Source organism: Gossypium hirsutum, chromosome A07 (genome assembly GCF_007990345.1).
Source record: "Gossypium hirsutum isolate 1008001.06 chromosome A07, Gossypium_hirsutum_v2.1, whole genome shotgun sequence".
Lineage (NCBI taxonomy): Eukaryota > Viridiplantae > Streptophyta > Magnoliopsida > Malvales > Malvaceae > Gossypium > Gossypium hirsutum.
Window position 1 is genome coordinate 45,206,968 of NC_053430.1, and position 72,089 is coordinate 45,279,056.

At 35.5% G+C, this 72,089-nt stretch overlaps 2 protein-coding genes and 1 pseudogene across 2 annotated transcripts; 2 read left to right on the plus strand and 1 right to left on the minus strand.

The window, feature by feature from the left end:
• Nucleotides 1-4,507: 4,507 nt before the first annotated feature.
• LOC107955229 (dual specificity protein kinase splB-like) lies at nucleotides 4,508-12,104 on the plus strand (annotated as a pseudogene).
• Nucleotides 12,105-36,148: 24,044 nt separating this feature from the next.
• On the plus strand, nucleotides 36,149-39,224 carry LOC107955230 (3-ketoacyl CoA thiolase 1, peroxisomal). The gene is made up of 14 exons (XM_016890965.2): nucleotides 36,149-36,536; nucleotides 36,627-36,703; nucleotides 36,777-36,861; nucleotides 36,946-37,072; nucleotides 37,272-37,370; nucleotides 37,462-37,532; nucleotides 37,607-37,714; nucleotides 37,797-37,874; nucleotides 37,951-38,083; nucleotides 38,177-38,273; nucleotides 38,386-38,509; nucleotides 38,600-38,708; nucleotides 38,811-38,894; nucleotides 38,994-39,224. Exons 1-14 carry the CDS (start codon nucleotides 36,444-36,446, stop codon nucleotides 39,098-39,100), a joined length of 1,392 nt encoding a protein of 463 aa, XP_016746454.2. The 5' UTR covers nucleotides 36,149-36,443; the 3' UTR covers nucleotides 39,101-39,224.
• A 63-nt stretch (nucleotides 39,225-39,287) lies between these two features.
• Nucleotides 39,288-41,307, minus strand: LOC107955231 (sm-like protein LSM5). Its single transcript, XM_016890966.2, has 4 exons — nucleotides 40,907-41,307; nucleotides 40,696-40,819; nucleotides 39,826-39,898; nucleotides 39,288-39,582 (listed from the first exon to the last, which is right to left on the minus strand). Exons 1-4 carry the CDS (start codon nucleotides 40,938-40,940, stop codon nucleotides 39,550-39,552), a joined length of 264 nt encoding a protein of 87 aa, XP_016746455.1. The 5' UTR covers nucleotides 40,941-41,307; the 3' UTR covers nucleotides 39,288-39,549.
• Nucleotides 41,308-72,089: the final 30,782 nt, after the last annotated feature.

A 72,089-nucleotide genomic window follows, 5' to 3' on the forward strand; every position in this document is an offset into this window, starting at 1 on the left:
TTTGGGTTGTAATTAGACATTATGGACTATTTAATTATTTGGTTTAAAACTTTTATCATTGTGTTAGATAGATCATTGAATCATGGATTATGATTGATTGATAATTGGTTTGAATAGCTATTCGACTAACTTGTAAGTGCAGGTTGAAGAGTCGTTGGTCATTGAGGTGAGCCTTAGATGTTTCATGTGTGATTTGGATACAAACATGTGTTTGGTATGCATGAGATGTAACACAAATTTTGGTCAAGTCATGTAAACTGTTAAATGTCTGCTAACCAATTAATTAGTAATGTTATGTGGGTTGTGCAAAATGCTTTAATAAAATTTTCAAAATAAGGCTTATACATTTAATCCTACAATTTTGTGAAAATGAGTTTTTCTATATATTATGTTTTAAATCTAATTATACGTTTTTAAACTAAACAATTTTATAAGTCCCTACAAATATAACCTTTTTAAAAATACCCTACTGCATGCATGTATATTTAACTAAAGTTTTCGAGGTAATTGTCTATTAAATATTAAATTGTGAATTAGTCTTTTTGTTGATTGTTGATCAAAGTAGCGCAACGGAAGTTTGATATTAGGTTTTTATTAAATATTTCATGCTTAATTGTATGGTGTGATTGGTCAATTGGTGTGTTTTGTGGTGGTTTAAATAGAGAGTCACTTCGATAACTAATGTAACGTTCAAAATTTGGGTCAAACCGTTTCGACTAGGTTTGGGGCACCACAGATTTAAAATAATGAGATAAGATGATATTATAATACTCCTTTACCACATATTTATTTAGTTGATTTTTTATTTATTATGTCAAACTCACCCTTATCTATACATCTCTCCAAATCCTCCATTTTAATTTTTCTTCCATTTTCCTTGCTTAAAATCAAACATGGCTCTTATTTGATCATAATTGGTAAAATACTTTAACTTATCAGCGGAGCTAAGTAGAGGCCTATGGGGGCCATGGCCCCCAAAGTTTAATTATTTTTTTATTTAGTCATTTGTAAATATACTATGGCCCCCAAAAAATATAAGCCAGCCCCCTAAAGTTTAAGATTTTTGCAATTTCCCCCTTTGTATATATATTATAGCCCTCTTAAAAATATAAGTAGGCCCCTCTAATATTTTTATAATTTTAAAAGTAATAGTAAAAAATCATTCTTGATAAAAACAAAGGGAAAATCTTCTTGAAGAAGTTAAATTACTCATTATGACTTTTGACTGATATTTTTGTTAAATAATAATTTAATACTTATTTAATATTTTACCTAAAATAATAATATTTTATAAATAATATTATAATATATATATAAAGAAAAGAAAATATGAAGAAACTTTTATCATCTTTCTTCTTCATATTGGTGCCTAGCAAGAAAAGAAGAAAAAAAGTCATCATTTTCCCCCAAATTTTGAGTATAAGATATGTTTTTCTTCAAATTTTTCATAGATTTTGAATCTTTGAAACTTGTTTTACATATATGTACCAATATTTTTTATTTTATCAAGTGTTTTAAAAGTTTTCATTAAAATATATTGATGGAAGCTTATAAAATTAATTGAAATGTGTATTTTTTTTATGGAAAATGATTAGGAGATGGTTTCTAACTTGTTAGAAATGTAAAAATAAAACAAAATAGCTAGATAATGTTATAGTAAATTTCGGCTAAAGTGAAAGGGAAGAAGAAAATTTTGGTTACTTTATTTAAAATTATGTCAAATGATAGCTTATGAAGCAGTAAGTATTATGATGAAAATGGATTAACATACTGGCTCCGCCACTGCTTTAACTAATTATTACTAAATTTCTTCAATTTTCTAATCATAATTGGTAAAATATTTAAACTAATTACTACTAAATTTCTTGAATTTTCTTACTTGTATTTGATTAATTATTTAAAATAAATATTTTCTTTGTTTTCTTGTAGAATCTAGTGAATTTTGAGATAAGATGAGTGATCTCACCCAAAATCGGTATGCTATAATTGATAAAATCATTAAAAAAACATTTTTAGATTTGATTATTTAGTTTTGAAAAAAATTGTATTTCTCTGAAATTTCACTGCTAACTAAAAATCAGTAACTCAATCTAGATTTTATTTTCTCAAAAATACATGAAAACATGATGCTGACAAAGACAACTATGTGAACAGACGCGTAAATGATTCCTACGTAACGTCCAAAACTAGCCCCTTTAAATATCATAGAATGCAAAAGTTAATCACTTACCACATCCACACATTTTCGTCGGCAATGTCCGCGTTCATTAAACTATCCCTATTAAGCTTTTAATTAAAGCCCTTTGAATTTTTTTCAAAAATTTATTTTAATTTTTCATTTCATTTTAATTTTTTTAACCCTTGTTTAACAAATCACCCAAAATAGATAAAAAAATCAAAAAAAATTAAATAAAAGAATAAAATAATTTTTTTGTAAAATTTGAGGGCTTAATAAGTCATTGTGTCTTTAATTAAAGGATATCAATTCAATTGGAATATTATTAAAATGTTATTTTATATACAAATTAATTAATATTAATATGAGATTATTTTTATCTTTTCATATTTTTAATAAAATAATACTATAATGAAATTTAAATTTGGACATATGCATATCCAACTTATTCATTATAAATTTGGACATATGCATATCCAACTTTTAACTTTATCATTTTAACTAAAGCAATAATTGATTTTTATATCAATAACATTGTCAGTTACCTCTAGTTGGTGGATGGTCATTTCTCATCCTCTTCTTGCGTTATTTTTTTGCCCTCCTCTCATTTTAATAACTCCTTTTGGGGCTCGTCTAAGCTTTAATTGCTTGTCTCTATTTCGGTGTAGGATTTCTCAATGCAGATGTCCTCCGCTTTATGTGAGAGTTTTTGCTGCAGCTACAAATGATGGATGGGTGGCAGCACTAAAAACCCCAAATGCTTCTTTGTATATTGTTTTTCTCCAAAATCAAAATGTTTGTTGCTTCAATCTCTATTTGGTGGGTGATCCGAGTTGGGTGTTGCTAGTGGCTATTTTTTATCTTTTTGAGGTGGTTGTGTGGTGTCTCTTGACTGGCAATTGAGGATGTTTGGCTAGTCTTGTGCTCCATTGTTTTCTCACTGTCTTGTAAGCAAGGTCTTTAGTGGAAATAAAGGCTCGATAAACGAGATTAGACGCATTAATTTTTTCATTAGTGGTTGACACCAAAATAACTAGTGATGATTCCTTCTTTTTTTCCTTTTTTTTATGTGGTTTGACGGTTTATGCTTGAGATCATGGTGTAATTGGCTTTGGCTATATGTCATTGTTGCTATGTCTGTGATGATTGTTGTTATATGAAATGAAACTTCTTTTTATCAAGTATATATATGAAATTTTAATTTTGATTTAATTATAAACATTCAAAGAAATAAATATATTAATTTATTTTTATATTAAATAACAATAATTATTTATATATGTAATATATAAATATAAAATAATACTATATTGATAATTATATTAATAGTTTATAACAATAATATCAAATCAAAATTGTATATATAAAATTTCATAAAATTAAAATTAATGTATAAAAATACATTTTATACTAAAATTTATGTATAATTTAAGTTTGGTAAAATAATTTTGGATAAAAATTTTAAAATTTTATTGGCCAAAACTTTCAAATTCGAACAATTAAATTTAGTGGCAAATTGGCCATCTTGTAACAATTTTCTTTTTAAATGAAAGAACAGCTCAAAGTTGAGAAGGAAAAGCAAACACTCTGAACTCCAAATAACAAAACTAAACGCAAGAAAATCGTTACAACTTAAAAATTGAAAATTAATAATTCATATGATCTGTTTCATGATTTTTATTATTTGAATGATGGTTGTCGATGGATGCTGCTTAGGCTTAGTTTGGATGGATGGTGTGTTTACCTTCGGTGAGGTTAAAAACAGTGGTGACGGTGAAATTAGTTACTGTAACGGTGAGATTGGATACTATAGCGATGATATTAGAAACAATAATGTGGTGTGTGTTTGGATTTAAACGCAGCTGTAGCGGTGAAGTGAGAATATAAAACGACTATTAAGGACATTAGATTAGAAATGACAATATATTTATGTTATATTATTTAATATAAAACATAAATTAAAATTATATTTTTTATAAAATGATAATTAAAATATTAAAATCATATACAATAAAATTTAAATATTTTTAAATTATATTTAAATAAAATAATAAAATATAAATTAAATTGAATTTATACTAAATTTATAAATAAAAATTATATATTTATTAAAAATTGTATTATATTAAATAATGACATATTAAACTTATATTATGTGTATTAAATAAAATAAATAATAAAAAAAGAGTTGGACCCTTATTTTTTAACTTTCAAATCAGTCCACTGGACCTTTTAACTCCAACCAATATTTGAAGTTACAGTGAAATGAGAAATACTTACTATGTGCTTGCCAAACAATTGTGCTGCATTTCAGTTCAAATTTTTTTACTCTTTAAATCTCACCACACTTGAGTTTGCAATGTCAGCTCTTGCATGCCCGAAATTGTAACTTGCTACAGCCATAAGCCACGCTCCCTTCTCCACCATTTCCACTTTCCCTCTTTCTTTCTTCTTTCTTTTTTTTCTCATTTCGTTCTTTTCCCTCTCTATATCGTATCAAAAAAATCATAATCGCCAATAATTGTCAGCTCAGGAGCTCAAACCACTGATTTCACAAAGGAGGTTGGCTACCAGGTATCATCATTTTCTTTTAAGTTTCGCTTATATTTTAAATTCTGTTATCGATAAGCCGTTGTTCGAAAACGTCGCTGGTTATTTATTTATTGTTTTATGTTTGATTTTTTTAGGTTTGTCGTACAGCGACGGTCTTGAAATGTGATTTTGAGCTTTTTTTTCCTTTCCTTTTTTCTTTTTTCGAGTTAGAGATAGGTTTGCTTATATTCTTCCTTTGGATCAACGGTCTGGAATTTGTAGAAGAGGAAGGTATTTGTTATGATTAGATTTGTAACTAAATTTTGGCATTGGATTGAAACTGATATTTTGTGAATAATTTGTACGTAATTTTTGTGAAAAGGATCTGCGAATTTGCGGTTTTCTTTTTGTCACGTATACATATGTGTTGGATTTGATTGAGAAATTGGGTTGCAAGTAGAAGATAGATGTTGGTGATTTGTGAAAGTATTGCTGTCGATTTTGAAGTTTAGCGTTTGAGGTGCAGGGAATCCTAGACTTTAACCGTGAGGTTCTGAATGCTAGCTGATACGATGAATGACTTAATTATGCATTATTAATTGGTGGATTGAAGTGAAAAAGAGTGGTCCAAGGAGCTAACACATTGTTGTTATGTAAGTAAACAAACCTAGGAACTTGTTTGGAACATGATCAGGAAAACGTCTGGCCCATCTGATCAATTAGTACAACAAGAATATACATATGCTGTTCCTATGTGGGGAAGAATGTAAATAATAATAAGACTATATCTGTACAGACAGGTGAGGAATTCTCCATGGGGTTTGTTCAGGAGTGTGTTGGCACAAGAGCCATTGCTAGACCAGATGCAGCACTGACACATGAGAAGAGAGTTTGGTTCGATCAGAACCACCAAATGGGGTATCAGGATCTTGCCCGAATTCAGTTGAAAAGAATGGATTCCAAGTGTGCTTCTGACATTTCTGATTTTGCATCTCTGAATGGTTCTTCTAGAGGGAGTGAACACGGGTCTTGTGTTGAAAAGATAGGTAGATACCAGAAGGAAGATGGTGAAATTGGACAAGTGACAAGGAAGGCTTATGGTGAACTGAATTGTGATAGGAGCCATCCAAATGGTTTTGGACAACCTACTACAGCCATTTATGCATGTGACTCTTCTAGTTCCAACAACTTTAGTGGGCAGGGAGCTACTGATGGATCTCAATCTTGGAAAATGAAACTTCTGTGCAGCTTTAGTGGAAAAATATTGCCTAGGCCAAGTGATGGTAAACTCAGATATGTTGGGGGAGAGACGCACATTATTTCCATTCAGAATTGTCTTTCTTGGGAGCAGCTTCTGAGGAGAACTTCAAATTTTTTCAGCCAACCTCATTCAATCAAGTACCAACTTCCAGGTGAGGATCTTGATGCCCTTATTCTGATGAAGACCTTAAGAATATGATAGAGGAATACCATGGGCTTGAAAAGCTTGAAGGTTCTAAAAAGCTGAGGATATTTTTGATTCCCTATGATGACTCTGGAAATGCATCTTCCCTTGAGGCAACGACCATGCACCAGAGCAATCCTGGTTACCAGTATGTGGCTGCTGTCAATGGGACAGTAGATCCGAGTCCTAGGAAAATCTCTGGTGAGCTCTGTTTACCTAGTGAAGGATGTCAATTGGGACCCAATTTGGATCCTAACCCTAGTTTCCCCAAATGGTGTCCAACTTCAGTAATCTCTTTGGACACTATGGGTGGTTTTAATGCATTGCATCCATCTCAGGTTTTCCATGATATCCAAAATATAGCCAGATCCCCATCTACTCCTATTTCTCCACTACCTTTCCAGCATGAGGAATGCAATGTTTGTGCACAATCAATTTCTAATAACGCCAGCTCTGAATACAACTATTCCTTCAATACAGCACACTTGAATCCTGAGATCCGCAGCACTATTAATCCTAATTATAAAGATGCCCTACAGGTTCCACCTGCTTTGATGAATCATAGTCACCCTTGCATAAGGGTTGCTGCCAACCACACATGCCAAGCTTATGGAGATCAGCTACTAAGCCCTGATCCCAGCAAAGATTCCATATTTTTTGTAGTTTTCAACAAAAGCAATGGTGATTACAATGGAATTTCACATGAAAGGTTTATGCACAAAGAAAGATCATTCCTTTCTGAAAAGCCCATCTCAAATGCTGGCAATCCATTAAGCCTGTTGTCAGGATCTGTTGATTCCCTGGATTCTCACCCAGGCATATCACATGCATTTTCAGATTCAAAGCTGCAGGACTGTGGAGGGAGGTCCGCTTACTGTTCACAAGAAGGAATGAGCCCATCTTCCCCTTTAAATTTTTCAAAGAGCCCATCACCTTCCCTTGTTTTTTCAAATTCCATGCAGGAAAGGTTGATGCAACAGCATGATAAAATTGATCTTATGAAGTGTGGTGCAGATAATTACTTGTTGGACACTGAATCTACATCAAAATCAAAACTGGATATGCAGAACTGCTTTCCAAATCCTGAACCTTCTGGCATGAATGAACCTATTCACAAGGGAACCAGTGACAGTAATGAAAAATGGCAAACAGCTAAAATTGATTTGAGTAAATTCAGTTTTGTGAGGCTGGACAATTATGAAGAATATACTGCAAGCTTGGACACCTGGAACAGGTCTTATATAAGTGATCCATTTTTGCATCAAGGTGGAAAACTTTATGAGGGGAAATCCCCTGATAGCAGTATGGGATATAACAACAAATTGTCTAATGCAGACTGCAACCAAACTTCTGGTTTTGCTGTAGGTACTCAGGAAAAAGATTCACAAGTCTCTCAGAAGATGGTTCCTTCATCCTTATCTATAAATAGTAACATAGAACATCTGCAAACCTTGGGAAAAACCACATCTGATATAGCTGAATCTTGTGGTTTCAATAGGAAAGTAATTGGACAGGGAGATACTACTTCATGTGCCAGGAACACTGAAGCCACATGCTTGTTTCCAAAGAGCATAAATGACACAAGACTTTATAGTAAATTGGGTGATCTTATCTCTGAGTCTTTGAATGGCCCTGTGTTGCATGAACCACCACAATCTCAGTTTGTTGCAAGTCAAAATGATATATCTAAAAAAGATATGCTTATGGGCTTAACCAAGTTGCACTCACCTACAATTCATGTTGACTCTGTTCTGTGCTCAAGCTTGCTCAATGAAGACCTTCATGCTATGTCACAAATTCCAGACAATAATGCAGCTAGGAAAGAGGTTCTCCTCATTGATGATGAACTTAATTATTCCAATCCAAATGCTGAGAAGGTGGTCCTCCTAGATCCCGTGCACAAGAATTCAATTGTAGAAGATCTTACGTTTTCTCTAACTGAACCTTCGAGAAAGAATCAATATCAAATCCAACCGGAGCCCATAGTTATGTCAAAAGATGTTACCACTAGTGTTCCTTCTGGGATGCTAGTTTCATCTGCAGTTGTCCCACATGTGGATGTGATCAGCACTGATATCATATCTCCTACGGGAACAGAGTTGGAGGATGCCATTGCAGATTCTGAGTCTAAGGTAAGATTTGTCAAATTTATCATGTAAATCTAGTTTTTATAATGTGTACCACTGCTAGTAGACTCAGGTAGCTTCATGGCTTTGTTCATAGGATTCTTCAGCTGATGTTCAAGACAAGGATGAGTCCTTCAGTGATGCTGTCATAGCTGAAAAGGAAGCCAACATCTATGGCTTGCAGGTTCTGCATGAAACTTATTTATACCTGTTTTCAGTTTAAAAAGTTGATATTTGACCAGTTCATTCAGTGTTGTTTAGTGAGAAGTGTAATAAAATTTTGAAAAGCAAATGTAATTCTCTAGTTGTTAGGCGGAAAAAACATTTTGTTTTTCTTAATAAGGTTCCATTTAGTTAATCTACATTGAAATCTTTACTAAAATTAATATCCTTCATTTGGTAGAACAAGGCAATTGAAACAAAATTGGGGAATTGACAAAAGAACATTACACATGAAATGAAAATTAAAAAAAAAAAATCAAGGGTATGCTAATGTCTTTCTTCTTGGAAATATGATTTAAAACCATTTCTTTTTAAAACTGGCTATTGTGCCTATTTAGTTCTATTTTAAAAACTGCATATTACTCTTTTTTACTATTCTCCTCTTTTATATTCAGATATGTAGCAGTTTGACAACATTTATTCAAATAATAAAATTATTTGTTATCCACCCACATACTGTGTGGAGGACTAATTCTAATCATGTGTTGCTTATGGCATCTTCTTTATTGCACACATGAAAGAGATCCTACTTAACTTATGCATCCGTTTATAATTTGATCATGTTTGTGTAGTTTGCCCTCTTCCTTTTTATCTTTTCTCCATCTCCTTACCTTGCCATGACTTTTCAGCTCTTGTCTATTTTCTAACTGTCTTTGTAATTAGCCCTAACGACTGTCTTTTGTCCCTCTGAAAACCGAGAATATTGCTATCAATCTACTTTTAATATGGTTACCAGACTGATGGTTAATTGATAGAAAATTTGATTCTATGTCAACTTCTAGTCATATTTCCCTTGTAACCAGTAACTTTTTGGACTAAATTACCACCCCTGTATCAGCCCCCTCCCCATTTTAGTTTCCTCCTTGAAAGATTAGCTTTTGAACGTTAATGGAGGTTTTCTAATTTTGATGTGCAGATTATTAAAAATGCTGATCTTGAAGAACTGAGGGAGCTAGGATCTGGTACATATGGATCTGTTTACCATGGAAAATGGCGGGGAACAGATGTTGCTATAAAGAGAATAAAAAAGAGTTGCTTTTCTGGGAAATCATCAGACCAAGACAAGCTGGTAGGTCCGCGGAGATTTTTCCCTCTTTTTCCACCCCTTTCTTTCCAGTTTCTAATCCTAAATATACTTGCTGGCTAGGTGGTTATAATTGTACACTGCATTCCAGAAACAAGAGTTTCAAAATACTATTATTGTTATGTCATGGAAGTAAATTCATGGGGGTACCCTTTCTCTTCTTCCTTTCCGGCCTTCTTCTTGACTCCCTTTAAAGGGAAATATATCCACTACTGTTATTCTGCCCTTCTCTGTGATTTGAGATTTGGTAGTCTGTTTTTGCTGTTTATGGAGGGTTTTCAGCCCTTGAGTTAAAATTAATTTGCGGCAGCTTTGACATGCATCAAAATCACATATGTTTATCAAGGAAGAGTGTTGATATTTATCACAAACGCATGTTTTTATAAAGAAAAATTAGTCTGTGGGTTGCCATAGTTGATTCAAAATTTGAGTAGAGGTCTTCAAAAGAAGAAAAAAAAAAGGGTTTTCCTTTTCTTTTTTCTTTTAATCCTTTAAGAGTGGGGTTTGGTGCTTGAGTCAATTGAAGTAAATGTGAAAGAAATAGCTCAGAATTATCCAAGACGCTCCACTTTGCTGGTCATTTTGAACTGGGTCATTATTTCCCTGCTTTGCTTCTTTTTGTTTATCATGTAATAGCAAGCAGAAGGGGGGATTACCATTCTGTAGTACTATAGAGATCTTTAAACAGTTTTGCAGTCAAATTCTTCGTAGCAATTTCAGTTATTTGCATGCCTGAAGCTAATATATATTTGGTTGTGCCAGACAAAAGACTTCTGGAGAGAAGCACAGATCCTCTCAAATCTGCATCATCCAAATGTGGTAGCATTTTATGGAGTAGTACCACATGGAACTGGAGGAACTTTGGCAACTGTAACTGAATTTATGGTCAATGGATCGCTTAGAAATGTCCTAATCAAGAAGGATGGGTACCCTAGGTTCATCCTCTCAAATTTATAGCCCTTCCCTCATAAATGATGTGCTTACTGGTTGTTTGGAATTCTTATGCAGATCGCTTGATTGTTGCAAAAAGCTTATAATTGCCAGGGATGCAGCTTTTGGCATGGAATACTTGCACTCCAAAAACATTGTCCATTTTGATCTGAAATGTGATAATTTGCTTGTCAATCTAAGGGACCCACAACGACCCATATGCAAGGTAATAGTTACAAACTCGTCTCTAGTAGATATTGAGTTCAAGGTGGCTAATGTTATTACTAAAGACCATAAATGGCTAGAGAGAAGAATAATTAATTCTGATTAAAGTGAAAGTGATTGTTTTTGGTCCAAGATGAATGCCGATATGCTTGAGGACAGTAGCATACCCTTATCTTGTCATGTTAGGAAGCTTGGTGATGGAAGGTTTTCATTGGCTGTTCACTTGAAGCATGGTTACTGTGTATTGTTTCTGTAGGTTGGAGATTTTGGATTATCAAGAATTAAGCGCAGCACTCTTGTTTCTGGAGGTGTGCGAGGAACCCTTCCATGGATGGCACCAGAGTTATTAAACGGTAACAGCAATCGTGTTTCTGAGAAGGTCAGTATGTGCTGCCACTGTGAAGGAAAGAACAAGCATGTTAAATGCCAAAATTTATGATATTTGATTTGGCAGGTTGATGTGTTCTCATTTGGAATTTCAATGTGGGAAATCTTGACTGAAGAGGAGCCTTATGCTGATATGCATTGTGGTGCCATTATTGGTAAGATTTCAGTTTACCTAATTTGCCATTAGCTACGATTTTAAGCAGAAATTTTACAGGCATGGAAAAAGTAATTGGGATGTTATGATACGGTATTAGATCCACTATGGAGTGCATATTTTAGCTAAAATGGTGTATTGAATTTTTGCCATCTGTATCTGAAAACTAAAGAAAAAGCTTCCTTTTTTCACTAAAATTTGGCTTTACATTCAATTCGTAAAATGTGATTGCAGGGGGGATTGTGAAGAACACTCTTCGACCTCCAATTCCAGAACACTGTGACCCTGATTGGAGGGAGCTGATGGAACAATGCTGGTCAGCTGATCCTGAATCTAGACCATCATTCACGGAGATAACGAACAGGCTGCGATCCATGTCTAGATTGCTTCAGCTCAAGGGACATAATGATCAGGCAAGACAGACAAAAGCCTAATGTTACAGCATGAACATGATTAAACACCAAGCACCGGCTTGGTTTGTATCATCATTAAATGCCAAGCACCGGTCTTGTTTGTATCTTCACCTGTAAACTTGGGTAACTCCGACCCCACCCTTCGAGGTAAGTGGATTAAATCATTGAGGATGAGGATGAGTAGAGTTTAATCAATGATGGGCAGAACTTCTTTCCCCTTCTCTCACTTCTGTTAATATATAGCTCCATTTGATTATTCTTTTTTTCTAACAGAGTAATTCAGGTCATAGTGGTAAGGCAGAGAGATAGCATTTAAAATATTTTGATGATTGTTGAAAATAGAAAGTTTATATGTATGTACACACATTCAGAAAAGGGGGAAATGGCATTTGATTAGAGTTCAATTTGATATATCTAGACCTCATAATTTTAGATGGGAAATAATAACAAATATATATTCTTTATATGTGTTAAATTTACATATATTATAATAATATGTAAAATTAGTGAAATCTAGATCTATCATACAAAATTTACCATATCTCCATCCATTTTATTAATGATAATTCTATTTGAAAGAGCTAAATTAAAAGAGAAGGTAGTTGGGGTTTTCATGTTCACATTTCCATTTGTTCCGACTATCAATTGAGGAAAATGTCATTTTCATATTCTTTTAATAATTTAATTTTAAATTTCATTCGCATATAAGTGTCATTATTTATTTATATAAATGATTAAATCATTGATTTTTTTAAAGCTAACTACTTAAATGATAAATTTTAATAATGTATTTTGATCGGATTAATTTATCGGTTTAGTTAAAATATGAAAATTAAATTAAGAAATCTAACATTTTTTAAAAAGAAAAATAGGGGAATTCATAATTATCTGCCTACGTACTTGTGATGCTTATAGTCTCAAAAAAATCTTTGCCCTGTTGACGGTCAATTCAAAATTCAACGGAAAGACTTCTGGCGGCTTTTGCCTTCTAGCTTTTATTATTATTATTATTATAATAAAATCAAATAAAAGTAAAATCACTAAGTAAACAACACGAATTATGAAAATAAAAGTAAAGTTACTAATAAATCCTATGTGGTGATCATGGCTTTAGATGTAGCTTGAGTTTGAATAGAATAGAATTTAAAATATTTATTTGAGTTAAATTTAAAAAAAATGACTTTAAGATATTGTAACAACTATCACTCACCGTAATCAAATTTGTTATTAATTTTTACTCCCTCATAACTTATTTATTAATATTTTATATACGGGTTAGCTTTTTTACTTGCTTAGTTGCTTCAATTATCTTCTGATTCTTGTCACTATGTATTTTAAAATTAAAAAAATATATTAGATATAAAAATGTGATTTTTAATAAAAATTATTTTAAAAATAAAATGTGAAACCGATACTAATATAAAATTGTAACATGAATATTTTGTGGTATCATCAATAATTTAATTTTAACAGAAATTTATAAAGATTCAATTTGATTAAATAATTCAATAATATAAATAGTACACAATGTGTAATTTAATTTAATAATATAATATAAATAAAATTATTACTATTTAGGTTTAGGGATTTTTTTAAATGATTTTAACTTTTTATTTGGGGATTAAAAGTGAGAAGTAAAACTTTAGGGGGGAAAATAAAAAGTTTTGAAGAATAAAATTTTGGAGGGAAAGTAAACGGGAGAGTAAAATTTGGAGGGGGAATATTCAAAAAAAAAATGAAGGAAAAATAGGTTTGGGGTAGACGGGAGATGGGATGAGAGGGGAGTAAAAGTATTGAGAGAAAGTACAAAAGTTTGGGAGTTTGGGGTAAAATGTAAAATATTATAGTTTGGTATTCGATTTATTTGAATTATTCGAATCCAAAAAATCAACTCGATTCGAACTCGAAATTCGAAAAAAATTGAATTGACTCGAATAACTTTATTCATTTAACTCAAAATTTTAATTTTTTTATTTTTTCGAGTAGAATCGAGTTTTGCTCACCCCTAAGTATACATACTTATAATATCCATAACATGATGCCTCATTAAAAAATATTACCAAAAAAAATCAATGAGAAAAAAATCTTAGTTAAGGAAAAAATGGTACAACGCATATTTACTCCTTCATGACAGCATTACATAATATCTCATATTTTACGTATTTAATCTTAAATACTAGTTTTTCAAATAATCACTTAAACAATTTGCTAAACATTTATATCATCATTCTTCTAAATGCCATTAGTGAGGAAGAATTTTGGGAAAATATATTTTGATCTATTCATGAGTTTCAATAATAATCATAACAAAGTTTGATTATAATCTTTTTATTCATGTACATGTTGGATCATCTTATAATCTTTCTTTAACTATTATTCACTGAGTTGAATTTACCACATATGTTTAAGTCAATTTATTTCATATAAATATTTACTCAAATGTATCGAATAATATCTTGAGAATTTTTGTATGCTAACAACATTCTAAATCCTTCAATGATGTTAATATAAATTTCCACTATATAGTGATTCATATAAAGATTGTAACAACAATACTGCATCTACCACAAAAAAATATATTTTCATAATTATTGCTAAGGCTTTAGAGATAACTTCATTTTCTTATTTCATTTTACAAAACAAATCATTTGTACTACATTGACTTTAAACCTTTAGACGCTTGAACTATTGGTCCAAAAACTTCACAAATTTAATTCTACTTAAATTGCGTCTTTCTGTTTTAGCCAATCTATTTCATGTTTATGTTTTTTGACAAATTTATTCAAGATCCTCCTTTTGCTTCATTATCTCAATAATATTATTGCATGCAAAAATGTTGTCAACAACTTTCTATTTTCACAGTTCCATATTTTCTCTTATTGACATAACTTATCGAGATCTCTTTATTTTCATTATTTCCATCGTCAATTTCAAGTAGTTGAATCTCTTCTGGAGTTTTAATAATTAGATATGTCTTAACCATATGACATATATATTAAATATTTTCTTTTACGAGAATTTTCATCTTCGGTACCAATCGACTTGTCATTCTTCAGGTATGCATTACTTTAATTTATTCTAACAAGTTGTCCTACTAGAACTTCAATTCAAATCAAAACATTAATTGGTATATAACACTTGATTATTCTCATCAGGTTAGTAAATATATTTGGTAGTTAGTAAATATATTTGGTAGTTAACATGGAATAAAATGAATTATCTTTTTTAACTTTTGATTTAAATAACTTTCTACGAGGATCAAGATAATGCTAATTTATTTCAAGTAATTTATTTATCCAACTATTGTTTCTCTCCCTTAATGTTAGGAAAACTATCAAAGCAAATAGTAATCATAAATCATGTCAAAATTGAATTTCTAATTCATTTAAAACATCTGATAATACGAGACTCATAATTAGTATATATTCTCAACTTTATTTGAATACTCATTTTGTACTTTGTCGTGGAGCAAATTAAACATTTACTGCACATTCAAAACTTCTAAAATGGGTTGTATTTGACTCCTAACCAAAAGTCAATTGTAATAGGGAGTGTATATCATAACTTATTGGCATGATGCGTACAAGTGTCTATTCATATAAAATATCATATCCTTATACATATATACAAAATTTTGTCCTCAAAAGATATGGTTTAGCTACTAATTGGTAAGTGGTCAAATTATAATTCCAACACTAAGTAAATATTCAATAGGTTAAATTTACTTAGTGAAATCATTGTACGTTAATTTATAGAGTTATCATTGAAATAGATTTTTGAGAATTGTAAAGTAAATTAGTAAATATGTTATCAATAATATATTATTGTCTTGAACTGTTTGAAAAGGCAAATTGTAAAAAAGGATGTGATAGTTAAATTTGATTATGGAGTGTAGCACCCTGTAACCTGGATCCGGTGATTGGGTTGGGTATGAGGTCTTACAAGAGACATGGTGGAACCACAATTAGGACTTGAGAAGAGTTTCAAAAGGAATTCAAAGCACAGTTTTTCCCAGATTATACCGAGGATGATGCTCGGGCAAAGTTGCACCGGCTTACACAACGAGGCACAGTTAGGGAGTATGTACGGGAGTTAAGTGAAGCCATGCTCTAAATTTCTTATTTGAAAAAGAAGGAGGCATTTTTCTCCTTTTTGGATGGGTTGAAGCCATGGGTGAAGCAAGAGTTGCTACGCCGAGGAGTCTAGGAGCTTACCAAAGTCATGACAGTAGCAGAGTCCTTAATTGAACTTGTTCCGAAGAAAGATAAGCTTGAGTCTTCCAAGGCCAATGGAAAGGGTGATGGTAGGGAATATGAAGAAGGACATGGCGAGTATGACAATGGTAATAGGTAACGGTGGCAATGGGAAACGACGAAACGAGAAGTGGAAAACCAACAACAACATAAATGAGAAGGGTAGCGAGGATAAAATGTTTCTTTTGTGACAGTCTGCAAACATTAAGGAACTGTCTGAAGAGGTATGTGCTTTTAGTCAGCAAAGGGGATGATGAGCCAGAAAAAGCGCCTATAAGTCTTGGCTCGGTCATGCGTGTTGTCGAAGCCAAGAGGGGCAAAGAGAGTAAGACGAAGCTAGTGGTGTGCTTCTTTTGTAGTGGTCCACATAAAATGCGAGACTGCCCAGAGCGATCTAATTTGTCCATGATCAGTAAAGGAGAAAAAGCGGAGCTTGATGAGGGTAAGGCTTCAAATTTTGAGTTAATGATACTCACTCTTGCAAAAAGGAATAGTAGGCAAGTAGGGTTGATGTTTGTGGACATCAACATTGTAAGTCAAAGAAAGAGTGCTCTTGTTGATACAAGAGCATCAGATCTATTCATATTAGAGAAAGTCGTAGGCAAACTTGGTTTCTCGGTTGGAAAATTGAATAAGAAGATCAAGACGATGAATTCTGAAGAGGTCCCAACTATGAGAGTAACACGAGAAATAGAGCTACAACTCGGCGAGTGGAAAGGCAGGGTGTTGGGAAATGTGTCCATATTGTAGTAAACATGTAATTATTTTCTATTTATTTGAATGATGAATAAATAGATAAATTTAATTTCGCATTTCACTATTATGTTTTTTGTATTTTTGTTTTTCATATTTTGCATGCATAGCGAAATTGTGACAAGAAAATATTAGCTCATTGATTATCTAAGTTCAAACTGATGATAAGTAGCATTATAAGAACATTTACATTGCGAGAAAGATAACTTACTTCAGTAGATAATCTAAACGATTCTGTAATCTCGTAAAAGAATCAAAGTGAGCATTTGATTCAAATACTTAAAAGAATTATCATGTCGTCTACAATTCTAATTGAGGAGAAGACTAGTCTTGGCTATCGGAGCAGTTGATTCCACGAGTAGAGACATAGATGTATTCAATGGTAGAATGATACATTGGACTGGACCCAAGATGAATTAATTCTGAATCTGTTTGTGATTTTCACTTGTGACATTCATAACATGATTTACCTAAATCCCTGGTTACTCACTGACCATGCGTATGTAACTCATATACTTTGATATAAGTGGAGGCTTATATTCAAAAGATGATCAAGACGATAACCGGTATGTTGGGCAAATGACTTATGTATGGCATGACTTTACTAACAACAATGGAATTCATAGCTCAATTTAAAAGCTAACGATATCTTCTCATTGGCACTGTGTGGATTGATAAAATATGAAATGTGGTCACGGGTTGCTTATTCTCGAACGAGCAATTTATCACAGTCATTTGTTTACAGTGATCATATTAATCATTAAGAAGAAACAATGGTGACAATGAGATAAAATAGGATTGTTTTGAGTGAATATATTTAACTTAAAAGAGTCGAGGATATCATATAAGGGTAACACACACATGATGAGGTCATTGGCAAGGCAGTTGGATGAATTGCTTTCGTAAAGAGTATACAATAAGGAGTTTTCAATCATGGTACTTCTTGTGAACTGACTCCATGACTAAGTAATTGCAAATTATCAGAACGATGCTTCTGGACATAATTGCAATTACTAGAGCCTAATTGTATATGTCTGATTGATCCCTCCGCTAACTCAACAAAAGCTCAATCGGCTGTATTTGAATCAAAAGAAAATTTTACGACTTTGGAAATAATTTAATTGAGCCGATTTATTCGATGTGGAATTAAATTGGGCAATCGTAAGAATTGTTCAACTATAAAATTTAATTAAAGAATTTTCTTAAAAAATTAATTTGGAAAATCTAAGTGATTTTTAAAAAAATTAAGTTTGATCAAGTAAAATTAAATTAATCGAATTAATTAAAATTAATATGATATTTTTGAAAATTAATTTTCAAGTAGACAATTGGCCCAATAGGTAATTGAACTTGAAATTTGGACCTGAGATCGAAAATTGAGCCTGGGAGCCCAAAATCGATACCAATACCCAAAAACTGGTCAAACTGGACTTGGTATATGAAACTAAGCCGACGGTCCAACCAATGGTTGGATTGGACCGGTTAGGCTGTCGTTGGCCCAGACCGAACGGGCAATAACCATACCAGCTCGGGGTGTCGACAGCTGTGACAGTGGCATTCTAATGGTCGGCAAATGATTGGTAGCAGAGAGTCTTTGATGGTTGAACAGTGGAGGAACCACACTCCTACTGAGACTCTACCAGATAATTTGATTTTAGATTAACTATTTCAAAAATAATATTATTTTAATAGATTTAATATTTAATTTAATTTAATACTTATCTTAATAGTATTATATTAATTTAATATTAAAGTGATTATCTTAATATTAAATTTAATTTAATATTTATCTTGTAGATAAATATTCTATTAATTTAACAAAATTTAATATTAAATTTAATCTAATATTTATCTTGATAAGTATTATATTAATTTAATATTAAAGTGATTAAGTTTAGTCATAGTTTAACTCTCTAAATTCTCCTTATATAAAGAGAGTCTTGGGTCATTATTTCACACACAGTTGAATTTAAGAGAAAGTTGTAGAGAGAAAATTTTTTGAAGAAATTATTTCAAAAAATTTCTAAAGATATTTTTTTTATTTATAACTTGGCCCAAAAGTTTAGAGAAATTTTAAAATTATTGCACCAGTATTTTTTGTGAATTTTTTTTTGATTTGAAGCGAACCAACACTCGACAGACGTGAGCTTGAGGATAACGGAGATGACTACTTAGTCGAGACGCTCATCCTAGACAAATAAAAAAGGTATAATTTTGATTAAGTGTTTATTACTTTAGCTATCATAAGCAAGTTCTTATTTTGGAAAAAAAATTAAAACTCTGTGTAACACCCCTAACCCGTATCCGTCACCGGAGGGGGTAAGGAATATTACCAAATAAGTACGAAAATTCATTTGACAATACTCAGGTAATTTCCGATAGCATACCTTCGAATTCGAATTTCGTTTATACACTATGCAAAGCAATCTTCTCAATTTAAATAGTACCTTAATTCATTCCTAAGTTTAATTCACATCAAAACATTTAAAACATTAATCGATTATCATCCACACATACACATTAATTATGTGGAGCGCATATAATAACTTAACAAGCCATTTTTGCATGGCTATACATATATACATCACCAAAAAGATACGTAATTAACATCAAAAGTCAATCCTATACATGCCATTATCAAGGTTGATTTACAAGAGTACCGAAAGGTTTAGATAGTGTGGACGACTTCGACTTTGGATCTCCCGAATCCGATAGTTCACGAACAAAATCTATAAAACAGGGAATGAAGGCAAAAAGAGTAAGCATTTCGATGCTTAGTAAGTCTTAAGTAATGAAATCATTTATAACTAAAGCATAGCATTCATAAGGCTCATCATCTTTCTGACTAAATGTAGTCATGATTAAATATACCTCTATCGTTCATACATGTGATCTTAAATTTTTCCTTAAACACGAATTCGTATCATGTAGATAATCTCTTTTTACCCAACTAACCTTATAATTATGCCGAATACATCTAATTCGATTACAAGGCTAAATAAATGCAAATACGCAAAAATCACATACTTATGTTACTTCACACTTCAACCCATATACTTACATGCTCATAGTCAATCTTAACTTAATTTCAATGTATATATGGTGTATACCTGATCATCTTAGGGTTGTAAGCCCATCAATAGAAGTTATTACGACAAGATCGCACATTTCCAACCCAATTACCTTCGGGATTTAGCCCGGATGTAACAACCAGCACAAATGCCTTCGGGACTTAACCCGGAAATAGCGACCAGCACGAATGCCTTTGGGGCTTAACCCGGAAATAACAACCAGCACGAATGCCTTCGGGACTTAACCCGGAAAAAACAACCAGCACGAATGCCTTCGGGACTTAACCTGGAAATAGCAACCAGCACGAATGCCTTCGGGACTTAACCCGGATATAATCCTCAATTGTCATGCACAAAATATATTTATATTATAAATCATTAACAATTCATTTACATTATTAGATCACAAACACAACATGATTATCCATCATTCATTTTCGGCTCAACAGCTCATACAAATGACACGATTCCGTTTCGCTACTCTACATAAGTTTCTATAACCATTCGATTACAAGCCGATGCACTACCCATTTATTTCAATATGTAAATCAAGAGAAACCATCAGGTCACAATTTATTTATTGTGCTATATATATAAATATATAACATTGTTTAATCAAATCATAAGCTAAGTTCCATTACTCAAAGACTTACCTCGGATTTATTTGAACAACTGCGGATAGGCTACTCGATTGCTTTCTCTTTTCCCTTTTTCGAAATTGCCCCCTATGCTCTTGAGCTTTAATTCAACAAATTTTAAACTAAACATTAATCGACTATTCAAATATTATTTTCAGAATATAATACATATATATTCGACTTTCACACATACAGATTATAGTAAGCTTATAAGAAAACATTAAGCAACTCCTTAACAAATTTTTATCAATGATTACCCTATAATCACAAATTCACAATAAGCTGTCTTCTTGAGCAACAGTCACTAAATTATTTATAACTGGAGCTACAAAAATCCAAATCAATTTCCGTAAAATTTCCCTGAAAATAGACTCATATATCTTTTATCCACAAAATTTTCAGAATTTTTAGTTTGTCCAATCAATACCATATTTTTCTTAAAGTTTCCCTTGTTTCACTGTTTGACTAATCTGACCACTCTTCACTACGAAATAAATTTCTCATTGTACAGAATTCAAAACATGTCCTTGTTTATTTCATTTGAAACTAGACTCATTAAGGAGTCTAAGCATATAAATTTCATCATCTGACTATTTTTATACGTTTTATAGTGATTTTATAAATACAGAACAGGGGATCTAGAAGTCATTTTGACTCTGTCCCACATTACTTCAATTATCTCATTATCGGAAATTCTTTTGCTATTATAGTTTCTTTTATAAGAAACTAGACTCATCAAGCTTTAATTACATAATTTATTCAGCTTCTAACTCAACTCCCACAATTTATAGTGATTTTTCCAAAATCACTTTACTGCTGCTGTCCTAAAAAGATTATTGCCAATTCACTCTTTCCCACATTCTTTGTAGACATATTATTTAATTATTTATCACCCTAGATATTATTAGCTAAATAGATCAATTGTACATATATACCGCCAAGACCGTACCTAATAATTTTACTTATACATAACATTACTCAAATTCTTCGAAATCATACTAACAAAAATATCATGTACTATGCCGAACCTTTAGGAAATCAAGCACCTAATTTATCCATTTCAAAACACCTAATCGGCATTTGATCAAGACATTAAGCAAAGTCTAGGTTTGGCTATTACACATATGAGTATTAGAAATTATAGTTTTTAATAAGATCAACTTCTTTCATCAACAATTTCTTCATCAAAACTTAAAGATAAAAATCAAATTCCTTCCTTATCTACCATAACCGAATGTTCAATTCAACCATCCAAATTCAAAGTTTTGGCATGGGCTAAGTAAGTAGCATGATGAGTAACCTAAAACAAACTAGAATTTCAAAAATCTAACTTGCTTTACTAACCTTCCTTAGGTTTCAAATGGCTTAATGTTTGCTCCCCTTTTTCTCCCTTTTGGTTCGGCTAAGAAGAACAAAGTTAAGACTTTGTTTTCTTCCCATTCTTTCTATTATTATTTTCATTTTATTCATCTATACTATAAAATATTAAGCCATTAACTAATAATTAATACATATTTTTATCTATCACTTCATCATGGCCGGCCACTACTTGTCAAAAATGGATATTTGACATGCAAACCCATCCTTTGTCTAACATGCATTATTACACCACTTTGAGATTAACCTATCATCTTTCACATTTATTTCACATGAGTCCTATTTAATCTATTTCACATACAAATGATAAAATTAAAACATGAAACTTTCACACGTGCATGTACGCATACAGTAAGCATAGATTATAACGGTTAATTATTTTTATGACTCGGTTTTGTGGTCCCGAAACCACTTCTGACTCGGGCCAAATTAGGGCTGTCACAACTCTCCCCCTCTTAAGGAATTTTCGTCCCCGAAAATCTTACCAGTGAATAGATTTGGGTATCGTTCTTTCATAGATTTCTCGATTTCCCATGTAGCTTCTTCGATCCCGTGTTTGAGCCATAACACCTTTACTAACGGAACCTTTTTGTTTCGCAACTCTTTCACCTCGCGAGCTAGGATACGAATCGGTTCTTCTTCATAACTCAAATCAGATTGAATTTCAAGCTCTGATGGGTTAATTATGTGCGATGGATCGGATCTATAACGTCGAAGCATCGAGACATGAAAAACGTTGTGAATCTTTTCAAGTTCAGGGGGTAAAATCAATCTGTATGCGACTGGCCCAATTCGTTTGGATATCTCATACGGCCCGATGAACCTCGGGCTCAATTTGCCTTTACGGCCAAATCTGAGCACCTTTTTCCAAGGTGAAACTTTAAGAAATACTTTGTCTCCAACCTGATATTCAATGTCTTTTCGTTTTAAATCCGCATACGACTTCTGACCATCCGAAGCTGCCTTCAGACTTTCACGGATTACTTTTACTTTTTGCTCAGCATCTTTAATCAAATCAACCCCGAAGATTTTACTTTCACTAAGCTCAGTCCAAAACAATGGTGTATGGCATTTACGACCGTACAAAGCCTCGTAAGGTGCAATCTTAATGCTTGATTGAAAACTATTGTTATATGCGAATTCAACCAAAGGTAAATATCATTCCCATGAACCACTAAACTCAAGGATGCAACATCTCAACATATCCTCGAGTATCAGAATTATCTGCTCAGATTGACCATCAGTCTGGGGATGAAAAGCAGTGCTAAAATGCAACTTGGTACCCAAAGCTTCTTGCAATTTCTTCCAAAATCGTGATGTGAATCTCGGATCTCTATCTGACACAATAGAAATAGGTACCCCATGTAACCTTACGATCTGAGAGATGTACAATTCAGCTAGTTTGTCCAGTGAATAATCTGTACGTACAAGAATAAAATGAGCCGACTTTGTCAATCTATCAACAATGACCCAAATCGCATCTTTCTTACTTGGCGATAATGGCAACCCAGATACAAAATCCATCGTAATTCGATCCCATTTCCATTCAGGTATCAAGATTGGCTGAAGTAACCCCGAAGGCACTTGGTGTTCTGCTTTCACTTGTTGACATATCAAACACTTCGAAACAAAATCAGAAATGTCTCGTTTCATACTAGGCCACCAAAATTGACGTCTCAAATCATTGTACATTTTTGTACTCCTCGGGTGAACTGACATTCGGCTACTATGAGCCTCGCTCAAAATTACTGAAATAAGTTCCGACTTTCTTGGAATACATAATCGACTTCTGAACCTCAGGCAATCATTGTCGTCGATTTGAAACTCTGATTCAACATTTGAGACACATTCGGTTCGTTTAATAACCAATTCTTCATCGACTTTCTGAGCTTCACGAATTTGATGAATCAATAATGGTTTAGCCTTTAATTCTGCTACTAACACATTATCGGATGTCACGGACAGATGTACATTCATCGCTAGCAAAGTAAACAGTGATTTACGACTTAAAGCATCGGCAACTACGTTAGCCTTTCCCGGGTGATAATCAATGACAAGCTCGTAGTCTTTCAACAACTCAAGCCAATGTCTTTGTCGTAGATTCAAATCTCTTTGAGTCATCAAATATTTGAGGCTTTTGTGATTCGAATACACATGACACTTCTCTCCAAACAAGTAATGTCGCCAGATTTTTAAAGCGAAGACGATGGCAGCTAATTCGAGATCATGGGTCGGATAGGTTTTCTCATGTGGCTTTAATTGCCTCGACGTGTAAGCTACAACTCGACCTTCTTGCATCAACACACAACCCAGCCCAAGTAAGGATGCATCACTATAAATGACAAACTCTTTACCGGATTCGGGCTGCACTAGCACTGGAGCTTCAGTCAGATAGGTTCTTAGTTGGTCGAAACTTTTCTGGCACTTTTCTGACCATTCGAACTTAACATCTTTCTAAAGTAGGTTCGTCATTGGTGTAGCCATCATCGAAAAACCTTTTACAAACCGTCTGTAGTAACCGGCAAGTCCCAAAAGGCTCCGAACTTCAGTAACATTTCTAGGAGGCTTCCAATCAAGTATGGCTGATATTTTACTTGGATCAACCCTAATACCCGATGCGGATACTACATGCCCCAAAAAGCTAACTTCTTTCAACCAGAATTCGCACTTACTGAACTTAGCATATAACTGCTTGTCCCGTAAAATCTGCAACACTAATCTCAGGTGCTCGGCATGTTCGTTTTCATCTCGTGAATAAATCAAGATGTCATCTATAAACACAACTACAAACCGGTCCAAATATTGTCTGAAAATTCGATTCATCAAGTCCATAAATACAGCAGGGGCATTAGTGAGGCGAAACGGCATTACTAAGAACTCGTAGTGACCGTATCTCGTTCTAAAAGCAGTTTTGGGTATATCTGAGTCTCGAACTCGCAACTGATAGTAACCCGATCTCAAATCTATCTTTGAAAACACTGAGGCTCCCTTCAGCTGATCAAACAAATCATCAATACGTGGTAATGGATATTTATTCTTTATGGTCACTTTATTCAATTGACGATAGTCGATGCACATTCTCATGGTTCCGTCTTTCTTTTTCACAAACAATACTGGTGCACCTCATGGTGAAAAACTCGGTCGAGCGAAACCTTTATCCGTCAACTCTTACAACTGAGCTTTCAATTCCTTTAATTCGGCTGGTGCCATACGATACAGAGCTATTAAAATCGGTGTAGTCCCAGATACAAGTTCAATGCCAAACTCTACTTCCCGAACAGGTGGCAACCCCGGTAATTCTTCGGGAAAAACATCTGGATATTCACAAACCACTGGCACTAATTCAAGCTTCTTTTCTAATTCTTTACTATCAAGTACGTACGCAAGATACGCTTCACACCCCTTTCTTACATATTTTTGAGCCGACATCGAGGATATTATTATTGCTGACAATCTGTTCAAATCACTAGACTCAACTCGGATTACCTCCTTATTTGTACATCTCAAATCAATGGTCTTACTTTTGCAATTCACCACTGCATCATGTACGGTCAACCAATCCATACCGAGGATAACATCAAATTCATCAAACGGTAAAAGCATCAAATCAGCCAGAAAATAGGAATCTCGGATTATTAAGGGGCATTTCTTACACACCTTATCGACAAGCACATATTGACCCAAGGGATTTGACACCCTAATAACAAATTCAGTAGACTCAACATGTAAAGTCTTACTGGATGCAAAAGTCTCACATATATAAGAATGAGTAGAACCAGGGCAATCAAAGCAATCACATCAGTATCAAAGAGAGTGAAAGTACCGATAATAACATCAGGTGAAGAAGCATCCTCGCGTGCACGTATAGTATAAGCTCTAGCAGGAGCACGAGCCTCAGATCTGGTCGTAGCATCTTTAGACCCTCTCTGACCGCTACTAGCATTCCCCGCATTCCTCAATGGTCTACCTCGAGCTATAGCAGTACCCGGTTTCCCACTCTGATTCACATTTTGTTCTGACAGCTTTGGGCAATCTTTGATGAAATGATCGGGTGATCCGCATCTATAACAAGAATGATCATGAAATCTACAACTCCTCGAATGCCATTTTCCACAAAATCTGCACTCAGTCCTATCTCTTCGGTCATTTCCAACACTGGAAACTGAGGTGACTCGCGTACTCATAGGAGGTCGATCACGGTCTCGTCTGGAAAAACCTGTAATGTTCTTAGATCGACCAAAATCATCTCAAAATTTCTTCGATGATTGCTGAAAAGGATTTCCCGAAGATCTTTTATGAAACTCTCTAGTTCCAACATCAGCTTTCCTTTTTTCATTACTAAGCTCCTCGGCTTTGCAAGCTCGCTCAACTAGTACCACGAACTCTCTGATTTCAAGAATACCAACAAACATTTTAATATCTTTATTTAACCCGTCTTCAAAGCGTTTACACATAATAGCCTCAGACGATACACATTCCTGAGCATATCTGCTAAGTCGGATGAACTTCCGTTCAAATTCAGTAACTGACATGGAACCTTGTTTAAGTTCAAGAAATTCTTTCTGCTTCTGATCGATGAACCTCTGACTAATATATTTTTTTTGAAATTCAGTTTGGAAGAACTCCCACGTCACCCGCTCTCTGGGTACAACAGAAACCAATGTATTCCACAAATAATAGGCAGAATTACGTAGCAAAGATATAGCACACTTTAGGCATTCATCGGGTGTGCAAAATAGTTCATCAAGTACTCGAATGATATTGTCCAACCAAAATTTAGCTTGCTCGGCATCATCACAGTCTGTAGCTTTAAATTCAGTAGCCCCGTGCTTTTGAATTCTGTCAACCGGGGGCTTGTTCAACTTCATCTGATCAATTACAGGAGGTATTGTGGGTGCAGGAGATGTATTTGTTGGAAATGGGGGTTGTGGAGCAGCCGTATTAGTTCGAATGTATTGGTTAAACCAATCATTCATCACGTTATAAAAGGCTTGTCTAGCCTCGTCATTTTGATTGCTTGCTATAGGTTGAGAGTCTATCGGCGCGATCCTGCGTGCAGGAGTAGGCGCTACACTCTCAACATCATCAGCTATCACTCGATCGGGATCCATTACTATACAAAATAAAACATTTTTAATTGTCAGAAATCGCCACACTATCGTATTAACACATAATGGCATGTATAGCTAGACCCCAAATGTTTTACAGTAGTCCTAGAATCGACAAAACCGTGGCTTTGATACCAATAAAATGTAACACACCTAACCCGTATCCGTCGCCGGAGGGGGTAAGGAATATTACCAAATAAATACGAAAATTCATTTGACAATACTCAGGTAATTTCCGATAGCATACCTTCGAATTCGAATTTCGTTTATACACTATGCAAAGCAATCTTCTCAATTTAAATAGTACCTTAATTCATTCCTAAGTTTAATTCACATCAAAACATTTAAAACATTAATCGATTATCATCCACACATACACATTAATTATGTGGAGCGCATATAATAACTTAACAAGCCATTTTCGCATGGCTATACATATATACATCACCAAAAAGATACGTAATTAACATCAAATATACATCACCAAAAAGATACGTAATTAACATCAAAAGTCAATCCTATACATGCCATTATCAAGGTTGATTTACAAGAGTACCGAAAGGTTTAGATAGTGTGGACGACTTCGACTTTGGATCTCCCGAGTCTGATAGTTCACGAACAAAATCTATAAAACAGGGAATGAAGGCAAAAAGAGTAAGCATTTCGATGCTTAGTAAGTCTTAAGTAATGAAATCATTTATAACTAAAGCATAGCATTCATAAGGCTCATCATCTTTCTGACTAAATGTAGCCATGATTAAATATACCCCTATCGTTCATACATGTGATCTTAAATTTTTCCTTAAACACAAATTCGTATCATGTAGATAATCTCTTTTTACCCAACTAACCTTATAATTATGCCGAATTCATCTAATTCAATTACAAGGCTAAATAAATGCAAATACACAAAAATCACATACTTATGTTACTTCACACTTCAACCCATATACTTACATGCTCATAGTCAATCTTAACTTAATTTCAATGTATATACGATGCATACCTGATCATCTTAGGGTTGTAAGCCCATCAATAGAAGTTATTACGACAAGATCGCACATTTCCAACCCAATTACCTTCGGGATTTAGCCCGGATGTAACAACCAGCACAAATGCCTTCGGGACTTAACCCGGAAATAGCGACCAGCACGAATGCCTTTGGGGCTTAACCCGGAAATAACAACCAGCACGAATGCCTTCGGGACTTAACCCGAAAAAAACAACCAGCACGAATGCCTTCGGGACTTAACCTGGAAATAGCAACCAGCACGAATGCCTTCGGGACTTAACCCGGATATAATCCTCAATTGTCATGCACAAAATATATTTATATTATAAATCATTAACAATTCATTTACATTATTAGATCACAAACACAACATGATTATCCATCATTCATTTTCGGCTCAACAGCTCATACAAATGACACGATTCCGTTTCGCTACTCTACATGAGTTTCTATAACCATTCGATTACAAGCCAATGCACTACCCATTTATTTCAATATGTAAATCAAGAGAAACCATCAGGTCACAATTTATTTATTGTGCTATATATATAAATATATAACATTGTTTAATCAAATCATAAGCTAAGTTCCATTACTCAAAGACTTACCTCGGATTTATTTGAACAACTGCGGATAGGCTACTCGATTGCTTTCTCTTTTCCCTTTTTCGAAATTGCCCCCTATGCTCTTGAGCTTTAATTCAACAAATTTTAAACTAAACATTAATCGACTATTCAAATATTATTTTCAGAATATAATACATATATATTCGACTTTCACACATACAGATTATAGTAAGCTTATAAGAAAACATTAAGCAACTCCTTAACAAATTTTTATCAATGATTACCCTATAATCACAAATTCACAATAAGCTGTCTTCTTGAGCAACAGTCACTAAATTATTTATAACTGGAGCTACAAAAATCCAAATCAATTTCCGTAAAATTTCCCTGAAAATAGACTCATATATCTTTTATCCACAAAATTTTCAGAATTTTTAGTTTGTCCAATCAATACCAGATTTTTCTTAAAGTTTCCCTTGTTTCACTGTTTGACTAATCTGACCACTCTTCACTACGAAATAAATTTCTCATTGTACAGAATTCAAAACATGTCCTTGTTTATTTCATTTGAAACTAGACTCATTAAGGAGTCTAAGCATATAAATGTCATCATCTGACTATTTTTATACGTTTTATAGTGATTTTATAAATACAGAACAGGGGATCTAGAAGTCATTTTGACTCTGTCCCACATTACTTCAATTATCTCATTATCGGAAATTCTTTTGCTATTATAGTTTCTTTTATAAGAAACTAGACTCATCAAGCTTTAATTACATAATTTATTCAGCTTCTAACTCAACTCCCACAATTTATAGTGATTTTTCCAAAATCACTTTACTGCTGTTGTCCTAAAAAGATTATTGCCAATTCACTCTTTCCCACATTCTTTGTATACATATTATTTAATTATTTATCACCCTAGATATTATTAGCTAAATAGATCAATTGTACATATATACCGCCAAGACCGTACCTAATAATTTTACTTATACATAACATTACTCAAATTCTTCGAAATCATACTAACAAAAATATCATGTACTATGCCGAACCTTTAGGAAATCAAGCACCTAATTTATCCATTTCAAAACACCTAATCGGCATTTGTTCAAGACATTAAGCAAAGTCTAGGTTCGGCTATTACACATATGAGTATTAGAAATTATAGTTTTTTAACAAGATCAACTTCTTTCATCAACAATTTCTTCATCAAAACTTAAAGATAAAAATCAAATTCCTTCCTTATCTACCATAACCGAATGTTCAATTCAGCCATCCAAATTCAAAGTTTTGGCATGGGCTAAGTAAGTAGCATGATGAGTAACCTAAAACAAACTAGAATTTCAAAAATCTAACTTGATTTACTAACCTTCCTTAGGTTTCAAATGGCTAAATGTTTGCTCCCCTTTTTCTCCCTTTTGGTTCGGCTAAGAAGAACAAAGTTAAGACTTTGTTTTCTTCCCATTCTTTCTATTATTATTTTCATTTTATTCATCTATACTATAAAATATTAAGCCATTAACTAATAATTAATACATATTTTTATCTATCACTTCATCATGGCTGGCCACTACTTGTCAAAAATGGATATTTGACATGCAAACCCATCCTTTTTCTAACATGCATTATTACACCACTTTGAGATTAACCTATCATCTTTCACATTTATTTCACATGAGTCCTATTTAATCTATTTCACATACAAATGATAAAATTAAAACATGAAACTTTCACACGTGCATGTACACATACAGTAAGCATAGATTATAACGGTTAATTATTTTTATAACTCAGTTTTATGGTCCCGAAGCCACTTTCCGACTAGGGCCAAATTAGGGCTGTCACACTCTGATTTTTCCCTAAATTTATTTTTCGCTGTATTTTTCGATCCCGATTTTTCAACACAAGGAAGATTTTGAGGTAATCTATTTAGATGACTATTATTTTATTCTTGGCTTGTACTTCTTGACAGGATTAAGACGTGTCTTTTTTCTTTTTCGATTGTATTCATATATTTGATGATTCGCAATCATGATGTGTTGAGCTGGTAAGTCAAGACATGAAAGTTGGAACCAAGGTATTGTCGACAATCCAGTTAGCCGAGGATATTTTGTATGGAAAGAACATTCACTCGATAGATCAAACTGCTAAGGAAACCCCTTTGGAAATGCTAGTGGGGCAAAAAACTAATATGAAGCCTATTGAGCTATCAGTAGAGCTACCACTTATGAGAGAGGTGGGTTGTGCATCAGAATTTGGGGGTAAAGTGGTGATGCAAACTGGACAGTTGAGATGAGTAAATATTGCGAGTGAGGTACAGCTCAAACATTTTGGTAGTGTTTTTCATTCTGACTTATTGTTTGGCAAGGACACGAAGGCCCTTTCAAAGTTTTGGCAGGAAAACTCAAGGTTAACTAAGTGTTCAATTTGAGTATGCCAAAGCCTAGTTGTGTGGATCAAGTGGGCTCTAATCGAGGCAAGTCACAATGCACAAAAGTAAGAGTGGTGGGCTTTTACAAACGTGATGTACCAACAAGTAAAACGATTTGAGTTAAGCAACAATGGAAGCCGATGCAAAGGTTCCAAGGGGTGGGACTACCCGACAATAAGATTAGTCGAGAAAGTTTCGAGGCAAATCAAACCATTTCATTCCGAGGGGGCAATGAGGGCGTTGTGAGAATGGATAGGGGAGAATGTTACGGGTAATGACTCAAAGCCTGTGACCAAAGCACAAAGAGCATTCCATGAAGTTTGACATATTAAATAGGGCTTATTTGACCCACTTGAACTGGCTCGATTCGAATAACAAGTTATGAAGCCCATCTACTTGAAGTCTTGGTGGCCTAGCAAAGTACTTAGGGAAAATTAGGGTTACTGTGGTAAATATGGAAAGTAATCTTAAAAGATTGTAATCTGATAAGATTTGATTTTGTAATCTTGGGGATTATGTAAATCCTTTAATTGTAGATAAGCTTCGATCTCGTTCGTCAATGTAACTCAATCTATATCGTCGGTTTTGGGGAGCTCAACTATATAGAGAGCCTCCCCCTCATTTTTAATCCTCCATTGTATCTTTTTCTTTGAGTTAAAGAATATATTTGGAGCATTTACTCAAACACCTGGTGGGTTTTGCTTTTTTGTGGCTATTTTGTTCTTTTAATCTTTCTTTTGTCTTTGAATTGCTTCCATTTTATAATTTGATGCCTTAGAGAGTTTTTATGAGAATTCTCATTTTGTGAGAGTTAAGTTGACTTGGCGCATTTGAAGTAAAAAAAATTGCTTAAGGCCGTATGGATTGCAAGACGAAAAGTTTAACCTTATAACACTAGATTTATATTGAAGAATAAAAAAAATTTTATACATTATATTTTAGGATTTATTAATTATTTTATAATATATAGGGAAGTGTGAGATGAAGTCACGCATAAAAAGAGAAAAAAAAAAAACTTTTGTCTTGATTTTTGGTTTTGAGCCGCATAGGACAGACTTTGAATTTGGTTTTTGGCATCCCCACAAGGATTTGTGTTTTTGGGATAATTTTTTTAAATTTTCGTCTTTGAGCAGTTTTCTTCCAATTATTTCTTGTTTGTTTTTCAAATTATGAGTAGCTAAATATTTATTTTAGTTTTAGATGGATAATTTATTCGGTATTAAAACCGTAAGACTTCAAGATCGTACATATATTTTCAAATTCAATATTCATTAATTTCCTATTAGTTGTCTCATAACATCGTTTTAATATCAAAACCGAGAAAGGTCCCTTGATTTGGTGTTGGATGGCATATGATTGGTGAACTAGTATGATCAATAATTGTCATGTTTGGTCCACTGAAAAATAAATTGACGCAACCAATTGAGTGATTGGTTGGATCTGTCTAGAGAGTTGACACTCAAGTTTAAATAACTGACGAAGTTGAGACTCTTGATTTGAGTTGGGTCCTTTCAGTTCACAAAGTTGCATAGAAATTAAATTGTGGTAGTTAATTTCAAGGTTAGTTACTTGGTAATGATTAGTTGTCAAGTTGTTCCTACAGTTAATTTACATACAGAAGGGATCGTAGTTTGAGGCTGTTCCTCGATCACTATAACCGACTTATCGGTTGGAGGAGAAAATCCATTATCTGAAATTTGTTCGAAGTTGGAGTCAAAATCGTGCCTGAAGTTGGAGCTTTCGTTATATCAATTTACACAACTTTAATTTTGTTTGTTTATTTTTATTGCGCTCAAATTATTTCTAGTATTTATTTTTATTTTAATTTTAGCTATTTATTTTATATTTAGATTTAATCTCCCTTTCTTTATTTCAATTTAGTCTTTGTGGTAGGAAATAATAAACTTGATCTATCTAGTCTTTGTGGTATTGATCCTACTTACTATACTACAAATTTAATTTAATTTTAGTTTAAGTGTAGGAATTTATTTTTTGTGGGTTTGACAACCATTAGCAAACATCTTATGTTAAAAGTTATTTTTTTATAAAATTTACTCAAGAATTATTATTGGTATAGTGGTAAATAATTTGTTTATAAATCTATCAAACATGAGTTTAATCTTTAGACATATTTGTAGAAGCCTAAATTCGTCCGGCCCAAACCCAACATAAACAAAACAACAAAAATAAAAATAATAACAAATAGTCCATTTACAAAAGCCCCAAAGCCTACAACCTAATTTTTTTTTTCAAAAAACCCTAGTTTCCCCTTAAGTTTTAAGTTGCCGCTCCTTGCTACGTCAGCAGGCACTTCTCCCAAAAACACCCACGCCCCGAGGTCTGCCCCTTGTCGTTGACCACCACCATGACACTTGCAAAAGAAGAAACAGAAAGCAAAAACAAAGAAAAGGAAAAAGAAAAGAAAAGAAATATTGTATTTGGTTCAGCTATAAAAGCTGAATCTTCGGTAATTTTTAATGGGAGGAAATCGAATACAAAAAAAGGCAACATGTTTTAAAAGAAAAGGTAGTTTATTTTTTATATTTCACGAAAAATGTAAATAAAAGAAAAAGAAAGTTATTTCTTACCTGAGTGTCGATTCGCCTCCTCATCGCAGACAGACGTGGCCCCTGTCTCCGACGATAGACAGGCTCTCTTCGATTTCATAGGAAGGGGTAGGGTTCGTCCTGCTTCTCAAAAACACACAAAGAAGTCGAAAGGTTTGATCTCGTATTTTCTAATTTTGGTTGGGTTTTGGGTTATTTTAACCCCGATTTGATTCTAGGGCTTTGATGGGATTCAAAAAAAAGTTTTTCTTTTGAATTTCCGGCCACCGGAGGCAACAGTCACGGTCGCCGATGACCGATGACCATGGCGAAGTTGTGACGATGCAATGGCCGAAAGAAGAAGAAGGTTTTAGAGAAAAGAAGAGAGAGAAAATATTTTTTAAATGAAACCAAATGATTTTTTTTAGGATTTTTTAATTTATATAGGCCCCTAAAACGATGTCATTTTGGGCTTGGCTTCAGACGTTCAAAACGACATCGTTTTGGCATGACCCGAAGATCCGACCTAAATAGCCCCAAGATCCGTGTGTTTTTTGAAAGGTTGGGAAAATTGCTTCCTAAACCCTTTCGTTTTTTTCCCTTTTTTAATTTCATCCTATACTCTTTTTTATTTATTTTATTTTTACCCTTTTATTTTATTTTCTTACATTTTTGTTCCCGGACCTACTGTTGACCTATCAAAGGAATGACACGCATGCTGGTTGGGGAAAATAACACCCTGGGTCCCTTTTCCTTTTATTTTATTTTGATTTAATCCTTTTTTTTCTTCTTTTAATTTATGCTTGGAATTTATTTTAGCTTTCAATTTAGTCCTTTGCCTATTTTTATTTGTTATTTTATTATTTCCAGCACTTTTATTTTATGATTATTTATATTTTTGCCCCTCTCTAAATTATGTAATTTTATTTGCATCCTTGAGTAGTTATTTTTTATTTTATTTTTATTTTTGTCATTAGATATGATTATTATTACTATTATTATTATCAGATTATAGTCATTTTCTATTTTACCCTCATTTTACTACAATCATTTTATTCTTCTATTATTATTTCATTATAGTGTTATTTCGTTTGTACCCATTAGCTATTTTATTTTTACCATTATTTTATTGTATATTATGCTTACATACACTCGTTCATTTGGTACCAAACTCAAACAAATAAATTGCACATCACATTAAATGTTATATTCTCTTTTACCCGACGCATAGGAAATAATTAGAACTGAGATAATGTTCTTTAATTAGAGGATTCGAGAAATTATGCCCTAACTTACGGGGTATGAATTTCTCCTTGAACCGAAATAATCGTACATCTTTTTAAAATTCAGTACACATAGGACTTAGGTAATAATTAAATGGTGATTATTCTTGTTTTCGAGGATTCGAGACCTTGTGCCCTAACTTACGGGGCATGATCTTTTCTTCTCGATTAACTCGAAATAAGAAGGTATTTTCCATAAAATTTAATTTAGTTAGTGATATTTTAATCAAATAAAATCATGCCAAAAAAAAAGGATTGTACTTTAAATTTTTTTTGAATTCTCAATTCTCGACACTAAGACATCAAGTAATCAGCTAGGTACTAAATTTGGGCATTATGAGGGTACTAATCCTTCCTCATGCATTACCGACCCCCAAATTCATTTATTGGATTTTGTAGACCGAAAATCATCGGTTTAGTAAATCTAACATTTTATTAAAATGATCAAATTACGAGGTGATCCGATCACACCTAATAAAAAAGATTGGTGGCGACTCCATTTTTGTTTTCTAAAATAAAAAGTCAATTTTCAAAAAGATTTCGACAATGTTAATTTTAATTCTTTTATTTAAAAACTATATAAAGGTATGAAAAGGCAAAAAAGTCATCAAAATAATATAGTAGTCATTTAATAAAATGATATATTAGTCATTTTCTAACCAAGTTAGTATTCGATTAACTTGTGACACCAACTCAGTTAAGTATTTTATTAATAGTATAGATAAATCTAACATGAAATATAATAAATAGATTGTAAAAACAATTTTTTTTATAAAAATACATAAAACCATTTTAATTTTAGACTAATATAATCGAATATGTTTCCTATATCTATACTAGTTATTGTTGGAAAATTACTACTGTAAAAAAAAACACCTTAGCATTAATAAGTACAAATAATAAGGGAAATAAATAAAGAAATATTGCGTCGTGGTGAACCACTCTCTTAGAAGTGATTTTGCCTTGATCGGTGTAACGGGAAATGAATGTTGCCCTTGCATGTTAACACAATGCTTCCAAATTTGTACATCCGAATAAGGTGGAACTCAATTGACATTACTCTTTTTAAATTTATGGGAAATAATATCAAAATAAGTTTAAAGATAGTCGGAAAATTCGGCCAAAAAAACCATACTAGTATCAATTTTCAGGGAAAAAAAATTTTGTGTGTAAAATAATAAAATAGTAAAATCACATGGGCAAAAGATAAAACTGGCAGATATAATTTTTTAAAAATAGTTCAAAAGAGATATTTTTTGTTTACCAGATTTCCTTCTTCTTCTAAAGTAATTCTAATTTAATTTATAGTATATGTAAAATATAAATATTATACTACAACTGAAAAACGTTAAATTTGCGAAAAGAAAACCTGAAGAACGTTTAATAATATAGACATAGATATTACAACTGAAAAACGTGGGAGTAATTTTCGTGGAAACCTACAAGTAATGAGAAAACATGCAAGAAAAAATTTTGCTTTTTAAATAAGATACAGTTCATTCCACTAAGGTTCTACTCATTGGTTGTTGGGGATGTATGTATCTTTTCCCACTATCAAATACTTGCCAAGCTCGAAAGCTGACCTCTTAAAAGCTTGACCAAACTTCCCCAAGTCCCTGAAAAATTTAAGTATAAAACCCATTTAGAGAAGAGAGGAAACAATTGGGAGATCAGAAAGGACTGAGTGGGAGGTTAATAGATCAGTAGATATGGAGAAAGCACTCAACAGGCAGAGAGTTTTGCTTCATCATTTACGACCCTCTTCTTCTTCTTCGTCTCATGAATCTGCTGCTGCTCTCTTTGTAAGCTTAATCCTTTGCATTAGATTTTTTTTCTTCTTGTTTTTGTTTCTCCTTTCATTTTTGAGTGTGGGTTTGATTTCATTTCATCAGCCTTCAAATTGTGCGGCTGGGGATAGCGCTGCTTATCACCGGACGGCTGCCTTCGGTGACGATGTTGTGATTGTGGCGTAAGTTGTTTTACAGTATCCTTTTCTTCCCTACTCTAAATCTTTATTTTATAAATATTTGTTACTTACACAGGGCATGCCGCACTGCAATTTGTAAGGCCAAACGTGGAGGCTTCAAGGATACACTTGCAGATGATTTACTTGCCCCTGTTTTGAAGGTTAGATGTTGCTTTTGGTTTTTGCATTGAGCTGTCGTTGCCTTGTTCCCTCCTATCTTTAACTTAATTCTTCATGGCATGCAGGCTTTGATAGATAGAACAAAGTTGGACCCAAGCGAAGTTTCTGATATAGTTGTGGGTACGGTTTTGGCGCCCGGCTCACAAAGAGGAATTGAGTGTAGGATGGCTGCATTCTATGCTGGTTTCCCTGGTATGCCTCTTCTTTGATTTCATTTGTTAATTGCTACTGGCATGCTAGATATGGAGTCACCAAGGTGTTTACTTTACTATGTTGATAATAGAGATGTCAAATGAAAGGCATGCATTGACTTCTAAATTGTTGGTTTAATTTACATTTTACAGTCCCTTTTCATATACATATTGCTAAAATAATAACATTCGTCAACCAGATACGGTACCTATTAGAACTGTCAACAGGCAATGTTCATCTGGCCTACAAGCAGTCGCTGATGTTGCTGCTTCCATAAAAGCAGGATTTTATGATATTGGTAAAGATACTATGCCTTATCTATGTATATGAATGCTGAGACAGATTTATTTGAATATGAATGGCATTCACCTAGTTGGCTTTGAATGAAGGCATTGGTGCTGGATTGGAGAGCATGACAACTGACAAAGTTGTTCCTGGGGTTCCCAAAGTTAACGCAAAGGTATTATGAACAAATAGTTTGTACTCACAATCTAGGATATCTTTTACATGGTAACATGCAACTTATTTTCACAGGTAGAGAGCTTTGCTCAAGCCCGGGATTGCCTTCTTCCTATGGGCATTACTTCTGAAAATGTTGCAGAACACTATGGTGTGACACGGCAAGAGCAAGACCAGGCTGCTGTGAGTTCTGTGCATGTACTTTTATATACTGATATAAGCTTAATTGTTATCAGTCTGTAATGCCTGCGATTTGTTAACGTAGGTTGAATCTCATCAACGTGCTGCTGCTGCAACAGCCTCTGGTAAATTCAAAGATGAAATTGTCCCTGTACTTACCAAGGTAAGTTTTGTGTAGTAAATTATTCTGGTTTAGGATTGTTTTATGATGCTTGGTTAACTTGTTTTAATCTGCAAAGATTGTGGATCCCAAAACTGGGGAAGAGAAGGCAGCCACAATTATGGTAGATGATGGAATCCGCCCAAACACAAACATGGCAGATTTAGTAAAGTTGAAGCCTGCATTTAAAAAGGATGGAACTACCACTGCTGGTATATATTATCACAAAACTTGTGAAATTCTGAGAACAACAATATGCAGTTGTATGAAACTTGTGTTACAGCTTGCAACATTTTTTTTCTAAGGAAATGCAAGCCAAGTAAGTGATGGTGCAGGGGCAGTCCTCCTTATGAAGAGAAGTTTGGCTATGCAAAAAGGACTTCCAATCCTCGGTGTTTTCAGGTAATGAGAACTTATGGACCGATTACCGTAGGAGAATTTTAGGTAGGAGTGGATATATAAATTCATATTTGTAAGCTGATCACACTGCTTGTTTTTGCTCTTTTTTTTATAGGAGTTTTGCTGCTGTTGGTGTGGATCCTGCTGTGATGGGCATTGGCCCTGCTGTTGCTATACCGGCTGCTATAAAGTCTGCTGGTCTTGAGCTTGATGATATAGACTTGTTTGAAATAAATGAGGTGATGGGTTTCTTTAGTTGATTTTTATTTTGAGGGTGAATCAAATTTAAGCCCTCTTTTTCTAATTATGCAATATGTATCTCGCCTCAGGCATTTGCATCCCAGTTTGTATACTCTTGCAAGAAATTGGGGCTTGATCGTGAAAAGGTCAATGTTAATGGAGGTGCAATAGCCCTTGGGCATCCTTTGGGTGCTACTGGTACTTAAAAACAATTGCCCTGGTTGCTGCATGGAAGTGGCACACAAGCCATACACAGTTACACATGTATTAATTTTTGCTATACACTATTCTATGTATCAGGAGCTCGCTGTGTGGGAACTCTATTGAATGAGATGAAACGTCGTGGGAAGGACTGTCGCTTTGGAGTGATCTCAATGTGCATAGGTATCCGTATCCTTCTCTTCCTCCCTCTAACCGAGGATTTAACTGAAATGTTAAGCCTGGTTCATTTCCTTTTTTTATCCGAATCTCTTGTCATTGCAGGCAGTGGAATGGGGGCCGCTTCTGTTTTCGAAAGGGGGGACTGCGTTGATGAATTCTGCAATGCTCGAGCTGTCCATAAAAACGAACTTCTCTCCAAGGATGCTTGATAGAGATGTTTGTTGGTATCTTAAATGTTTGCTTTATGTATTCAATAAAACTTTGGCATATTCCAAAGCAAAAGTTAGATAATCATGTCGATTTCAAGATCCTTGGAATGGCTTTATTCTTCTATACTAAATGTTCATGTTTGCTTATTAGCCATAAATTATTCCTAAGAAAGCAGAAGCTAGTGAATTACCAAAGCATTCAACTTGATCATATAGTTAAAATTGAATTAAAGATACAGACGTTGAATCATAACTATAATTCGCATAATCAAATCATTAACCATTACAGTAATTGTGACCAATTCTGTCCTATAATGAAACCTGGGGAATCTTACAGTGATTAAGGTCTAAATGATACGACGTTTCCTTCTATGCCAGAGTTCTCTCTGAAACTGAGAATTTGATAACATTGAAAGGGAAGAACATAAAAACCAAAAGAGGTGGCAGCCTCATTCTGGATCAGGTGAGCCTCCTGGGACCAGCTACAATGTACAAAAAAGAATTATTATGAGAAATTTAGATAGTGGAATTCATTGCAATTCTTCATGTTGGGCGGCATTTGGTTTCTATTGTTCAAACTGATACATTTGCCCCTAGTTGGCGATCTACAGTTCTACGCTTCATGTGCTTAACCATATAATGCAATCCTCAATAAATATGCCAATCCTAAGTACAGTATGATCTTAAGAAGTGTATTAACTAGGTCACAAATCATTTAAACTTACAATGGCAATGTTATTTCCATTAAGCAAAATTTGATCAAGCTTCGTGATCCGTCTTCCCTCAGTAGTGATCTCGCTGTGATGCAACAGAAACGAAAAAGCAATTAAGACCAACACCAGTAATAAACATTCTCCAATTACTTACGTATACAAGCATGGGGAAAATCTGTTGCCAGGCCAATACAAGTCAATCAAAAGGGCACATCTTCTCATTATTTTCAAGCACATGAGTAAGAAAATCAAACACGTTATCACTCTCGAATTGAAAAAAAAAAAACATCACATAGTAAATTAAATGTGGAAAAAAGTACAATCAAGCAATGAATATCAAATTGGAAGCAATGTAGTTAGCTAAGTGAGCAGACATCGAGCCCAAAAACATTGGCTACATAGATTGCTGGTTCTTGATATGTTCCGAGGATGCCAATGATACAAATTTATCAGAGATCAAAAAGGTTTGCTGAAAAAACCAAACTCTAACAGAAGGCACCAATTTTGTGAAGAAAACTAGTTCTAAATCACACCCTATCAGAACAAACTTTTAAGCCATCTCACTTTCTCCGGTTACCATCTTGCTACTGAGAAAGAATTCAAACATTGAACCAAAAGATGAAAAGCAAATCTTAAATTCATCGGAATATTCAGGGCAAACAAAAGTCATGGGACAAAGAGGGGTACCATAAATTTGAAATTTGTTTAAATACATGCAACATGGCTAATATCCAGAAACCAAAACTCCAACTTGATCTCTTTCCCGTCACTTTCCTAACACGATTTTACATAAAACCCTAACACACACAAGGGAAATCAAAGCCTAGATATGAGGTCTAATCTATATGTAAACATTAAAAGAGAGAAAGGGAAGAGATTTACTATTCGGTGACATCTTCAAGGACCATGTTAACGTAGACATCGAAGCCTCTGAGAGTACCCACGAGCTCCTTGTCACCTTTCATTATCACCCAAATTTTGGACCCTATGCACCTATCTATCAACTCTGTAAACACAAATCAAGCAAACCCAAATCAGAATTTAATCCAACTTTCTCGAGAAATTTAAGGGAAAGTGAAAGAAAAACTGTCACCTGATGGAAGAAGCTGTGAGGGATTGTTTGCCATTGCTTTGAGAGTGTTGTTTACTCAAAAGTAAAGCTCCCAATTGTTTGATTCAAGTTTTCTGTAATCGTAATGAAACGAGTTACTAATACTATCCGTCTGTCAAACAGGCCCTGTCGACCCAATGAACTTCAAAATTTGCCCGACCCAGCACCTCCAGGCCAGCCAAGCACGGCCCTTTATCAACCGCTAATAACAACGTTGCACCGTCGAAAAATAATTGTTACTTTTTATGTCTATTTTTACGAAAAATAGTTTGATGATCGGAAATTTTTAAAATTGTCTCCGGAAAACATTGAATCAAACGTCAACTCTTCCTGTCAAAAGCTTTACTCAACTCTTTTGAGACCTCCTAAATCAACAGCTACTTGCTTTTTGGCCAAGGTTGCTTTAAGTAACTTAATTAAAATCATAACATTATATTATCTTTTAATAATTTGATTTTTAATCAATATTATGTGATATTATTATAGGACATTATATTTTAGCAATTTGATTCCTATGTAACTACTATTGTATATATATATATACTCTTAAGATCTATCAATAAAATTTAAGAGATTATCCTATTTTTGTCATGGCATATGAGTAAGGTTTTTTACACAATTTTTTTCTTTCATTATTCTAAAAGGCTAGCGGTGAGTCTTCTCCTCCTCCGCCACTACCAAGGGAGGCGGCACTTACTAGTTTTACCATTGAGCAATGGCAATCTCTTCTGGTAGTGTTCGATAATAAACAATCAACATCCACTCTGTTGAATGGTAAGTCTAAGAATAATTGGATAATTGATATGGAGTGTTCAAATCATGTTACGAGTGATCTTATGTGTTTGATGAATGTAAGAGATGTTGTACCATGTTCCGTAGGACTCCCTGATTGCCAAATAGTGGTGACTACCTAAAAAAAATGGTTAAATTGACAGACAAAATTCATTTCGTTCTTTACATTCCTAAACTAAACTGCAATTTAAGTATTTTTGGGAATGATTTTGCTGCTTTGAAAACTTTTAAGGAGTATCTCAGTTCTTGCTTCTATATAAAGGATCTTGGTGCTTTGAAATATTTTTTGGGATAGAGGTAGCTCGTAGCTCATAGCTGTAACACCCCACACCCGTAACCTACGCCGGGGCGGAATACGAGGTGTTACCTACCTTGAACACATGCATTCCTACTCTTCTGAATCATCAAGACCTGGTCAAATTTAAAACCTATTCTAAACTTCTTCAATAAGGCTTACGAGACTCCTAACACTCATTTAAAAACCAATCGGGACCAATTCAGGTCCTTCAACGAACTCTGAAAAATAACACTAGACACAAGGGCACACGTCCGTGTGGGAGGGGCAACACGCCCGTGTGGCCAATTCGACATGGTCGTGCTGTTGGCCCGTGTGACTCACACGGCCTAAACATATAGGGACACACCCGTGTCCTTTACCCGAGTGAAATTAATTTTAATTTCGAACCTACAGGGGTTTTCATACGGCGTAGCATACGCCCGTGTCCATGGCTCGTGTCCCTCACACGGCCATGAGATGCCCGTGTGCAAAAACCTAGACATTCTGTTTCTGACGTCAGCAATTCTTAAGGGTCACATGGCCAAGGCACACGCCCGTGTGCTAGGTCGTGTCCTTCACACGGCTGAGACACACGGTCGTGTCTCTGCCCGTGTGTTTACTACCATGCATACTAACTTGCAAATTTTTCGTGCAGGGGACACATAGCCGGATGTGTCACACTCTGCTTTGACACATGCTCGTATGTCTACCCATGTGGGCAAAAATAAGGCTATTTACCAAGCCTCTTTGCTAACCTTACTCACATAACCTACACAAATCAATCAACACTAATACAAGAATGATCCACATAACTAAAACAGCCACAATAGACAACATTTCCCATTGCAATATACTCATCCATGAAAATAACATCTTTTATGTATATATATAACAAAATGAATATTAGCCCTCATTCAATGCTTTATACAAAATAAAAGATTTTAGCCCAAGCCAACACATTTGGCCAATTCTCAATGACACAAAACATTAAAGCCTAAGCCCTATACATGCCATACTCAAAACAAGTAATCTGACAATACCGAATGCTTCGGCTAATAGTGTGATCGTTGGCTCTGAAGTACGTTGGTCATTGAGCTATTTAGGCGGCACTATAAGAAAATGAAAAGGAGAGAAAGTAAGCACAAAGCTTAGTACTTTGCATGCAATAAATATAACAACAATTCTACCATTCATCAACATGCTTATGGTACAAGAGAAGGCATAAGCACAACTTACTCATCACTATCCATTACAAATCATATAGCATATTTTGAGCTCACATCTCATACATACTAAATCGGTACTTGTACCACTCACAACAAAGTTATACTTCTCTCATTAACTTAAACCATAACTCTCACCGTTGAACCATTTGGAACACTACCAGATAATTAATAAGCCTCAAACATGGGGTAGAATGCCGATGCCATGTCCCAGACATGGTCTTACACTGGCTCATATTTCAAGTCGATGCCATGTCCCAAACATGGTCTTACACTAACACATCTCATAGCCGATGCATGTCCCAGACATGTCTTACACTAGCTCTCGTCTCAATGTCGATGCCATGTCCCAGACATGGTCTTACACTGGCTCACAATAACCTATACGTCCTGGCATGAATATCCAATTTATTTCCTATGGTTTAAACGAGAGATTCCACTATCTCAATTATCATCATGCATCCTCAATTCCACAATCAAGTAATTCATGCTATAGCAATCCAAAAACATATAATAACAATGTAGTTGTATTATTTACATACAACTTACCTCGTATTACAAAATATGACGATTAATCGGTCTAATCTACTTCTTGGCCTTCCCCCGGTCTAGGTTTGGATTTTGAATATCTTGATCTAAAATAATAAAATTCATTCGTTTTGTCAGCACCTTAATCTAGACAGGCAAAATGACTATTTTGCCCTTAAACTTTCACAAAATGACTATTTTACTCCTATGCTCGAAAATCAATTTTTATCGAATTTATTCATATTATAAGCCTAGCCGAACCCTTTTTACTCTTATAGCAATCCAAAATTTCCACTATTTCACACATTTATAACTTATTTTACAACTTATGCATAATGGTCCTTAGTTAGGGTTTTCATGAAAACTTATTCACAAAAGTTATTTATTACACATCTAATACTCATATTCTTTCATAAAATTTCAGAAAACTACATGAACGTTCTCATGGTAAAACCTTAGACTTTCAACCATTTTGCAAAATGGTCCCCTCATTTGAAAGCTCATGCTTCAAGGGGTCCAAAAAATGTAAAAATCATCAAGAAAACTATCAAAATCACTTACTTGAGAGAGGGATAAGTTGCTGAAACTTTCAAGCTTCCTAAGCCCCTCTAATGGCTGATATTTCGGTGGGAATAAATAAAGAGTAAAGAAGATGAAGGTAAATTTTTATTTCATTCAATCTATTCACTTAAGTCACCAACCCGCCTAATTTCTTTGACTTTTCTATTTCCTTGTCCCTATAGCTGGTCATTCTATTCTAAAGGGTCTAATTGCCCTTTAAAGACCTCCAATCTAGGTCCTCTAGCTATTTGACACTCTTAGCTATCAAAATAGGACTTTTGCACTTTATGTGATTTAGTCATTTTTCGTAATTAAGCTCATAAACGCTAAAATTACTTCACCAAATTTTTCATGCACTAATATAAACATGCTATAACTCTAAAATAATAATTAAATAATTTCTCTGACTTCGGATCGGTGGTCTTGAAACCACCGTTCTGACTGAGCCCAAAATCAGGCTGCTATAATTCTCCCCCTTAGGGATTTTCGTCCCCGAAAATCTTACCGGTGAGAAAATTCAAGTATTGGTCTCTCATGGTCTCCTCGGGTTCCCATGTGGCTTCCTTGACTCTATGTCTATGCCACAAAACTTTCACGAGTGCTATACTTTTATTCCTCAATTGTTTGACCTCCCGAGACAAAATCTTAACTGGCTCTTCACCATAAGTCATGTCTGAGCTAATCTCAACCTCTTTTGGTGTGATCACGTGCGAAAGATCCGATCTATATCTGTAACATCCCGATTTTGGGCCTACTCGGAACAGTGGTTTCAAAACCATAAATTCGATGAGAAAAATTTCATTTTTATTATATTTTTATGGTCTAAAATTTTATAGAATGATTTCGTGAAAATTTCGTTCAAAAAATTTTGACGTTTAGGCACTCAATTTAGTAAAAAGGACTAAATTGTAAAAAGTGTAAAAGTTGAGTTCTACATGTTAGAGGTGTCCAATTGTCATGAAATTTAAAATTGGGAGTCCTTATGTGGTAATTAGACTATTAATTAAGTTGTGGACAAAAATGGACATGGTTAGGTATGTTTTAAATTGTTTTTCATTAAGGGTATTTTAGCAATTTGCCTAATAAAGCCAAAATAATATGAAAAAAAGATGTCATCTTCTTCATTTTCATGCCTTGACCGAAATTTTGAAGACCACCATGGCTAGGGTTTTGTTCAAGCTTTCCAAGCTCATTTATCAAGGAAATCGGGATTCGGGCTTAAATCAGGAAAATACAAGGTTATGGACTAAAATGGTAAATTACCATTTCTGGATCCAAGAAATTTGATGGAATGTGATATTTTAAAAAAATGATAAATGTTGGTTCATAATTTACTTGTAATTTATGAAAAGATACGAATCCGTTTGAATATTGATTTCCGATTGCGCAGGTGGTTACTGTGTAAATGAGGTCCTGCATATGTTGCAGTAAAGATTGTCCCAAAAGGGTAATCTTTTGATCTCATTATAGAAAAGAATATAACTCGAAAGGGTAATACTTGAAAATAATTTCTGTACCCAAATGGTACAATTTGAAAAGGTTATGTATACTTTGTGTGTACACTTGAAAATATTAGGTATACTTTGTGTATACCATATGAAAAGGAAAGGTATACTTTGTGTATACCACTCAGAAAGAAACGTACACCTCTATTATACAACTGAAAAAGGAATGTCCATCAGAAATTCAATAATTCAACGGTAATGACAAACATAATGATATAAAGAATAACGACATGATAAACTTATCTATGCTTAGTTGATACTAGTATGATGCATATGATTGTCCTATTTAGATGAGTGGTTGTGCTAAGAGATAGCACAGGTATGTACTCAAAACCCATGAGTATGTGTTTGACATGTGAAAGGAAATGGACTTGTGATAATAGTGCAAATGAATGAGTGATATTTATGAGAATAATTTCTATGACAAACTTGTGATGGTTATCATTATGTTGCACTGAGACAGATTAGGACAATAGTAGTGGTCCAACTTTGAAAATCCATTAAAAATAATGAAAATTGAGTTAGAGGCTGAATAAAATATGGAATTAAAGCTTATAGAGTCTAGTTTCTGATAAAGGAAATGGTGTAAGTAAAAGAATCTCATATGATGAGATTTTGGAATTTTTGTGAAACAGGGTCAGAGTGTGACAGCCTAAAATTGACCCTAGTCGGGAAGTGGTTTCGGGACCGCTAAACCGAGTCACCGAAAGGTTTGAATGTGATGTTTATTGTCTAGAATATGTAATCATGAATGTGTGAAAAATTCAAGCTTCGATTTAGTCGATTGCATGTGAATTTAGTCAATAGGACTTATATGAGAAAATTTTAAAATGTGATAGGTCAATGCATGAGGACCTATTAGTGCATGTGGAAGAAAAAGGGGACTTGCATGTCAAATTCCCCTCCCTAATATGTAGTGGCCGGCCATGCTATGGGTGGAAACATGTCACCAACATGTTGTGTTAGTGATGTATGGTAAGGAAAATAAAATAATAAGCATGATAATTAAATAATGAAAGGAAGGGTGATGAAAAAAAAAAAGAATAATGGTCTCATGCATACACCCCATTGCCGTGAGCTAAAGGAAGGAAAAGAAAGGTTTTGTTCATCCTTTTTCAACCTCTTTTGACCGAAAATCCTAAGGAAGAGGATTAGGAGGAAGTTTGGCCATGCATGTAACTAGATTGAGGTATGTTTAATGTTATTCTTTGAGATTCATGTATATTTTAAGTTGTAAGTTCAAAATCTACCTAGCCATGGTTCAAACTTTGTTAAATGATGGAGATGACATTCGGCCATGAATGTTACGTTCTTGGTTGGTATTTTGATGTCTTTGGTGATGAGGTAAGGAGATGGTTGACTTTGGGTGTTTAATAAAAGGGTTTGGATGTGAGAGTGTGTGAGAAGTAGAAATGAGGAGTCTTAGCAACTCCATGAAGGTTCGGCCATGGTAGTTTGAGGATTAGAGATTTTATTTCTTGTTAAAAATTTGATGAATCCTAGTGTGTGAAGTGTTTGAACCTACTAAGGATTAATAGATGCATGGGTACAAAGTAGGAAGAATCGGCTACTATGGTTGACACCAATGCCGAATGTAAAGATGTTATAGTAAATAATGTATGTGATTTGAGTTGATAATGTGAAAAAGGATAATTAGATGTATTATAAACGATATAAAGATTTTAGAAATTATTTTGGTTAGGTGTGTGTATGATTAAGTATATTCGGCAATATACTTAAAGTGAGTACTTGATATTATATGGGAGTATGTATATTCGGCCACATGAGTAAATATATATATGATGTTAAATTTGATTATGTATAATGGGCATTAAGATGTGGAACTTAAGAAATGTAGTCATATGTGGAATTACATGATGTTATAGTTGACATTGTACACACATACATCCATTCGACCATCAACATGAGTAATTAGTGAGGATGGTTGCCGAATATACAAACATACATAAGCATGTGTAATTGAATTATGAATGTTTAACAAGATGGTTAAACTAGTGAATTATTGATTAAGCTCAAGGAGCTAAAGGAGGAGAATCAAGCAAAGGCAAAGAAAAGATCACTGAGTAGCCGAGTTGGAACCGTCTTACCCAACACAAGGTAAGTCATTAAGCATGTAGTTGGTATTATTTCAAATGGTCATAATGTTTATGTATTGATGCTGAATGGAATGAATAAATATACATATATATATGCATGTACGTATGTGATGATGAAATTGTTGAATGAAAAGAGGTAAGATGTACTGAGTTGTTGGTCTCGGCACTAAACGTGCGGGTATAACCATTTATGACCATGAGATTGGCGCTAAGTGCGCGGGATTAAATTGTACAGCACTAAGTGTGCGATTTGACTATGTTGCACTAAGTGTGCGAAATGAATATGATGCACTAAGTGTGCGAATTGACCATGCGGCACTAAGTGTGCGAGTTTGACTATGTAGCACTAAGTGTGCGATTTGATTACGTAGCACTAAGTGTGCGAGTTGATTATATAGCACTGAGTGTGCGGACTCAATATACATTCGTGAATCATTATGGACACTATGTGTGCGACACTATTGAGTCGATCGCGGACAGCGGATCGGGTAAGTGTCTTGAGTACATGGCTAATAGGTGCTATGCTTATACTTGGTGTTGAGCTCGGTAAGTTTGAACCTATGTGACAAATATACTTGAAGTCACGTACATAAAATTTATCGTAGGATGGGTGAAAGGCCGTTTAGTCGTTTGATTGTAACGAAAATAAATTGATTTATGAAAATGCTTCAATGTCCTATTGATGAGTATAGGGAATGTGAATGCATGAATTGATATGAAACTGAATCGATAGGTTGGAGGAACTATGGTATGTTTCGGTATGGATGGAGTAAATTGTCTCGTTCTATTTTGTTTCCTCTTGTGATAATGTTATTGATGGATGGTAGTGCATTGCTTATGACTTACTGAGTTATAAACTCACTCGGTGTTTCCTTGTCACCCATTATAGGTTGCTTGGACTCATCTATTTTTGCGGGGTCAGGCCGTCATCGAAGTCATCACACCGGATAGCAAGTTTTGGTACTTTCTTCTTAGTTGGCTTAGAAGAACATTTTGGCATGTATAAGCTATTACGTTGTGTTTGAACTTTGGCATGTAAACTTTAAGCCATGCGAAAATGGCACGAATGTTCGATTGAGTTGGATCAAGGGTAGGCATGAAATGGACCTAGTTACTTTCGTAACAGATACTGGCAGCAGCAGTGTCATGAGATTGAAAAATCACTAAAAATAGTAGGAGTGGAATTAATTGATGAATAAATTATGTAATCGAAGCTCGATGAGTCTGTTTTCATGAGGAAGTAACGAAAAGATCATATGGGCAGTATATTAAGAGATAATCAGATTTTCGTGGGACAGGGCCAGAACGGTTTCTAGATTCCCTGCTCCGACTTTGGAAATTCATTATAAATTAACCAGAGATAATTAGGGGTCGTACCATATATGTACAGATTCCTCTCTGAGTCTAGTTTTCATAGAAACAAACGGCATCAGTATTGAAGCCCCGTGCAGGGAGATATCCAAGTCGTAATGGGAAAAGGTCAGTGTAGTCGACCCCTGCAACATGGGAGATTTTGACTAATAAACTGTACTAATTGGCCCGACCAAAAATTCTAGAAAAAAATACATAGATGGGCACATGAGTCTAGTTTCTGGGAAAAATTACGAAACTGATTTTCGAGTTACGAAACTCAAGATATGATTTTTAAAACGACTAGTACACAGATTGGGCAGTGTCTGGAAAATAAATTTTTAAGGGGTTAAAGTCAATTAACACCTCGTGTTCAACTCCGGTGTCGGTTTCGGGTTCGGGGTGTTACATTTGATTGGTATCAGAGCAATGGTTTAGTCGGTTCTAGGACTACCATAGCGCGTATGAGTCTAGCTATACATGCCGAATGTTAATGTTTAAATGTGTGATGACTTCTGACGGTTGAAATGTTTTTGTTTTGATTAGTAAATGGACCCCGGTGAAGAAAGAACCCTAGCGGATGACGTTGAGAGCGTAGCGGCTGCTCCTGCACAAGGGACGCCGCCTGTTGAACCTCAGTCATCTGCGAATAATCAAGGTTAGGGGGTTAAACAAGCCTTTTTTACCATGATGAATGAGTGGGTCGCGCAATATGCCCGAACCAACCCGGCTATCCAACAATTCCCAAATTTGAATAATCCACCCCAAGAGCCTGTAATGCCATCAGTCGCTGATTCTGTGAGGCTGAGTAAGCCACCTGTAGACTTGATTAGGAAGCGTGGGGCCGAGGAGTTCAAGGCCATAGTAACTGATGATGCCGAAAGGGCCGAGTTCTGGCTTGATAACACTATTCGGGCGTTCGATGAATTGTCATGCACACTCGACGAATGTCTAAAATGTGCTGTATCTTTGTTGCGAGACTCAGCCTACTATTGGTGGAGGACCTTGATTTCCATAGTCCCGAACGAGCGAGTAACTTGGGACTTCTTTCAAACGGAATTCCGAAAGAAATTTATTAGCCAACGGTTCATTGATCAGAAGCGTAAGGAGTTCTTGGAACTCAAGCAAGGCCGTATGACTGTATCTGAATACGAACATGAATTCGTAGGACTTAGTAGGTATGCCCGGGAGTGTGTAGCTGATGAGGTTGCTATGTGCAAAAGATTCGAGGAAGGATTGAATGAAGATTTAAAGCTACTAATGGGTATTTTGGAAATAAAAGAATTCGTAACACTAGTCGAACGAGCCTGCAAGGCGGAAGAACTTGGAAAGGAGAAGAGGAAGGCTGAATTTGAAGCTAGAGATTATCGTAAAAGATCGACGGGTAAAGCTCCGTTCTCAGCTGTAAAGAAGTTCAGGGAGGACATTAATAAGTCGAGGGCGACTGCGGGAATTTCCATCAGGGCAAGACCATCGATGGGCTCCCGAGCTACTTCGGTAGCTAGTGTGGGCAATAATCGTCACGAGAAACCTGAATGTCCCCAATGTGGAAGACGACACCTAGGTGAATGTTGGGGCAAGTCTACTAGCAGGGCCTATTACGGATGCGGTTCGAAGGACCACTTTATTAGAGATTGCACGGAGCTGGATGAGAAGAATAAGATTCAAGGTGCAAGACCTAGTGGAGTGACATCTAGAGGTAGACCACCGAGAATTTTAGGAGGCAGGGGTGGTAGTCAGAGGGGGGCCTCTGATACGGCCGATCGAGCCGAGAACCGTACTCCTGCTAGAGCATATGCCATTCGCGCACGAGAGGAGGCATCCTCCCCCGACGTCATCACTGGTACCTTCACTCTCTTTGATACTAATGTGATTGCATTGATTGACCCTGGTTCTACTCATTCATATGTATGCGAAACCTTAGCAACCAGTAAGACTCTACCTGTTGAGTCTACTGAGCTCGTAATTCGAGTATCAAACCCTTTGGGTCAATGCGTACTTATTGATAAAGTGTGTAAGAGATGCCCTCTAATAATCCGAGAATCCTGTTTTCCGGCCGATTTGATGCTTTTGCCGTTCGACGAGTTTGATGTTATTCTTGGTTTGGATTGGTTAACCGTGCATGATGCGGTTGTGAATTGCAAAAGCAAGACTATCGATTTGAGGTGCGCAAATAACGAAATAATCCGAGTTGAGTCTGCGGACTTAAGGGGGTTGCCAGCTGTAATATCAGCAATGTTGGCCCAGAAATATGTAAGGAAAGGGTGCGAAGCATACCTCACGTATGTACTTGATGACAAGGAGTTAGAAAAGAAACCCGAATCGGTGCCGGTGGTTTGTGAATACCCGGATGTTTTTCCTGAAGAGTTACCGGGTTTGCCACCTGTTCGGGAGGTAGAGTTTGGTATTGAGCTTGTACCTGGAACTACGCCAATTTCGATCGCTCCGTATCGTATGGCACTAACCGAGTTAAAAGAGTTGAAAGCTCAGTTGCAAGAATTGACGGATAGAGGTTTCGCTCGACCGAGTTTCTCACCTTGGGGTGCACCAGTATTGTTCGTGAAAAAGAAGGACGGAACCATGAGGTTGTGCATTGACTATCGTCAACTGAATAAAGTGACGATAAAGAATAAGTATCCGTTACCGCGTATTGATGATCTGTTCGATCAATTAAAGGGAGCATCGGTGTTTTCAAAGATAGATTTGAGATCGGGTTATTATCAGTTGCGGATTCGAGATTCGGACGTACCCAAAACTGCTTTCAGAACGAGGTACGATCACTACGAGTTCTTAGTGATGCCGTTTGGGCTCACTAATGCCCCTGCGGTGTTTATGGATTTGATTAATCGGATCTTCAGGCCGTATTTGGATCGGTTCGTAGTTGTGTTTATTGATGACATCTTGGTCTATTCAAGAGATGAGACCGAACATGCTGAGCATCTGAGGCTAGTGTTGCAAATTTTGCGGGATAAGCAGTTATATGCTAAGTTCAGTAAGTGTGAGTTCTGGTTAAGAGAGGTTAGCTTCTTGGGTCATGTGGTATCCGCATCGGGTATTCGAGTTGACCCGAGCAAAATTTCAGCCATACTTAACTGGAAGCCTCCGAGAAATGTTACCGAAGTCTGGAGCTTTCTAGGGCTCGCCGGTTATTACCGACGATTTGTCAAAGGTTTCTCGATGATAGCCACACCAATGACGAAGCTACTTCAAAAGGATGTTAAGTTCGAATGGACGGAGAAATGTCAGAAAAGCTTCGATCAACTGAAAACTCATTTGACGGAAGCTCCAATTTTGGTGCAACCCGAATTGGGTAAAGAGTTTGTCATTTATAGTGACGCATCCCTACTTGGGTTGGGTTGCGTATTGATGCAAGAAGGTCGAGTTGTGGCCTATGCGTCGAGACAATTGAAGCCACACGAGAGAAATTATCCGACCCATGATCTCGAACTAGCCGCCATTGTGTTTGCATTGAAAATATGGCGACATTATTTGTTTGGTGAGAAGTGCCATGTGTTTTCGAATCACAAAAGTCTCAAATATTTGATGACTCAACGAGACTTGAATCTGTGACAAAGACGTTGGCTTGAGTTGTTGAAAGATTACGAGCTTGTCATTGATTACCACCCGGGAAAGGCTAATGTGGTTGCGGACGCCTTAAGCCGAAAATCACTGTTTGCTTTGCGAGCGATGAATGTACACTTGTCTGTTCTACCTGACAATGTGTTAGTAGCTGAATTAAAAGCCAAACCATTATTGACTCATCAAATTCGTGAAGCTCAGAAAGTCGATGATGAATTGGTTGCAAAACGAGCTGAGTGTGTTCCGAACAAGGAATCGGAGTTTCAGATTGATGATGATGGTTGTTTGAGGTTTAGAAGTCGTTTGTGTGTTCCAAGGAATTCGAAACTCATTCCGATGATTCTGAACGAAGCCCATTGTAGCCGAATGTCAATTCACCCGGGGAGCACGAAAATGTACAACGACTTGAAACGTCGGTTTTGGTGGCATGGTATGAAACGAGACATCTCCGACTTTGTTTCGAGATGTTTAATATGTCAACAAGTGAAAGCGGAACATCAAGTGCCTTCAGGGTTACTTCAGCCGATCATGATACCCGAGTGGAAATGGGACCGAGTCACAATGGACTTTGTGTCCGGACTGCCATTGTCCGCAAGTAAGAAGGATGCGATTTGGGTTGTTGTTGATAGGCTGACTAAGTCGGCTCACTTTATCCCCGTGCGTACGGATCTTTCATTGGATAAACTAGCCGAATTGTATGTCTCTCAGATTGTGAGATTACATGGAGTACCTATTTCTATCGTGTCGGATAGAGATCCGAGATTCACCTCACGATTTTGGAAGAAATTGCAAGAAGCTTTGGGTACCAAGCTGCATTTTAGCACCGCTTTTCACCCCCAAACCGATGGTCAATCCGAGCGGATAATTCAAATACTTGAGGATATGTTGAGATGTTGCATCCTCGAGTTCAGTAGTTCATGGGAACGGTATTTACCTTTGATTGAATTCGCTTACAACAATAGTTTTCAATCAAGTATTAAGATGGCACCTTATGAGGCTTTGTACAGTCGTAAATGCCGTACGCCATTGTTTTGGACCGAGCTTGGTGAAAGTAAAATTTTCGGAGTTGATTTGATTAAAGATGCCGAACAAAAAGTAAAGGTAATCCGCGAAAGTCTGAAGGTAGCCACAGATCGTCAAAAATCGTATGCGGATTTAAAACGAAAGGACATTGAATATCAGGTGGGAGATAAAGCGTTTCTTAAAGTGTCACCTTGGAAGAAGGTACTCAGATTTGGCCGTAAAGGCAAGTTGAGCCCGAGATTCATTGGGCCGTACGAAATTTCCGAACGAGTGGGGCCGGTTGCATATAGATTGATTTTGCCCCCTGAACTTGAAAGGATGCATGATGTCTTCCATGTTTCAATGCTTCGACATTATAGATCCGATCCGTCACATGTGATTAATCCCTCAGAAGTTGAAATTCAATCTGATTTGAGTTATGAAGAAGAACCGATTCGTATCCTAGCTCGTGAAGTGAAAGAGTTGCGAAATAAAAGGGTTCCGTTGGTTAAGGTGTTGTGGCTCAAACACGGGATCGAGGAAGCAACCTGGGAACCCGAGAGCTCGATGAAAGAACGATATCCAAACCTATTTACCGGTAAGATTTTCGAGGACGAAAATTTCTTAAGTGAGGGAGAGTTGTGACAGCCCAAAATTGACCCTAGTCGGGAAGTGGTTTCGAGACCGCTAAACCGAGTCACCGAAAGGTTTGAATGTGATGTTTATTGTCTAGAATATGTAATCATGAATGTGTGAAAAATTCAAGCTTCGATTTAGTCGATTGCATGTGAATTTAGTCAATAGGACTTATATGAGAAAATTTTAAAATGTGATAGGTCAATGCATGAGGACCTATTAGTGCATGTGGAAGAAAAAGGGGACTTGCATGTCAAATTCCCCCTCCCTAATATGTAGTGGCCGGCCATGCTATGGGTGGAAACATGTCACCAACATGTTGTGTTAGTGATGTATGGTAAGGAAAATAAAATAATAAGCATGATAATTAAATAATGAAAGGAAGGGTGATGAAAAAAAAAAGAATAATGGTCTCATGCATACACCCCATTGCCGTGAGCTAAAGGAAGGAAAAGAAAGGTTTTGTTCATCCTTTTTCAACCTCTTTTAACCAAAAATCCTAAGGAAGAGGATTAGGAGGAAGTTTGGCCATGCATGTAACTAGATTGAGGTATGTTTAATGTTATTCTTTGAGATTCATGTATATTTTAAGTTGTAAGTTCAAAATCTACCTAGCCATGGTTCAAACTTTGTTAAATGATGGAGATGACATTCGGCCATGAATGTTACGTTCTTGGTTGGTATTTTGATGTCTTTGGTGATGAGGTAAGGAGATGGTTGACTTTGGGTGTTTAATAAAAGGGTTTGGATGTGAGAGTGTGTGAGAAGTAGAAATGAGGAGTCTTAGCAACTCCATGAAGGTTCGGCCATGGTAGTTTGAGGATTAGAGATTTTATTTCTTGTTAAAAATTTGATGAATCCTAGTGTGTGAAGTGTTTGAACCTACTAAGGATTAATAGATGCATGGGTACAAAGTAGGAAGAATCGGCTACTATGGTTGACACCAATGCCGAATGTAAAGATGTTATAGTAAATAATGTATGTGATTTGAGTTGATAATGTGAAAAAGGATAATTAGATGTATTATAAATGATATAAAGATTTTAGAAATTATTTTGGTTAGGTGTGTGTATGATTAAGTATATTCGGCAATATACTTAAAGTGAGTACTTGATATTATATGGGAGTATGTATATTCGGCCACATGAGTAAATATATATATGATGTTAAATTTGATTATGTATAATGGGCATTAAGATGTGGAACTTAAGAAATGTAGTCATATGTGGAATTACATGATGTTATAGTTGACATTGTACACACATACATCCATTCGACCATCAACATGAGTAATTAGTGAGGATGGTTGCCGAATATACAAACATACATAAGCATGTGTAATTGAATAATGAATGTTTAACAAGATGGTTAAACTAGTGAATTATTGATTAAGCTCAAGGAGCTAAAGGAGGAGAATCAAGCAAAGGCAAAGAAAAGATCACTGAGTAGCCGAGTTGGAACCGTCTTACCCAACACAAGGTAAGTCATTAAGCATGTAGTTGGTATTATTTCAAATGGTCATAATGTTTATGTATTGATGCTGAATGGAATGAATAAATATACATATATATATGCATGTACGTATGTGATGATGAAATTGTTGAATGAAAAGAGGTAAGATGTACTGAGTTGTTGGTCTCGGCACTAAACGTGCGGGTATAACCATTTATGACCATGAGATTGGCGCTAAGTGCGCGGGATTAAATTGTACAGCACTAAGTGTGCGATTTGACTATGTTGCACTAAGTGTGCGAAATGAATATGATGCACTAAGTGTGCGAATTGACCATGCGGCACTAAGTGTGCGAGTTTGACTATGTAGCACTAAGTGTGCGATTTGATTACGTAGCACTAAGTGTGCGAGTTGATTATATAGCACTGAGTGTGCGGACTCAATATACATTCGTGAATCATTATGGACACTATGTGTGCGACACTATTGAGTCGATCGCGGACAGCGGATCGGGTAAGTGTCTTGAGTACATGGCTAATAGGTGCTATGCTTATACTTGGTGTTGAGCTCGGTAAGTTTGAACCTATGTGACAAATATACTTGAAGTCACGTACATAAAATTTATCGTAGGATGGGTGAAAGGCCGTTTAGTCGTTTGATTGTAACGAAAATAAATTGATTTATGAAAATGCTTCAATGTCCTATTGATGAGTATAGGGAATGTGAATGCATGAATTGATATGAAACTGAATCGATAGGTTGGAGGAACTATGGTATGGTTCGGTATGGATGGAGTAAATTGTCTCGTTCTATTTTGTTTCCTCTTGTGATAATGTTATTGATGGATGGTAGTGCATTTCTTATGACTTACTGAGTTATAAACTCACTCGGTGTTTCCTTGTCACCCATTATAGGTTGCTTGGACTCATCTATTTTTGCGGGGTCAGGCCGTCATCGAAGTCATCACACCGGATAGCAAGTTTTGGTACTTTCTTCTTAGTTGGCTTAGAAGAACATTTTGGCATGTATAAGCTATTACGTTGTGTTTGAACTTTGGCATGTAAACTTTAAGCCATGCGAAAATGGCACGAATGTTCGATTGAGTTGGATCAAGGGTAGGCATGAAATGGACCTAGTTACTTTCGTAACAGATGCTGGCAGCAGCAGTGTCATGAGATTGAAAAATCACTAAAAATAGTAGGAGTGGAATTAATTGATGAATAAATTATGTAATCGAAGCTCGATGAGTCTGTTTTCATGAGGAAGTAACGAAAAGATCATATGGGCAGTATATTAAGAGATAATCAGATTTTCGTGGGACAGGGCCAGAACGGTTTCTAGATTCCCTGCTCCTACTTTGGAAATTCATTATAAATTAACCAGAGATAATTAGGGGTCGTACCATATATGTACAGATTCCTCTCTGAGTCTAGTTTTCATAGAAATAAACGGAATCAGTATTGAAGCCCCGTGCAGGGAGATATCCAAGTCGTAATGGGCAAAGGTCAGTGTAGTCGACCCCTGCAACATGGGAGACTTTGACTAATAAACTGTACTAATTGGCCCGACCAAAAATTCTAGAAAAAAATACATAGATGGGCACATGAGTCTAGTTTCTGGGAAAAATTACGAAACTGATTTTCAAGTTACGAAACTCAAGATATGATTTTTAAAATGACTAGTACACAGATTGGGCAGTGTCTGGAAAATAAATTTTTAAGGGGTTAAAGTCAGTTAACACCTCGTGTTCGACTCCGGTGTCGGTTTCGGGTTCGGGGTGTTACACAGAGTGATCTCGGACTCCCCTGTCTCAAATTTGGAAAAATCACTAAAAATTATAAAAAAATAATTATGAGTTAAAATTCATATGAATGAAATCCTTAGTGAGATATTTTCAAGAGAAAGAGATGGGAACATTATCCGAGTTTCGTACTATGAGATATTTGATTTTTAGTAGATATTGGTTGAAGCTGTCAAATAGCGAAACAGGGTAGAGTTTAAATAATAAACTGTACTTATTGGTTAGGCCAAAAATTTTGAAAATTTTATGGTGGGAAAGGATATGAGTCTAGTTTCTGGGAAAACTAACGGATCCTGATTTGGAGTTTCGTAACTCCAGATAAAAATAATTTAATGACTATGACTTGAGAAAATAGCTTAGCTGGAATTTGAATAAATAGAAGAATTTGAAAATAACATGTTATCACATTGCTTATTATTTTCATGTGAGCTTACTAGACGTAAAGCGTACTCATTCCTTTCTATTTCTTTTAGTTTTTTCAGGTCAGCTCGGGGTTGGAGATAGTCGGAGGCAGCGTCACTATCGAGCCATTACTTTTGGAGTATTGACATGTGTATGTTAAATATTTTCAGGTGAGTGTCATGTATAGGGACTTAGTTTTTCTATAATGAATATTATTGTGATTTGCCAAATGTATTGGCTTATATTGATTTGTTGTTTATAACCATGAATGTGGCTTATAATAATTTTGGCTTGTAAGCCTATTTATCCATGATATATGTTAATGTCTTGTGATTGTGCTCGTTCACTATGTATGAGAAGAATATGGCATATGTACACGATGAATGCCTTAAGACCGTTCGAGGCAGTCATGATCATGGAATGATTGTGTGATATGGTAATAAGTTATTAGTGCCCTGAATATGGATGTTGATGTATAAGTGATTAATAAGATGACAAGGTCAAAAGTATGTGTGTGCATGTGAAAATGACAAAAAGGCTTGGAAATTAACCTAAGTTTTGACCACACGGGTAGAGACACGGCCGTGTCTCATCCGTGTGGAGGATACAGCCTCTCGTCACGGGCGTGTGCCCTTAAACAGTTGTTGATGTCACAAACAGAGAGTTACACGGGCGTGTCCCAAGCCACACGGACATGTGTGACCACACGACCCAACCCACACGGGCGTGTGACTCTCCAAAGCAAGAAAATTAGTTAAGTTACCCAAAGATTTTCAAAGTTCTCAGTTTAGTCCCGTACCACCCCGATGTATGTTATAGGCTTCGAAGGCCTGTATAAGGGACAATATGCATGTGTTTGAGATGTTTTAATTTGGGGTAAAAATTTTGTGGCCCAGTTTTGCATGTTATGAATGTTTTAGTCCGATAACGCCTCGAACCCTGTCCCGGCGTTGGATACGGGTGAGGGGTGTTACATTTAGTGATATCAGAGCTATGGTTTAGTTGGTTATCGGACTAACCTATCATATGTATGAGAGTCCAGCTTTGCATGCCACCGATCTGTGATAGTGTGAAGTCTCCGACGCGTATGAGAGCCATTTTGTTTAGATAAATGTACTCTCCAACCGAGCTACACCGACCATGCTAAATATGATGCTAATATATTCGAGTAAAGTACAGTCATAATGAACTGAAACTTGGAAAGGTACGAATAAGGATTCATGAAATATGTACATGGTGAAATGAGCTTATCTGTGATTGGTCTATTTGCTTGAGTGAATACATGTGTTTAGATAACTTACCAAAGATATAGATGGAATGAATTTTCACGTACACTTATATGAAAAATCATGGTTGATAAGCTCGTATAGCTTAAGTAAACGTGTTAAATTGCTTGTACTGATTCATATGATTGTAACGATATGTCTAAATGATGGTGTACGAAGTAAAAATATAGATTGAGATAAACTTATCTGTGTTTGTTAGCCCATGTATGATATCATGTGCATGACTTATATGATTAAATGAATAGATAAGTAAAGTTATCTAGAAAACATGGAATGCATGTATAAGTATACTTGTTAAAATGAGATAACTGGAAAGTGGACGTTAAATCAATATGAATGTTAGTTACCCAAAATGAATGACATGATTGAGATATGATTGCTATGATGATGAAATCTGTGTTACATGTATATATTTATGAGACTCGAGTCAGAGGCCCTACGACCCCTTCCCCCTTACCAAAGTGGTGTTTTATAATGGAAATTCCTGAGATTTGTGTTGAATGAGTTTCCAGGTGAGAACCCAGAGAGTTCAATGATCGAATGATTATAAGCATGATTAGAGATTGAGAAGGGGTTGATAAGTGCAGACATGAGCTAGAAATAAATCGGATTGACTGAAAGATTGTTTAATTTTCGTAACATCGCAATTAGTGAAAAAGTAATTTTGATAAAACAATCTATCCAGTATGACATCGAGAAATGTATTGATTGAAATTCCCTCATGAACTGGTTCTCTTAGTGAAGGGAATATTATAGAATTTGGGACATGGTACGTGATATTCGTGACAGGTTTTAAAAATTTATAATTAATCGTTCTTAAAACTAACTATTATCACGATGAAGGCAATGACCTATCGAACAGTAGTATAGCTTTAGGAAGACCGGATTGTCAAACCCAAAGGAACCAAGAGTACTAGTAATTACTTCCTTTTTATTATCTAGCCTAAAATTTAAGTGTTTGTTTATCTAAACTAATTAACTAAACTAAGGATGCACAGAGAGAAAACTAGGGAAAAGCTTTTGAGAAAACTTGATTGATTAAGACAATACCCAAGGAAAAATCCACCTAGACTTCACTTGTTATTTGACTCTGAATTAGACGATTTATTCATTTGACTTGATCCGTAGAAATCCCTAAGTTATATTATTATCTCTCTCGAGACTAATAACGTCTAACCCTAGGTTGATTAATTGAAATCTCTTTCTAATTAACACCTAGTGTTGCATTAACTTGATCTATGGACTCCCTTATAGGTTTCACCCTAATCCGGCAAAATCTTGTCACCCTATCTCTAGGCGTGCAATCAACTCCGCTTAATTACGACAAATTTACTCTTAGACAGGGACTTTTCCTCCTCTGAATAAGAGAATTAACTTGAATCAATATCCTGGAATATGAAAACAAGAATTAAGAACACATAATTAAGAACAAGTTAAATATTTATTATACAATTCAAATAATAATAACAAGATCTGTCTTAGGTTTCATTCCCCTTAGGTATTTAGGGGGTTTAGTTCATAATTATGAAAGAAAACATCTCAAAAGAATAAAGATAACAAAACATAAAGAAAACCCAAAACCTCTGAATGAAAATTGAAGGGAGATCTTCAGTCTTGACGATGAATCCGGCTTTTGAGATGGATCAATCGGCTTCCCTTGAGTAATTCATTGCCTCCTACTCCGTGTGTCTATTCTCCATGCCTCCTCAGGTGTTTAAATAGGTTTTTAAATGCCTAAATGCCCTTAAAAGTGGCCTTTTCTGAATATGACTATACTTGGGCTTGACAGGGACACGCCAGTGTGACACGCTCGTGTGCGAGTGCTCCAGCCCGTGGTCAAGGCTATTAAATAGGCATGGACGTGTAATCTGCCCGTGTAAGTCGTGCTTTGATCTTACCAAATGGAAACGGCTGTGTGGCTTACCCGTGTGAGGATGTCCAGGCCATGCTGATTTCACATGTGGGTCCATTTTCTCCGTTTTCGGCCCGTTTCTCGCTCTTTTTACTCTCCTATGCTTACCTAAGTATAAAACATGAAATTAAAGAATTAGGAGCATCGAATTAACCAAATCTAAGGAGAAACCATCCATAAATGTGCTAAGCATGGGATAAAAATATGTATAAATTATGGTTTATCAAATACCCCCACACTTAAGCGTTTGTTTGTCCTCAAGCAAAATCCTCAACTCACAATTAAAATAAATTCTTCTCAATTTATGATCCCTATCAATAATATCTCAAAATAATCCATAAGTAATCATACATTGAAAATTCAACTAAAAGTACATCAAAGTTTCAAACATTCCAAGTTGAGCATTTTATTATGAAAACATAGGTGTCCCCTCCATCTAAGTAATCACATTTGATCAAAATATCACAGAGTTTAACATCCTCACTAAATATTCACTCAAATCACTCGAGGTGTTTAAGGACATCAAATAAAGCACTCATTAGTCAATATGAAAAGTTATTACCATAGGCTTGCATGAAAATCAAATCACCACCACTATATATTGAGATGATACATCAATCAAAAAGGTCTTTAGAGGTTGTAATGTGGCTTTGGTTAGGGGGTGTGGTCACAAGTTGGAAGAAAATGTTAGAATCGGGATTGAATTGAAGAAATCACCTAACTAGAAAAATAACTAATTATCAGTTGAATACAAGTGATCTTCTTCTCAGAATATGGAATTAACACTCAAGCTCAAAAACGATGAATTACTACTAACATGTATGTAAGTATTTTTTTTAGAACAAGTCAAATAACATAGAACTTAATTATTGCAACGAAGAATAAAACATAGCTAAGTAATTAATTTAAATCAAGTCTCGACAAAAATAAGGATCAAATTAGGGGATTTCAACAATAATGGGTTATGGGTTAATATTGAGGGTAAATCAATTAATGGCTTGTTAGGTTCAAAGGGGTTCACTAACGGTTAATTATGAAGGTAGGCTTTTGTGGAGTTAGTGGGTTAAACCTAAGTGCCTTTATCATCTCGACATATCAAATCAAATGGTGTGGTCTTGACATGCATAATCAAGCAAGTTCTAGAATAACAAATCAATATTGACGCACTCATAATAAAAGTGAGAATGAAAGAAATAACATATGCTCTAAAGGCTGGAGATCTCACAAAAATTATGGCTTTTTTATGTTTAAACTTGTGAATTTCAACTCAAGATAATATCTAAACTTGGGGAAACAACCTAACAATTTTTAATTCTCAAAAATCAACTTATCATGCTTGATTCCCTAATGTCTCAAAGTTTAAACGATCAATGCATAAATGCCTATGTTTTAATTCAAGACACATCAATAAAAATCATAACTTAATCAAAATTCATTCTAATAGTGGTATAAGAAGATCACATGAGAACAAGACAAAATTCAGGGACTTCTGATAATGGTATAAAAGACTCCTCACACTTAAGATGTACATTGCCCTCAATGTACAAAGATAGATATATTGAAAAATATAGATATATAATCATAAGATAGGGAGAGAAGTGAAACTTCCTGAATGATGAATGAACTCCTTTAATTGGAGTTATGGAGAATAATCGGTCAAGGCAATGATGTGAGTGGAGGAGGATACTCCGGTGGTGGTAGAGGTTCATTAGTCCATAAGTTCTACGCCAAAAGGATATTATATCTGGTAGTAGCTATGGTCGTGGTCGAGCAGGACATGGCAGACGTGGAGAACCTTTTTCAATGGAGTTTTTAGTTCTTAAGTGATGATGAGCTTTGGAGCTCTTTATAACTGTGATAAAATCAAGAACTCTTTAAGAAATATAAAGAAGCGTAATTTCTCGTAATGGAATAGCCGAAACTATAAATTATTCAATAAAAATTATAGAACCTAAAATTAAAATAATATTAAAGGAAAATAAAATAAAAAGTACTTAAAGAAAATAAATAAAGATAAAAGTGAAAATAAAAATAAAAAGTCTTTAAAAATCGTCATCGCCGGATGGTTCACGAGGTGGTGGTGACGATGAGATGTGAAGGTGCTGAAAAATCTGATGAAGAGTAGCATCAATGTGATCAAAACGCTAAAAACACTACTGCTCAAATCGAGTAAGGTGTTCAGAGATGTCAGAGTATGAAGCCGCCGCATGAACTGGACGATGAATGGGTGGTGGTTGAGATGGCGGTTCCTCATGACGTGGAGGGACATCATCAATAATGTCCTCTGGGTCCTCCTCCTCGGTGGACTGGAGGAGGTGCTACTGAGAAAGGTAGGTTCCACGTCGTTTCTCGATCATCCTCATATGTAGCATGCTCGAGATGTCCTGTGGGAATATCTGGCCGATGAGAGTGAGGGAGGATGATTGTGCCGTTGTATTGAGGAGCCCAAAGTGCCGAGCCAATCGAGTCACATAGGGCTCGATAGAGATGACTCATCTCCTATGCCGCTCCGTCTGATGGCAGATAGTGAGGGCAATGAAATAGGCAAGGTCGAAGTCATGAGTATTGATGACGCCGGTGCTCTCTCGCCGTCCTGTCAGAGTGTGGGCCAAGATGGCGTATAGGTATCGCAGGGATGGGGCGAGGGCTGATGCCTTAGAGCGGCTAGGATCATAGGTTGCCGAGGCAGGGACGAGGTCCTTCCAGCACTTTGAGGGAGAGTAGTAGATGTGGCGATGGAGGGTGTCAAGTTTATTATCGTCTATGAACTCCTCCGTGTACAGCCCTAGCGTTATTCCAAACTCCGGTACGCTTAACTGGCGCATTAGACCACCAAGGTGAAACTGGACCGTTTCAGAATCATCGAAGTTTGTCATGATGACCTGAAGATAGAAGGTCGAGCAGAGTTCCATTGTGAGCTCGAGGTACGTCGGCTCGATGATCTCAAATAAGAGCCCCACAATTAAGTTGTTAGGAGGGCTCGGACCATGTCAGCCATTTGAATTTGTTCAAGTGTGGCCCAGTCAATGCAGCGGGCCACACCTAGCGGTCGGGCCTGTAATATCTAAAATAGTTCCTCCTAGGGTCCCAAGGGAAACTGGAGGAACGGGTGCCTAATCTCCGCGGTAGGACCTGAGGATGACGCTGCTCCTTTCTTCTTTTTCGAGGCGAGGACAGCGGTCTTCTTACCACGTGAGGTTGACATTGTATACCTGCAATGAAGAGTCAAAGTTAAATACTCCCTAAGAATGTACGTATGTTAAGACTGAATAAGAATATTTCATGGGGCTCACGTACTAGACTTCACTTGTTATTTGACTCTGAATTAGACTATTTATTCATTTGACTTGATCAGTAGAAATCCCTAAGTTATAATATTATCTCTCTCGAGACTGATAATATCTAACCCTAGGTTGATTAATTGAAATCTCTTTCTAATTAACACCTAGTGTTGCATTAACTCAATCTATGGACTCCCTTATTAGGTTTTACCCTAATCTGACAAAATCTTGTCACCCTATCTCTAGGCGTGCAATCAACTCCGCTTAATTACGACAAATTTACTCTTAGACAGGGACTTTTCCTCCTCTGAATAAGAGCATTAACTTAAATCAATATCCTAGAATATGAAAACAAAAGTTAAGAACACATAATTAAGAACAAGTCAAATATTTATCATACAATTCAGATAATAATAATATCTGTCTTAGGTTTCATTCCCCTTAGGTATTTAGGGGGTTTAGTTCAGAATTATGAAAGAAAACATCTCAAAAGAATAAAGATAACAAAATATAAAGAAAACCCAAAACCCCTGAATGGAAATTGAAGGGAGATCTTCAATCTTGACGATGAATCCGGCTTCTGAGTGGATCAATCAGCTTCCCTTGAGTAATTCCTTGCCTCCTACTCCGTGTGTCTATTCTCCGTGCTTCCTCAGGAGTTTAAATAGGCTTTTAAATGCCTAAGAGCCCTCAAAAGTGGCCTTTTCCGAATAGGACTATACTTGGGCTTGACAGGGACACGCCCGTGTGCAATTGCTCCAGCCCATGGTCAAGGCTGTTAAATAGGCACGGGTGTGTAGTCTACTCGTGTAAGTCGTGCTTCGATCCTGCCAAATGGACACGACCGTGTGGCTTACCCGTATGAGGAAGTCCAGGCCATGTTGATTTCACATGTGGGTCTATTTTCTCCGTTTTCGGCCCGTTTCTCACTCTTTTTACTCTTCTATGCTTACTTAAGTATAAAACATGAAATTAAAGAATTAGGAGCATCGGATTCACCAAATCTAAGTAGAAACCATCCATAAATGTTCTAAGCATAGGATAAAAATATGTATAAATTACGATTTATCAGGACAACAGAAATAGTTAAAGGAATAATGTTTGAAATATGAAATGTCCAAGCATGGTAATTACAGTGAACAGTTTGTGACTGTCTCTATTGAGGTATTGTAAGAGATTATCTAACACCAAAAATATTATTGGGGCTATCTAATCCCTGATAAATTCTTATATTACGAAAATGTTCCCTGATCTTAACGTTAGACGAATGTGTTGTCAGTCTGATTGGGTTATGATTTGCATGGTTCTGTTTTTCTCTGGTATTTTGTTTCATTCCGCCTATTGGGAATCAATGAGAAATTGTGTCTGGTGCAATGATTTTGCCTTTTCTGATCATTGCTCTGACTAATTATACACATATATATATATGAAAAGCATATAGTTCCGGTCGTATTTGTTGTCAGTGGTTTGAAATGATGTTATTTTGGATTTTTTTATTCTAGGCTTCTCCGTCTCAGATTTCTCTTTCTTGGAATTTCTGGTTATTTTTATCTTGTAACTTGTTGATCATGGCTTGCATTTAGAGCATGACCTCCATCTTGTGATTGATATATATAGAACAAGTATGACTATACCTCTGAATTGATCATGATAATGTGGTGAAATTTCCAGTCCCAATGTGTATAGTGGATTTCCTTTCTCAAGTAAGTTAATCAGAGTTAATGTATTCAATTGAGGTATCAGTATTATTTATGCTAATGCATTTGTTATGGTCTTCAATTGGCATGATGAGTGAATTTGGAACGATGTACGTTGAATCGTTCTGTTGACTAGAAGAGAGAATTTCTTGAAATATCAATTACGGATGAATAAAGTCGACTTGATTGTTCAATCTGTGTGGAATATATTTTTAGAATTTAATGGGATGTCCATGCTTGAGAATAAAATTTTATTTCTTCACGGGTAAAAAGACGAATAATCTAATTAAGAAGTGTATGTTTCCTAGAAAAATTGAATGTGATAAGAAGATCTGAGATTGATAGTGTGAAGATAATTTGGGAATTTAAAAATGCTGAAACGATCATTGTTTATCTTTGAGTACAAATTCTTGAAATGTTGAAAATTTAAAGATGTAAGCAAGAATCATCAAAATTATTTTTGTCGTTTGGGCACTAGAATGGAATTAAAAAAAGAAGAAGTTAATATGGATTTTCTTGTCTGGATCATTCCTTTCCTTGAAAAAGGAAAGTGATATGTAGCGTTGTTAAACGTTATGAGATGTGTAAATTATGTTGGTATACCCGAATGTCTGCTCACCAAATTCATAGAATTTCGTGTCTTTATGAATTTTGGATATCATGGAATTTTAATCTCCACTAATTGGATTGAGATCCGAGTTTCATATCATGATTTCTTTGGAAAGCTAGAAGAGGCTTGAAATGAAGGGTAGTTGAGGGTTGAATTGGCAAATAATTGGACTGTGTGGAATTATAAAAAGTATGAGGCTGAGATGAACTGACTAGTTTCACTATTTGAATCTGAAAAGATTTGGGTGTGAATGTATATGTAACACGATGTTATGGATCGGACTTTTGAGTACATGAGCTTTCTGGTAGAGATTAAGTTTCAGTGAAAGTATTGTAAAGTGAATACCACTTATGATTGTTGTATGTGAAATTTAAAGAGATAGGCAGTAAAAGCTCAGCCAGAGTGAAAGTTCTTTGACATCGATTATAGGATTAAGGAATCTAAATGAAAACCAAAACCACTTTCCTGGTAAGATTTTCGGGGACGAAAATCCCTAAAGGGGGAGAAATGTAACATCCCGATTTTGAGCCTAGTCAGAACAGTGGTTTTGGGACCACAAATCTGATGAGGAAAATTTAATTTTTATTATATTTTTATGGTCTACAATTTCACGGAATGATTTCGTGAAAATTTCGTTCAAAAATTTCGACGTTTAGGCACTCAATTTAGTAAAAAGGACTAAATTGTAAAAAGTGCAAAAGTTGAGTTCTACATGTTAGAGGTGTCCAATTGTCATAAAATTTAAAATTGGGAGTCCTTATCTGGGAATTAGATCATTAATTAAGTTTTGGACAAAAATGGACATGGCTAGATATGTTTTATATTTTTTTCATTAAGGGTATTTTAGTAATTTGGCTAATAAAGCCAAAATAATATGAAAAAAAAAGATTTCATCTTCTTCATTTTCATGCCTTGGCCAAAATTTTGAATACCACCATGGCTAGGGTTTTGTTCAAGCTTTCCAAGCTCATTTATCAAGGAAATTGAGATTCGGGCTTAAATCAGGAAAATACAAGATTATGGACTAAAATGCTAAATTGTCGTTTCTAGATCCGAGAAATTTTATGAAAAATGATATTTTAAAAAAATGATAAATTTTGATTCATAATTTACTTGTAATTGATGAAAAGATACATGAATCCGTTTGAATATTGATTTCTGATTGGGCAGGTGGTTACTGTGTAAATGAGGTCCTGCATATGTTGCAATAAAGGTTGTCCAGAAAGGGTAATCTTTTGATCGCATTATGGAAAGGAATATAACCCGAAAGGTTAATACTTGAAAAGAATTTCTGTACCCAAATGGTACAATTTGAAAAGGTTATGTACACTTTGTGTGTATACTTGAAAAGGTTATGTACACTTTGTGTGTACACTTGGAAAGGTTAGGTATTTTTTGGTATACCATATGAAAAGGAAAGGTATACTTTGTGTGTACCACTTAGAAAGAAACGTACACCTCAAGTATATAACTAGAAAAGGAAAGGTCCATCGAAAATTTAATAATTCAGCGGTAATGACAAACATAGTGGTATAAAGAATAACAACATCTTATCTATGCTTAGTTGATACTAGTATGATGCATATGATTGTCCTGTTTAGATGAGTGGTTATGCTAAGAGATAGCACAGGTACGTACTCGAAACCCATGAGTATGTGTTTGACATGTGAAATGAAATGGACTTGTGATAAGAGTGCAAATGAATGAGTGATATTTATGAGAATAATTTCTATGACAAACTTGTGATGGTTATCATTATGTTGCAGATTAGGACAATAGCAGTGGTCCAAGTTTGAAAATCCACCAAAAATAATGGGAATTGAGTTAGAGGCTAAATAAAATATGGAATTAAATCTTATCGAGACTAGTTTCTGATAAAGGAAATGGTGCAAGTAAAGGAATCTCATATGATGAGATTTTGGAATTTTTGTGAAATAGAGTTAGAGTGATCTCGGACTCCCTTGTCTCAAATTTGGAAAAATCACTAAAAATTGTAAAAAAATAATTATGAGTTAAAATTCATATGAATGAAATCCTTGATGAGTATATTTTCAATAGAAAGAGACAGGAACATTATCCGAGTTTCATATTATGAGATATTTGATTTTTAATAGATAGAGGTCGAAGCTGTCAGACAGCGAAATAGGGGAGAGTTTAAATAATAAATTGTACTTATTTGCTAGACAAAAAATTCTAAAAATTTTATGGTGGAAATGGTTATGAGTCTAGTTTTTATGAAAATTAACAGATCTTGATTTAGAATCTCGTAACTTCGGATATAAATAATTTAATGACTATGACTTGAGAAAATAGCTTAGCTAGAATTTGAATAAATAAAAGAATTTGAAAATAACATGTTATCACATTGCTTATTATTTTCATGTGAGCTTACGAAGCGTAAAGCTTACTCACTTCTTTCCATTTCTTTTAGTTTTGTCAGATCAGCTCGGGGTTGGAGATAATCGGAGGCAGCATCTCACTATCGAGTCATTACTCTTAGGGTATTGACTAGTGTATGTTAAATGTTTTCGAGTGAGTGGCATGTATAAGGACTTAGTTTTTCTATGATGGATATTGTTGTGACTAGCCAAATGTATTGGCTTATATTGATTTCTTGTTTATAGCCATGAGATGTGGCTTATAATAATTTTGGCTTGTAAGGTTATTTATCCATGATATGTGTTAATGTCTTGTGATTGTGCTCGTTCACTATGTATGAGAAGTATATGGCATATGTACACGATGAATGCCTTAGGACCGTTCGAGGCGGTCATGGTCATGGAATGATTGTGTGATATGGTAATAAGTTATTAGTGCCCTGAACATGGATGTTGATGTATTAGTTAATAACCATAATATAATGGTATAAGTGATTAATAAGATGACAAGGTCAAAAGTATGTGTGTGCATGTGAAAATGACAAAAAGGCTTGGAAATTAACCTAAGTTACCACATGGGTAGAGACACGGCCGTGTGTCTCATCTGTGTGGAGGACACAGCCTCTCGCCACAGGCGTGTGCCTTGGTCGTGTACCCTTAAACGGTGGCTGATGTCACAAACAGAGAGTTACACGGGCTGAGGACACGGGCGTGTCCCAAGCCACACAGAGGTGTGTGACCACACAGCCCAACCCACACGGGCGTGTGACTCTCCAAAGAAAGAAAATTAGTTAAGTTGCCCAAAGATTTTCAAAGTTCTCGGTTTATTCTCGTACCACCCCGATGTATGTTATAGGCTTCGAAGGCCTGTACAATGGACGATATGCATGTGTTTGAGATGTTTTACTTTTGGGCAAAAATTTTGTGGCCGGATTTTACATGTTGTGAATGTTTAAGTCCGGAAATGCCTCGAACCTTGTCCCGACATTGGGTACGGGTGAGGGGTTACAATATCGATGTAACATGGACACATGAAATACATCGTGATTCTTTTCTAATTCTGAGGGCAAGGCCAATCGGTAGGCAACTGCCCTACTCTTTCAGTAATCTCATAAGGTCTTATAAATCGAGGACTCAGCTTACCCTTTCTACCGAATCTGAGGACTTTTCTCCATGGAGATACCTTCAAAAACACCTTATCACCAACTTGGAACTCGATCTCTTTTCATTTCAAATCCGCGTAGGATTTCTATCTATCCGATGCGGCTCTTAGGCAGTCACGAATCACCTTAACCTTTTCTTCAGTTTCTCTGACTAAGTCGACCCCGTGAATCCGATTCTCTTTAAGTTTCGTCCAATATAAGGGCGTTCAACACTTACGCCCATACAAAGCCTCATAGGGTGCCATTTTCAAACTTGACTGATAACTATTTTTATAGGCGAATTCAACTTGCATTAAATACTTTTCCCGGCTGCCTTAGAACTCGAGAACACAACATCGTAACATATCTTCTAAGGTCTAAATGACTCTCTCTGACTAACCTTCGGTTTGTGGGTGAAATGCTATACTAAAATTCAGTTTAGTTTCCAATGCCTCTTGTAACTTCTTTCAAAATCTCGAGGTAAATCTCGGTCTCTATCTGAAATAATCGACAGAGGCACTCCATGAAGCCTTTCAATCTCAGAAACGTACAAGTCGGCTAGTTTCTTAATAAAGTAGTCGGTACGCACTGGTATAAAATGTGTCGACTTTGTTAACCTATCCACAACAACCCAAACAGCATCCTTTTTCTTCAGGGTTATGGCAAACTCGTCACAAAATCCATAGTAATTTGATCCCACTTCCACAGGGGGATCATGATAGGCTGCAGTAGACCCGAAGGTACTCGATGTTCAGCCTTCACTTGCTGACACACTAGGTACTTAGAGACAAACTCTGGAATGTCTCTTTTCATTCCCGACTACCAATAAATTTTCTTCATGTCGTTGTACATTTTCACACTACCCAGGTGGATAGACAAGCAACCATTATGTGCCTCTCGTAGAATCTTCACTGTCCTTGGGTACACAAACTCTATCTTTGAACATTATACACCCATCGGTGCCAATCCGAAAGTCTGACTCAACCCCGGACGCACACTGAGTCATTTTAGCTTGCAAATTCTTGTCACCTCTCTGAGCTTCACAGATCTCTTATAGAAACATCGGCATAACTCTCAACTCTGCTAGAACTGAACCATAATCTAATAAGGCTAATTTGGAGTCCATTGATCTTAAGACAAATAACAATTTTCTACTCAAGGCATCAGCGACCACATTCACCTTGCCCAGGTGATAATCAATCACCAACTCAAAATCCTTTATCAACTCTAGCCACCTTCGTTGCCGTAGATTCAACTCCTTCTGAGTCATCAAATAGTTGAGACTTTTATGGTCGGTGAACACTCGGCATTTCTCGCCATACAAATGGTGTCTTTAAATTTTCAATGCGAACACGATGGCGGCTAACTCTAAATCGTGCGTCGGGTTGTTTTTCTCAAGTGGTTTTAGTTGTCTCGAAGCATAAGCTATAACCTTACCTTCTTGCATGAGTACACACCCTAATCCATTCAAGAAGACATCACTATATATCACAAACTCTTTCCACGATTCTGGTTGTATTAACACAGGGGATTCAGTCAACAAAACCTTTAACTTCTCAAAACTCTGTTGGCACTTTTCTGTCCATTCGAACTTGACTTCTTTTTGCAACAATCTTGTCGTCGGAGTTGCTAT

Bases quoted from the DNA above. Each gene is read 5' to 3' on its own strand.
- LOC107955230 (XM_016890965.2), top strand. From the start codon at position 36,444: ATGGAGAAAGCACTCAACAGGCAGAGAGTTTTGCTTCATCATTTACGA. The intron at 37,533-37,606 runs GTATTATGAACA...TTATTTTCACAG, and splicing joins TTCCCAAAGTTAACGCAAAG to GTAGAGAGCTTTGCTCAAGC. The intron at 38,084-38,176 runs GTATATATTATC...TTTTTTTCTAAG, and splicing joins GGATGGAACTACCACTGCTG to GAAATGCAAGCCAAGTAAGT.
- LOC107955231 (XM_016890966.2), bottom strand. From the start codon at position 40,940: ATGGCAAACAATCCCTCACAGCTTCTTCCATCAG. The intron at 39,899-40,695 runs GTAAATCTCTTC...GTTGCATCACAG, and splicing joins CTTGAAGATGTCACCGAATA to CGAGATCACTACTGAGGGAA. The intron at 39,583-39,825 runs GTAAGTTTAAAT...TGTACATTGTAG, and splicing joins ATGGAAATAACATTGCCATT to CTGGTCCCAGGAGGCTCACC.